Source organism: Acanthochromis polyacanthus, chromosome 8 (assembly GCF_021347895.1).
Source record: "Acanthochromis polyacanthus isolate Apoly-LR-REF ecotype Palm Island chromosome 8, KAUST_Apoly_ChrSc, whole genome shotgun sequence".
NCBI classification, from domain to species: Eukaryota; Metazoa; Chordata; class Actinopteri; family Pomacentridae; genus Acanthochromis; species Acanthochromis polyacanthus.
In genome coordinates, this window is record NC_067120.1 from 9,150,628 (window position 1) to 9,209,215 (window position 58,588).

A 58,588-nucleotide genomic window follows, 5' to 3' on the forward strand; every position below is an offset into this window, starting at 1 on the left:
TGTGTAATTATATATAGGAATAAATCAAAGAATAAATAAAAAATAAGTCTGGTAAAAATAAAGAAATGAATGTTTAAATATAAAGGGGAATAAATAAAAAATAAATAAAAATTAATACATGGAAATATAAAGGATAAATATAAAAAATAAAACAATAATTCTATTAAAAATGAAGAAATAAATGTGCAAATATAAAAATAAAGAAATAAAAAATGGAAATATAAAGGAAAAATCGGTGATAAAATGGAAAATCAAAAGGAAAAAAACATTTATTCCTCTATATATTTACATATTTATTTCCTTATTTTATAGATTTGTCATTTATTATGGTACTCCTGTGAGTCTAAATCCCGACCAGCAGGGGGCAGTAAAGCGTCACTGATTCGTCTCATATCAACGAAGAAAACTTGACCCACACTCTCATCAGTAAGCGACAATGATGGCTTCTTGCGGACTGTTCCGCTCCCTGTCTTCCAACTTTTGCACAGTTTTGCCTTTACTCACTCGCTCAGTACCTCTTTCTCCCCTGCAGCTGGCGTCTAAGCCTTACTTCGGAAGAACAATAGCCTCTTCTAGCCGGTTATCAGCAGGTACTTCACCGTAAATTGTGTCTCAGAGCAGCCTGTTAGCTAACATTTGGTATCATTAGCTAGAGAGAAGGACACGGTAGCTAACGATGCTGTTGCATGTTTGTCTGTCTGTCCGTCCTTCTGGCTGCCATACTCACCAAAAACCGTAAGATATTCTTCGTGCTCTGAGTCTGTTGTGTTATTTTTGCAGCACTTAAATTCACAGACAAGCACGAATGGATTCGAGTAGAGGACGGAGGAATTGGGACTGTCGGTATCAGCAAGTTTGCACAAGTATGTTTCATGGACGAGCACTAAAAAGGCTTCTGTGGTGCAGAAACGTACATGCATTTACACAAACACTCTTTTGAAATACATATTTTTTTCCTGCTTTTATTTGACCTTGTTTTTCCCCGCTTGCAGGAGGCTCTGGGAGATGTAGTTTATTGTGGCCTGCCAGAGGTGGGAACACAGCTGGCTCAGCAAGGTATGAACAGTAGATGCTAACCAAGTTTTATTATAAAGGCATATGAAGAAAATTTCGCTTGTTGTGGATCTGTAGCTGTCGGTACTAATATAGGCATAAGATTTGTGCTTTTTGATTATTGTAGTGTCAAGTTCATGTGCTTTTTTTTAAACTATTTTTTAAAGTGCAGTCAATTGAACTCAGCTAGTTTTGCACTTTCACTATTCATTAGGTGCAGTTGACTCACCTTAATGGCAGCAGGAGAACCTACATTCCTAATTTGAATGAACTTGAAATGAGTTACACTCTGTCAAAAGATTTTCTGTGTTTTATCAGGAATTAAAACAAATCCATAGTGTCCTTGGAAGTTCAGCCAAGTATAATAAAGATGCTCTTTGGAAAGGGACACAAAAATTAAGAAAAGGAAAATGATCCAGTGAACTCATGTGGCAAAAAAAAAAGGTTTTAGTTCAACTCAAGGTCCTCTACAAATGCAGAGCAGGTTTTGGTCATTTGGCTCTAAATTAAATCAATATTTTTATGTTTTGTTTTAAAATTGGTTGTAAAAGTATTTAGTTTTCAACCCCACTGGCATTCCAAAGTGTGGATGTTATAATTTGAAATCTTGTGACTCCTTGTTGTTTGGTTAAAGCCAAATTCAATTGAATTAAACCACATGTAGCTTCAGAAAAGGTCACAATAACTTTGAATTCTTTACTTGTGCAGTGGCTTTTGAGATCACCAAACTTTGATGTAAGTGAATTTTATTTCTAACATTTACTGTCACAGATGAGTTTGGAGCTCTGGAAAGTGTAAAGGCAGCCAGTGAGCTTTATTCCCCTTTGACTGGAGAAGTTGTAGAGGTCAATACACTTCTGGCAGACAACCCCAGTCTGGTCAACAAATCTTGCTACAAAGATGGTGAGTGCACATGTAAAATACATAATCCAGTCCATGTGTCAAAAGATGTCAGTTTGCATATTGACACATTTGGTATGTGGCGAAGGTAAATAGGCTTACGCAAGAGTTTAATAGTAGCAACTTATGGTTAAAGAATTATTCTGAAAGGTCATTTGTACAGTTTGCATATTAACACCACTCTTTATTTTTTGTTTTTTCAAAAATTGTTGCCGGTGTCCTTCGGCTGGTGTGTTCCCGCATAATAAACATGTTTTAGAAGTCCGTGCATAGTTGGGCTTTTTCTGTGAAACAAAGAAAATGTATACTCGTACAAACAAATGTAAAAGCAATATTTGTCCTTGTTCCAAGAATAGCACTATGTCTTAAATTAAAAATTAATACATATTAACAAATAATTTCAATTTTAGCAACCTTAATAATTTACAGTATTGGATTGAGGTTTACTTTTTGAACTGTAGATGGCAGTAATGTAACATAACAGAAGGCTGATACTGCATTATAGACATAAAGCTGAAGCTGTTGTGTAATTACATTGAACTATGTTTCACACCATCATATTTTGTGTGTGAAAATCATAAGGTATAGTTTATATCTTCTAAATGCTGGCAACTTTTACTTCACACCCTATCCTTACTAGAGATTTTGCATATTTTTGCCAATTCTTTGTGCATTTAAAATGAATGGCAAACTGTTGCTTTATTCTTTCTTCATTCTCACATACCCCCTGACAGTAATTATTTCATTTCATTCACAAAAAAAAAATCCACTTTAGGGTCAATGAATATTTTCTGCTTCTCTAACATGGTAGTGCACTGCAAGATTTTAAAGCAAAATGTCATTCAAAGCATTTCCACTAAAAGTTTCAGTCGAGCTCTTTTGTGTTTAGAATGTACCTTTGACAACAACAAAAAAAAAACATGCATGCTGCTTGCTTACTCAAGTACCTTCAATGGCTTTACAAGTTTAGTTTCACTCTGTAATAGATAAATGCAGCTTATTTGTGAAAGAGTACTCTAGAAAATGAAGGCCGTGGCATTAAACACGCAGTACTGTACAAGAGTTTTATGCACTAAAATTGAAATGAGGATGGTTGAAAAAAATATGTGGCTTTTATTCAGTAATTATCATCATACAAAGTGCAGAAAACCTAGGAAAAAAGTATCAAGCTAATTCGTGGTGTGATGGTCTGGCTCTAAAATAGCAACCGACACACCATGCTTCTGTTTCTTTATGTAATGTTTAAATCAGGGCTCTGTGGGCTCATACACCTGTTGCAGGACTCCTTGTTTCTCTTGTAAATAGTTCTTTACAGCTCTGCACGCATGTTTGCCATGTTTTGTATGTTAACAGCTGATGGTATTACTTGATGAATGCGATTATCAACAGTTAAAGTGCCTAAAACCTTTGCACAGTGCAGTGTGTGACATGGAATAAATTGAACAACGTTTGTCCTTGATTCACAGCTAAACCTGATTTTAATATTATAGGTTGGCTGATGAAGATGACCATTGCCAACCCTGCTGAGCTCGACACTCTAATGGATGAAGCTGCGTATGAGCGATACATTCGCTCCATCGAGGACTAACCTAACGCCTCCTAATAAGTGCTGTGCTCCCTCTCCCTTTTCAAACACCACTGGCAGGGAGATGCACTAAATGTGCCTGTCAATACAATGCTTAGCACCCACCAGTGGAGCATTATAGCTCCAGATTGCTGACCTGCCAGTGTTGTAGAGCTGTGAACGTTAGAAATCTTTTATCTACTGTTACAGACTGACTTTCGGGGTCCTGCCAGTCTGCACTGACTAAACAACTGTTGTTGAGTTCTTACAGCCTCAAATCCCCCAAAACAGAAGAAACTGAGACTTGCAGTCAATAGAATAGTTTCCAAACATTTCAGTCAAAACTTGAAATTCTGTTCTAGGACACTGTTAGACTTAAAAAGCACTTTGGTTTGTATGTTATTATTAATTATGTTGGTCTGCATTGCATGTATGACAGCTAAACTGTGGACATGGGACCTGTATTATAGAAAATAAACATTTCCTTACACATTTGGTTTACTTTTTCATTTATTTCAACCCTGCATTTAGACTTTATATTATAAATGTGTCGCGTATTATTAAATATTACATCTTGTACAGCATCATTTCACCCTTAGAAAAACACAAAAAGGCTGCCCAAAAACTCAAGATATTAAAAGTGATGCTTCACAATAAAAAGTACTTGAAACATGAAGTTGCACCAATCTGCACAGGCTAACTTAATCCAGTGTTTTTTCATGAAGGCTGGTATAAAATTACTTATTACCTGAGATTACAAAACATTAGTAACATTTCCAACCCTCCAGTAAATGTCTCTGTTTCATTGACACGAATGTTCCCTCGATACTGTAGATTAGATTTCCCCAGCTCACTTTACACTTTTCCTAATTTGCATTTGACAACAGTTTTTTGACTTTGAATCTGTAACATTTAGCCTTGATCTCTGTGTCACTTAAGTGAAGTAACTGCTCCACCAGGTACTATAGAGAACCTGTCTTTGGCTGTTGGAGTCCGTCTGGCTCTGCCCCGAGGTGAAGGAAGCAGAGGAAGTCCCTCCATTCTGCGATAATCACTCTCCAGCCTCTCTCTTCTCTGAGCTCCCTCATACATCACACTGGCAGTGAAGTCTCTCTCATTAAGGAAGGCGATGGTCTCATCCCTCTTGCGGCTCACGTATCCCTTTAGAACAGCGTTGTAGGGGTTTGATGCAGCATCTGCATCTGGATCTTCCAGCTGGTGTTTGAATTCCATGCGGGTGATGACGGGCAACAGGAACTGCTTCCCCTCCTTCACCACAGCTCCACCCATGTGCGATAAGCCCAGAGCCTCAGACACCAGGCGTGGGGGCAGAGGCACCAAGTCACAGCCCGATCGCTTGTCCACATACTGTTCAAACTCTCTACGCACCAAAGCGACATCTTGCAGAGACTGATTCCTCCGCCCCTCCAGGTCTGTAATGATACGCTCTGGATATGTCTGTCCAAACACCACACCTGACCAGTGAAGAGAAGATTTCTATGTTAAGGCGCACATACATAGCTTGATTCAGAACAGGTGGTTAGTGCTATTATGATTAATGAAAGAACTGGTGAATCTACAGCCTCTTGATGAAGCCCTCACCTGCACGACGCAGCACGGACGCAGGACATTTCCAGGGTTTGTGAATAAGCTCATCAGGCAGATCTGCAAGTTCTGGACACCATTTCCTAACGTAGCTGCCGTAGGGGTCGCAGGTCATTGCTGCATCAATGGGGTGCATGACAAAGTTCCAGTGATCCAGCCCACACATGCCCCCATTCTGCCACATCATAGCATCAATGGCCACATCTGCATCCACCAGCGTGTCCTAAGCAAGCGTAAATTTTGGATACAGTCAGCAAGTAGTACTTTTTATACTGTGTTTTACTATTTATGATGTGTATGTGAGTACAATTGCGCCTGCATGCATACACATCTCACCTGGAACCAGCGGTAGCCCTCTTGCCAAGGCAGATGGAGATACGCTATGAGAAAAGATGCCACCACATGTCTCATGTAGTTGTTCATCCACCCTGTCAACCACAGCTGCCTCATGGCTGCATCGACCAGCGGGTAGCCAGTTTTACCTCGCTGCCATGCCTTGAGGTGGCTACGATCACTGCTCCACCGCAGAGCCTGCAAAAACCAGTGGATGAATAATGCTTTGTTAATGAACGTCATTCTTCATCGTGTGTTATGAGCTTTTAATTACATGTGAATGTGTGGTGGCTAACTGAAAAATCAAAAGTTTAAATTTTATATCGCTAATGTGCAATCAGCAGGTCGTCTGTAGCCGACTTCTACCTTGTATGGAGGTCTGAGGGATTCCCAGGGGAGGTCAGGAAACAAGGTTAGCTGCCAGTAAGCCAAATCTCTCCACGCCAGTTTCCGTTGGAACTTGGGGGGTCGACAACGTGCTCCTTTGGCATCCCATAATAGCCAACGTGGACTGAGCTGACCAAAGTGAAGGTAGGGTGACAGAGAGCTGGTGTTTGGAGCATCTGCCCTGCCGGACTCTTTTTCATATCTATACACACCTAGGAAACATGGAAATCATCATATAGTGTTGTTTAAATGCCGCGTTTCTTAACAGTCCTTCAAATACAGTTTATAAAGTGCATGTAAGATGTCTCACCATCATGAAGAAAAGCATCCAGTCGGGCGTGTGCACCATCTTCACTAAAATCCCAGGACGTTCGTATGTTAGCTGCCCAGTCAATCTGAATACAAAAATGACCACAAGAAAACATTGAGGACCGCAGGATATAATCTTAATTACATTTTAGACTTGTTGCTTTGTGTTAGCGGCCTGTTTTGCGATGCTGACTAACCGTTGTGCCATCCTTCCTTCGGGGCATGCGAGCAAGGCCTAGTGTATCCAAAGGCGCACCCTGTGGCCAGCAGGAAGGTGAGGGGAGAGATACTGGAGGGTCAAGGGGAACCCCTAATGTAGACGATGGGTTCTGTTTGCAGCAACTCATGAAGTGAGACACTGAACCTATTCCTACATTGCAGAAGAACACAAACAGAAGTTCAGCAAATATTTCAACTACAAAACACAAATATTTAAGCAAGCTTAGCACACCGAATCCATTTTGTTGTGACTAACCTCGGAGCCCCACACCCTCTGTACTGACAGAATAAGGGTCTCTGAGACAGTACGAGTGGAACATCCTGCACTCAACACCTTCTTTCTGCAGGGCTGACACCACCGCATCATCCCGCTCCTTCAGCCAGGGCTCATACAAAGCATTAGCCAGCACTGTTCTTGCCCCAGTCTCCTTTACGAGCTCCTTAAGCATCTGCAGAGAAGATCCCACCTCATTCCCCTCTTTATTTGCCTTGAGGAAGACGAGGTGGCTGCCGATTCGTTCCAGAGATGAAGAAAAACAAGACAGAGCCTGATGAAGCCAGTATTTACCTGTTAAAAAAGGCATGACATGGTTAGACGACAGTAGGAAGACTTGCAAATTAAGAATCTTTGTATAGAGGCTCTGAGTCCATTGTGCTTTGGCAAAGATTTGGATTTATCACTGATTCCTTGAGCAACTTACAAGCTCCCCCCATAGCCACTGTAATCCCTGGTCCCTCCTCTTCTTCAGGGCTCCAGATGAAGACTGGGATGACAGGTGCACCCACCTCCAGTGATCCCATGAGAGCAGGGTTGTCACAAAGTCGCAAATCCCTCCTGAACCACAGCAATACCGGCGGTGGTGCTGATGGAGAACCAGGCAGGCCTAAAAGCTGCTGGCCAGCACCTTTTCTCCGCTGCCTCCTGTTCTTAGAGCGCTTTGGTTTCTCTGATTGATTTAAATCTTCCGCCCTAATCATTTCATCATCTGCTCTTACTGTATCTTGCTGGGAAACAGTTTGACCTGTCCCAGGTGTCTGCTTCTTATGTTTGTCGAGCTGTATGCGTTTCAAAAGCTCAGTCTCTTTGGTAGTCTGTGGTGGACTCTCCTTCCTCCAGGGTCCAGTCTGTGCTGAGTCTGTATTTTTTTTCGTGCCTTGTACATCTGCTGGCTGGGTGTCGTTGCTTCCCTGAGATTTGGAGCCTGAGCTCAGTTGAACAGAGCTGCTCTGGTTTTGTCCATCTCCAGGCTGCAGAAGTTGGGACTCTTGACTGGGGGCTGGGGGCTGGTGATCTTTCATTTCCAGTAGAGATAGAGCCAAAACAAGTTCCAGCTCATCATCTTCAGTCTACAAATGAATTAGAGAAAATCATTTTTATTTCAGTTAAAATCATTTTAAGTTGCAGTAGCTCAAAATGTTAGGTAAGTCTTTCACAAACATTGGCAAACATGTTTGTGATTGGTTTACATAATGGACAATTGAGGTTTATAATAGAAGTATTGAGAAGCTAAGTAGTTCTTTGTCAACACTAAGTTTATAAGGCCATACATGTGTTTTGTAAAGGCCTACAGGTGTTTTCAATAACATGAGCTGATTCAATCTCTACTCAGGAATGACAGTGTACAGACAGGGCTTAAGGCATAAGAAAACTGGGCAGGGCTTTGACTTTAACAGCCTCAGTTCTTCATGAAAAGGACTCCACAAGATATTGGAAACATTCCTGACAGAGTCTGCTCCATGCTGACATGATTGCATCACAAATCATCTGCACATTTGCTGTCATGCTTGGAATCTCTCATTCTAGACAGTTCAATGCACTGTTAAGTTTGCAAAACCAATTTTAGATAGCTTAGGTAAAGGCTATCTTATAAAAACCTAAATCCGGCATGATGGTCCATAATATCAGAAGTGCCCATTAGAATATGGGCATATAAAGATGCACATGGTCAGCAACAATACTCATACTAGCTGCATTACTGTGCCTCACTGATTGCTTTTTTTGTTTGCACTATTCTAACTAAACTATACAGATTGTGTTGTCTATTCTCAGATGTAGGCCACTTTGGATAAAAGTGTCTTCTAAATGAAATCGTAGAATTGTAGATTTTTGTAGTCAGAATCCCAGTAGATAATTAGTTTTCTAAATACTGAAACCAGCCCATGTAGCATTAACAATTAGACTGATATCTATCTGTATTTGCATGTTTTTAGGTGTGACACTTGATTGGCTGATTGGATAAGTGCATTAATGGACAGGTGTGCAGTACAGGTGTTCCTAAAGTGTGTCTCTGTGACTCCATTTATTAGTTTTGTTCCACCTGTGAAAGGAGAACGTACACCTAAGCACTTGAACTAAGTAGGCACTACAAATAAAATAGTGTTAAAACATGCCATATCTGTTTAATTCTTAAATATTTACCTAAAGTAATTCTCAGTCGAGCTTTGCCAAACCTGAATAAGTCCAGTGCGCAGGTGCGATTAGCTATTAATTTCTCGTGTGTATGTCTTCGCGATTTTGGCTACTACTGTCAAAGCAAGAGAGTCCTCGGTTAATTTTTGGAACAAACACTATTATTTAAATATTGTTTTTAAAACCGGTGAATTTCCTTCTCACCAGTAGGCATAACAAAAAAGATAAGTATCATGTAGTCAAAATACCAATTAAACGGACCTGTTGCTCAATTTAAGCTAACTGCAGCGTAATAAGCTAGCTAAAGTTAGTTGTTTGATAACACGTTAGCCACAACAACTTCACTCACAAGGTAAATTTAGCCTCTCCTGGTTGTGAATACTCGCTAGCTTTCAGGGGTAGGTAAACTAAAGTAGATTAACTTTATATTAAAAAATACATGGTTGTTGTCTTGCTCTTGTTTGTTTTCATGGGAGTTTTACACAATTCTGCTTGTCAGTGACTGAGAAAGTGTATTGAAATGCATTCTTATCTTATCGGCTGTGAATGTACTGACCTTGGTGAAATATTCCTGGTAGATGGAGATGAGGATGGAGTGCAGGGCTCTGTTGGCTGTGGACAAAGGCTGGATGAGGGACGGGAACAGTGTGCGGGTCTCTCGGTGCCCCAGGATGGACACACACATGGCGAAGAAGCCCTCTGGATCCTCTCGACCCACCAGCACATCCCTTAACATCTTCCTCACTTCGGTTTGGCCGTCAGCCGCTGGAGGAGGCATCTTCCAGTGAAAGGTAACGATGAATTCTAACTGTGAAATGCTGTCGAAGCTTAAAGTTTAAGGCATTCGGGTGAATCTGCCTCACGTCCTCCCCTAGGATCGGTTACTAAACACCAGCTGATTTTCAGTTACACAAGCCATATGTCTGTGTTTTGTAACCTGCAAAACTAACCATGTGTAATAGTCAAAAATCACCAGTAGAGGGTGTACAAATCTAATAAATAGGAGCTGTACAGGGAGGCTGGTGATACCCATTGGTGCTTGGCTGCTTTTCCACAACATGTGATTACCAGATTCGATTCCTCGTTTACATTTCAATAATTTGACATCATCATAGAGAGATATAAACTTAATAAATGATATAAGAAAGTCTATTTTTCATAGATTTGAGTGTCTCTCTGTCTACTGTATAGTTACTTCTCTACCAAATCCCATTTGTCAACTAAAATGTTTCATTGCAAGGGTTCCCAAAAGCTAGAGCCAATCAAATAAGTATCCTTGGTTCAATTAGATGGAATTATTAAATTGGATTAGATGTAAAATAAATAAATAAATAAATAAAAATAGAAAAAAACAAAGGGGGAAGCATCTGCCTCAAGACAATCATTCTATGATTTTTACATAGCCTTCATCTTGACAGGAATGTGTTCCTTTTTAAGTGCACTCTGTGATGTTAGACTGAAAAACAAAGGCAGGAGACAGTGTACCCAGCAGTGAATTTTTAATCATGGTCTGTATTCATGCTGTTGAAGGGTTGCTAAGTAATTGATTTTTTTAATGAGACCATGAATAAGCTTTTGAATGCACACAGCAGGGGACAATGATTTGTGACACTTGTGGACCAAACTATAAAATGCTTTGTATAGTTGATAAGCTCCGCTTGTGGTACTATATTCCAGGAATTACATATTTTGCTTATGCAAAACTCATCTCAAGTAGTCATCCAAAATGTGACTCAAGGTTTCAAATACAAGGCCGTTCATTCTCAGTTATTCAGACTATTATGTGAAAAGTAGTCAGAGTGTATGAGGGGAAGATGTGTTGAGAGCTGTGGTATGTGAAGAGAGCAAGACAGAAAGAGAGGGAGAGAGAGAAAGAGATTGAGAGAGAGAGAGAGAGAATCAATAGTGTTTAGACAGAGAAGTGGAGTCTAAGTGTGTGATCAATAGAGAGCAGAGAGGAGAGATTAGCTGCTTTTCTCTCTCAAACTAACACTGACAAATTGGTGAATTGGTGTATCGGCCCTTGGGCTAAACGGATTGACCTGCTGTTTCCATGTTCTACCGTGTACTGTCAATAAAGATCTGTGTTCATTGTGGCTCTCAATGAAGAGAGTGAATGAAGCACCATAAGAGAGAAAAAGGGAAAGGAAGGAACGAAGGGAACTGAAGAAATAGGGACCTGGTAAAGCAAAGAGTAGTCCAGGTGCCCATGTAGCCTTGATACTCACAAAATGTCCACACCTCAGCCTCATTAACACATTCGTGCACTCACATGTGCATCCTCGTGCACACTGTTATAAAACCATAATAACGTCTCCAGGAAAATTAATGGAAAGACAGATTAAAAACTAAGTGAGGAGAAACGGGCCACTGGTGTAGCTATTTGCAACTCATAAATCATTCTGACACACCCACGCGCATGTAGACACACGCATAGACACACACACATACACACACACACACACATACACACACGTACTGTAATTAACCACAGGCTATTTACTCTCTCCTGCTGTAAATTAGACATGCAGACACAGTTATTACATTAGGGGGATCTGCCATGCAGAATGCTAACAGGAGGAGGAGGGGACACTCGTACACACAACCGGCTCATACAAACATAAACACACACATACATGTACACAAGAAAGAGGGTATGGAAGAATCATAGACTGACGGGAGTGAAAATGAAGCTGCAGCACAGAGAATAGGGGCCCCCAGCTCTTTGTTCCCTGCTGCATTTCATTATCTGAAACGCCAGCCAACACACACGACACACACACACACAAACACAACGCACCTCCCCCTTCCCTAAAGCTGTCTGCCTTCACTCCATGCACACAGCACAAAAAGAGGGGGAAATAGAGATACTGCGTCAGTGCCATTCATTGGCATCTGGACTCGGTCATGACAAGCATGTCTGCACGGTCATCTTTAGCAAATCAGCCAAGCTGCTCTGAGTTGACCACCTCGCTTCAACCTGTGCTCACAGAGAGCCCAAACCCATAAATTCTATTTTAAGCCTAACAATAGGAGATGAGGACTTGATTAAAGCAAGTATTGATACTCCGTCTTTGGTAGCTTATCTCCATTTAGTTCATCTGAAGTTTTTCTTTCTTTCTTTCTGGCAATCCTTCTATTTGTGTGTATGTGTCCTCCGGTTCCCCCCTGCCTCCCTCACCCCTCTCTGTCCCTCTGTTTTCCCACGGTGATCGATAGCTCATTACAATCATTGACTGCGGCTCATCAGCACCTGTTAAGGTCTGGAAAGACAGAAAAGGTGCATGTGCTTCTGAGAGTGCATGTCTTTTGATGCAAGCCTATTGATGAATATAAAGATTGGTTTTGAATGAGTCACAGGTGAAGTTTGACATTTGAATAGTTATTTTTTGATTCGCACCCATTGCTGCGGGTACCTAGTTTGTCGCTGCTTTATGGTCCGTGGTCTTGGGGAACATCTTATTATGCAACTCACGTGGGTACCACGGTTTGTTGCTATGGTGATTGCCAAGGGAGCCAGAGTATTATAGGTGTTTATCCTAGACAGGAGCAAGGCTACTCTCTGTCTATCAGGACATGCTTCAATTTACCACACGGTTTGGACCACACATTAAGATCAGCACAGTTACAGGGGACAAAGGGAAAGCCCAGAATAAAACACAGTCAAGTGTTGATGCGATTTAGAAGAAAGATTATTCAGTATTCATATTCCTGGAAGAAAGACCTTGTTCAAACACTCAGTTGTTGGTTTAATGCGTCACTGCAGGGTTTGTTTTTGGAGAGGACAGGCTGTGAGACGAAAGAAGCAAACAGAAAAAATGAGAAAGACGATGAGAGCCGATGAGACTACAAAACGTGGTTAACACAAGGAAAAATGTGTTTTTATAAAAAAGAGAGTGAGAGAGACAATAGTGAGACCTCAAGAAGTCCCCTTGGATTCATTCACAGGATGTGGTCTAAGTAAAGAGGAAAATTGGTGTAAGAGTGTGAAGTTTTAAGGAAAAGGGGATATAAATAGAGTGAATACAATGGAGGACTGAATAGAGAATAAGTCTCTCAGTCTATGCATAAATTACACACATCATTTACATATTCATTATGTTTTGTGTTCTAATGAGAGTATTTGCTTAATAGCTTCACCACTACTGGCAGCTTTTGTTTGACACAAGAGAATTTAAAGGAAGAGGGGAAAAAGAAAAACAAAGCAGCAAGGGTCATCTCAGTAAAGTGGGTGAGGTCAATGGTACACAATCAATTTTACGATAATCGTATCAATCATATTTCTGTATTGTGCGTGTGTGAACAAGCACAACATGCTCAAGGCTCTTAGAGATATGAAATGAAGCACACATGATGGGGGCTGGTCAAAGTTAATTAAAACAACACAAGCTTTCTCCAAACTCAGGGCTCTCTTCGTCCTTCTCCTCTTGTCCCGATGGAATAAGTAACTGCTGCTGTAATTACCGACATGGCAGTCACTGAGATCATTCCCTCAGGTGCCAAAAAGTCTTCCAAATGACAACAAAGACTGGCGATTTGCAGCGTACCTGTATGAAACGAAAAGTTGCATATGCGTCAGTGAAGTAATGTTGAGTACATAGACACGTGCAGCACTACTTACAAACTGAGGGGGTAAATGATTTAGAAAGTGATTGAAAGAAATAAGGGAAAGAGAGGGATGGAAATATAGAGACAGGGGGAAGGGCAACGGAGGGATGAGCTACAAATGAGAGCGATGGCGGTGGCAGGTTGGCACAGTGCCATCCAGTCAGGACTTGAGCGGGGGCGGGCATGGGCATGGGCGAAGGGGCGAAGAGGATAAGAATGAAAAAGGAAGAGAAACAGACCTCCATACTGCTACCATGGTGCCACCTTGGCACAGGCATAATGGGTCGTAACGAACGTCAGTCTGGGCAGAGGAAAGGAATAGCAAAGCGTAGAAGTAAGGAAGATGCCAGCAGACAGAGGATGACTCAGATGTTGAAGGATGAAGAAGGCATAGAAGGAAATCGAAGAGAAAATGGACGATAATATAAAACTGTAAGATTTAACTCCACGATGAGCATCAGTCATACAAAGAAAAACGGCGTTGGAAAATCCTATATTTTATCCATTTACTGACTTTTCTTTCTCTCTATGCCAGCCGCGGTGTGCCAGCCAGCGGGCAGCATGCCAGTGTACAGTCATGGCATACCCGGCGGGATCAAAGCAGATGGCGAAGAACTGTCATCGTCGTAGACAAGGGGACTCACCTCTGAGGATTTCCTACTAATCACCGTTTGTTTGCTTGGACAAAGCCAAGAAGAGGTGCCCGGGCAACGGTTGCCAGCGATTCTGTGATGGCATCTTTTCGGGGGCGGCAAGGGCACAGGGAGAAAGATGGCATGCTGCCAAGACAACATAATACACACATTTGTAAACAGAAACCTCCATACGGTGAGCAGAACATTTCGGATGCCATGAATGTTTTCGGCGATGGCATCCCCTCAAGGGAGAGACTAGAAACAGAGATGGCACAATGCCAAACGCAAACTGTGAGGCATTCACAGCCGCCATCAAAAGCTGTACAAAAACGACAAAAACACAGACACAAAATAGTAGAAAAATGTAGAAATAGACACAGAAACGCAGCCGTGGCGGGAGTATGGGACAAAAACCATTTCCTCGATGCCAACTCTGCTCAGTGCCAACTGCTGCACTAAAAGGACGCTGCTGCCCATTGCAAAGAACTAAGGCGAGGGATCGTACCATTCCACTATGGAGAGGAAGAGTATGCAAAAGAAGAGGAATAATGAGCAAAATGAATAAAGGATATAGAAGAAGAAAATATGAGGAATTTTGTGCTTAACGAAGAACAGTGGGAGTGGGTGGACAAGGATGATGAAGAGCCTCTTTCCTGCACTTGCACACCTGGGATGTTCTTAAAGGGATATCCCCTCAGACTGCTCTGCGTTAAAGGGAGGGATGTGTTGGCATCATCTCCAGGATGTCAAGCTGTGTTTCTCTATTGCCAGTCAAGGAGGGTGCTGCAGTCGTCAGGGGCGGGCAACTGTCTGGGCATCTCATCTGCAGCTAATTAACAGCCACACACTAATTCTAACAGCCGATCATAATTAGCGATTTAATCGCTCGTCAACGCTTTTCTCCCCCCTAAATTGTGCCTCCTATTTGGACACGTGCGGATAAGCTAAGGAACGCCGGATCCCCCTCCCCTCCTCCTCGTCCTTTTTTCCTTCATCCTTGGCTCCAGACTCCAGTGGGATCTTAATTAAGCCTGGGCTTCATTATGCAAATGGAGTACAATAAACGACAGCAGAGGTGGAGCTGGATACAGACTAAAACGGAACGGTGGGAGGGGAGCACTGGAAGTGGAAAATGAAGAGATGTGGAAGGTTACCAAAATTGTCTATATGATTTTACTGCGTTACAATAATTGCATATTGTTGTAACATGCACGTCTTCAGTTTGCTAGTGCTACTTGTGGTGTGAGAACCAACATTTTGCACTGTAATGCTCCATCTCTGCTGCCACTGGGAAAACTTTTCTGAAATAACACTGGATATGCAGAATGTCATCTCTCACAAAGAAAATTCATAAGGGAATGGTGACAATGAACCCCTTAATATCACCAGTTGGCTGTTGTCGTGGATATGAAGAAAGATAGTAGATATGAGGACAGAGAAAAGAGGCAGACGGAAACACTGACAGTGGCAGCAGCATGGCAGCTAATGTCATCTCAGTTTAATCATCGCATGGGATCATGGGGTTCATGAAAATTCATTTGCATATCATTAAATAGAGAGAGGTTATTTGGTGTGGGCAGCCAAAATGGGATTGGATGAAGGAAAGAAAAAAAAAAGGAAAATGGAGGGGCTCGTTATTAAACAGCAATGTTTTATAGTCCGCCAGCCGATTCATTTAATTTGGGCGTAATTAAAATGTGTCAGACTCAATCAATCATTCCAACGGGGATACTATCAATGTTTCAGTCTGAAAAAAGACTAATCAGTGGATATGCGGTCGGACATTTTCCAATAACAGTCTGAGTGCTTTACTCTCAGCTTGACCAATCGACTCTTATTTCTGATTTATCAGAAGCAGTGCATCAAAGCATGCAGTTTAGCTTCCATGAATTGTGTCAAGACATATCTATCTGACAGGTGGTGATGCCATCCTGTGCTAGTGAATAAGAGGGTAGCTCACACTGTCTTTTTGACCTTAGTAATAAGCTGTCCATGGTGTGTATGTGTGCATGCCCGTGTACATTTCTCATTTGCATAAGTGATGTAATTAGACCACCCTTTCACATGCAGATCAGTTTGACAACATGGCAAACACTCTAACACACATATGGCCATACACACACTTATACACACGACAACACACGCTTGCCGCCGTGACCACCCCCATATCATGGGGAGTCTGTTGTCTGTGAGCAGAGAGTGTAAAGATTAACATAATCCAGCTAATAAGTGTGAGTAATATTCACACAGTGACGCGTGGCAAAGACACTGTCCTGCTGATGCGTATTTGTATCTCATTATAGATGTAAAGTACTGTGGCCGCCAGTAGACAGGGAGGGCGGTGGGGGGGGGGGCATGTGGATGGGGGATGGTGTGGGGTCACAAAGTGAGGGCCTGAATGAACAGACACCCAAGAAAAAATAATAAACAGCAGTATTTTACTAAAGTTACTCTGCCCTGAAGGGGAGGTGTCGATGTAGCATAAAGATAGATTACACAGCATTCCTCATAACCAGGATGCTGGAGATTGGTTAAGGAAGCCCTTCTAATGTCTCCACAAATTCAGAAAGACAATTACACTGATTATTCAGTCTGTTTACAGTACCAAAAAGCCACAGAGAGTCTGTTTTTGCAGAAGAATGTAAGAATTATAAATAGAGTGTATTTGCGCTTGCAGGCTAGCTCTGCCATATGATTGATTAGGATGGTGTGACGACCATTAAAAAGTCATTTAAAAGATGGATAGGGACCACATTTCCAAATAAAAACCACTTTATACCTGATGAAGTGCTGAACAAACTCTCCTTCAAAGACATTTACTGATTACTCTCGGGGTATGACTGAGTGTAATGTGGGAAGTACCCATGAACTGTGTGTACCTCTGCATCAGCCGTAGACGACTCCAAAGCAAATGTCTGCGTACAGTCAGGCAGTGGGTGATGGAGCTTGCATTTTTAAAACTAAAATTTGACCATTTAGATTACAAGAAGCAGAAGTGACATTCATTTGGACAGAGGTGAAGTCTATCTGCGTAGAAGGAGGCGCACACATAAATAAACGACACAAATAGGCCAACACACGCACACACTGATTGAAATGTATCTGATAGCACAGCGTCGCTTCAGCCGAAACCTTATCCTGAGAAGCAGAGGTGTATCTAAATGTGCGAATGTATTTCGGCTCTGTCTCTTTAACTCGGGGCTCCACCACAGCAGCATGCTTTGGGATTCATGCATAAACATGAGCTGGCCTTTCAGCTCTCTCCTCACATAACCAATCTAAATCTAAATGAGCCCCCACTACAGATACACCAGCAGGCAATGACATTACACCCCCTCCCCAGCCCCAGCTCTACCCCCTACTCTACCCTACTACCCCCAGCGACACATATACACCAGCAGGCAATAATTTCACGCCATCCCTCAAAGCCCCCCCTCTACCTACTCTCCACACACACACTCGTACCCCTTTTTGCCGCAACCCCACCAGCTGCACAGTACTCATTTGATTAAGAGGGGGAGGACAGGGAGAAGGAGAAATGGTGGGGGATCACTTTATCAGGATGACTTTCTAAGATGGCTATCATCAGCTACGAAGCTATCTCAAGCCCTCTTGTGTGTATACTTTGCTGTTGTTCTCCCCATGTATCTGTTTGTCTCCTCCCTGCAGCTCCAATCAGAACATAACAGTTTCACGGTTACATTTTCCGTTGTCGCATTTCTGTGTAATGGTGAAATAAATGGCTTGCTGCTAGAGGAAAAAGGGAGCAGATACCAGTTTGTGCTTGACTTGTGTGTGACTCCGAAGGAACGACACATTCCCATGTTCATTTAAGATTTTCCTCTTTGGCAAGTTGTCTCATCAACCACAGGAAAGCTTTACATAAGAAAGAACAAAATAATAAAATCTTCTCTACCAACCTAAGCTGTGGTCTTTGAAATGTTGCATATGAAAATCTGTGTGTCCTAAATGTGCTGTAGTGTGCAATTTTCCACCCCTCTCTCCCAGAGTCGTAAAACACATTATCATCATCAGCAGCAGCAGGAGCAGCAATGTAATTCATCCGAGGTCGTTAATATTCATCATATCATTTAGTCACAAAGGAAACTCATCTGGCTGAATGTCACAGATGTAATTAATGAAGTGACCCCAGAGGTCATGGCTCCATTCACCAAACGCCTTCCACACACCACCATGTTACACACACACGGTTGCACATCAAAAGCCTTCCAGCCAGACACACACCGACACCAAGCATGCAACCTGGAATATGAAACGCATATATAACAGGCAGACACCCTCACATACCACAACATTCACAAAATGGCTTCTCTCGGTAAGACCAAAGGGATGAGACCAGAGCGTGCACCAAAGCAGACTTTATTTAGCTCAGTGGAGTATGGGGAGGGAAAGGAAGAGAAACACACACCAGCAGGGAAGAATTGGGGTAAGGAGAGTATAGAGACACACTAAACCACTGGAGCAGGACATAAGGACAGGTGCACATCACAGGTATCTTTTTGGTCATCACTATGGCAACAACATATCCAGAAAAAAATTAAAAGAATCGTTTTACCTACAGTAAGGATAACAGAGTCTCTTCACCATAGAGGACTCCAATATGTACATCTTACAGTCACTAAGTTCAAGAGAATACGAGAGAAATTATATTTGAAATAATCAGTATACAAAAAAAACTGCCTGTGTGGTATTTGGAATGCACATCTCTGTACAGAAGAAAGCTCATTGGTATTGTCGTAAACATTGGTTAGTTTAAGAACAAAACATGACAGAGTTAGTCAGTCCACATCCTTTGGAAAGTTGGCTGTGATGTCAATCTGAGCTCAGCAAAGCTGTTCCAGCTGGAGAAATTGACAATGCAACACAGAAAGACACCGTACCAGTGGAAGGTTTGGGGCTGAACTCCTTCAAATACCTCATTCAAATAACTATGCAGTATCTCCACAAGGATGGAGAAGTTAATGCACCAAGAGGGTTTCTCTGAAACTGGAAGCTTGAAAAATATTTCTGGTATTACGAAAGCCATTACTGTCTTCTGAGTAAGGGTAATTAATAGGATACTGAAAACAAACTTGATGGAATTGAGCCCCACATATCCATTTGTTTTTGACAGAATAACAGAGGAGCAGTTTATCAACAGCATCACAGGTATCATTACAGTTTGTAGTCATTAAAGCCTAGTGGTAAAGCGATCAGAGCATGCATCTTTCTACAGTATCGTTAGAAACTACAGTACATTAGCAGCAAACTGGACATCCTTAAGGGCTGAATTCAACACTATGGTATAAAAGAAAAATAAACTGCAACATTTCTCAAGAGAAGTAAAACTCTTCAACCGCTATATTACAGACTGCCATGGCTCTAGTTTGGGGTTTTGGTTACAGTCTCCAGTGTGCTTATGAGAGGCAGAAAACAGTAGCTTAGATACAGGGACTCCTTCCTTCTTTAAAAACAGCAATACATCGTCAAGTAAACAGTAGCGCTTATTTTTGTAGGTCATATGGTTAAAGTATTATCACATCTTTGGATTTTGTCTTAAAGCATTAATTATTGTTTAGCTATTATTGTTATATTATCATTATTACAGATAGAATAAGGACTGGTTGCAAATGAACACAGGAAGAAAGGTAGAGAGAAAAAGTGGAAAGTAGGTAGGGAGGGAGAAGGAGGGAAAATAAATTAAGTGTACAAAAATAACATCAATAACATCCGACGTTTTTCTCAACTTTGCGCAGTAGCTCCCTATCTGTAAGTGGAAAAGAGAGCTATGTCTCAAACATCCAATGAAGTCTCGAGTCAACCATACAAAAGCTAAATACTGTACATTTACCCCTCACACTATTAAACACTTTAGTTTCAATAAGGTTTTTTGTAACAATCTATTACTCAGAGGTGAAAAGCTCAGATCTTTGAAATACAGAGATGTTTTCGTAGATATCTTTTAATACTTAGTCCAAGGTTAAACCAAGCCTCTTCTGTTTCAAAAACAGAAAAGTATAGTATTAAGATCACATTTGAAGCGGAGCCATGTTGAGCTGTTGACCTGAGCATAGAAAGCTTTACATTAATCACATAACATTGGTAAGCCATTGGTATATTCAAATAGAACGGAAAGGCAGTAAGTCACCTTACCTGAACATATCAAAGCTGTCATAATCTTTTCATAATCATGACACTATATCGAAGCAAGACAGTTTATCTCAATCCATAAGATTTATATTAAGAAACTATTACTAAACACACACAATGTAAATTTGAGTTTGGTTAAAGTTTTCATATACAGTATAATGGTTGAGTGCTATAAAAAATAGTTTGCCCCATTCAAGACAAACTGGCCTTTACGTTCTGTGCTATTTGGGCTGTTATCCACTAAAGGAACATAGAAGGAGTACATGTACAACAGAAGACTCATCATTGGCTTTTGAAAGGTGAAGCTGCATTCTAGCACCGTATCAGTCTATTGGTACTCTGCTCACCTATGCCAGTTGCAGATCTCACCCCTTCACCGTACAGACGTCAGCTCTGCAGTTTGTTATTGAAAACAAACATGTTCAAACTAAATCCACAGACATGTAAAATTTTGGTTATGAGCTTTGGAATCTGAGTCAGTCTTTACAAAAGCTCTATGCAAATATCCCTGTGTATTTCAAGGATATTATTCTGTTTTTTCTTCTTCTTCTTCTTCTTCCACTGTTAACTGCTTTGTTTTTCTTCAAGTTTATTTTTTGGAGCTCTCTATTTACACTAAAATCTCTTTGACAATTTCTTTTCCAGCCTCATACAGACTGGCACTACATGCTACACAGCTAGTCATCTAGCACTGTCTGGTGGAGGGCCCACTATGAGTCTGTCATGCAGACTGAGAGGTAGACTGCAGGTCTAGCTGGGCAGTGAGGTCACATACTTGGAGAATGCTCTTTGGCCTCTGTGGCATCTGGTTGGGTTTTATCAAGGTGGTGTTTGGTTGTAGTAAGGTGTCTGACAGAATAGGGAGAGGAGCTCTTTTCAACAAGAAAGGACAGACCAGGAAAGAGTTTAAGAACAATATGAAAAGAGGAAAGCTGTGGTAAAGAGGACTTGGTTTGGGCTCTCTCCTACTTTCTGAGGAGAGAGTTTCTCTTTGGGCCACTGCGGCTCTGCATCTTTGGGGTATTCAGGTTACAGGGTTGGCAGCAAGTGGACAGGGTATATAGGTTTAGAGGTCGACAGCAGTTGCAAAGTGGGGTTTTGGTGAGAACATGGTTGAAGGAAGCAGTCTGCCTCTCTAAGCTCTGTCTCTTTCGCCTGCCCCTGCTGACAGCTCAGCCTGCTCCCTCTCTGCAGAGTCAGAGCTCAGGCTCCTGGCCCTCTTCTCCTTCGCTCTGGCATTCTGGAACCACACCTGAAAAATATTTACATAAAAAATGTTACTTATTAGACTTGAAAGACTTGATTGTTCTGGTTTGAATATTTTTAATCTGTAATGAAGAAATTGATATATTTGAAACTGTTACCTGAACCACACGGTGAGGCAGTCCCAACTCCTGGCCTAGTGTCTCACACTCATGTCGGTTGGGTGTGCGGTGGCTCCTGTAGAAATCCTTGAGCTGGAGTACCTGGAAGTGGCTCATCTGTGTCCTTTGGCGCTGCTGCTGATGGTGGTGCTGCTGCAGAGTTTGTGTCTCACCCCAGTCTGAGCTGGTACCCCCATGTCCTTCAGGACTAGGAGAACCTTGGCCAGCCATACCGGAACCCTCTTCACACGCGTACTCCTCGTCATCTTCCTCATAGTCATCATCCTCCTCTGGGCTGTTTAGATTTGTGGTTGAAGACAAAGAAGTCACAGGTGACTTCAAAGTGAACTCTTTGTTGCTGATGACGTAGCCAGGGGTTGGGATAGCGTTGGAAGAGATAGATGGACCTGGTCTGTCCATGACAGATGACATAGCCATCCCAGTCTGCCCATTGGATCCATTGCTTATTGATAAGTTGTAGCCAGCTCTTTCTGCCTCTGCCCAGTGACGTGACCTCATATGGGCATCCAGAGCACTCTTTACCTTGAAGAGAGCCCTGCAGAATGGGCAGCGCAGGTGGTTCAAACCGAGCTGGAAACTGGAACCTGGTCCCATTGACCGAAACTGTCCTTTTCTCTCTCTTGCCCGTGTATTCTGAAACCAAACCTGTGAAAGAAAGATGTCCATTTTAAAATTCAATATAACCAAGAGCATTAAATAGTTTTGTCTTTTTTTCTCATCTATACAGTACCTGAACAACACGTCTTGTGAGGCCCACATCTCGTGCAATGCTCTCGAGGACTCCTCTGGTGGGGTTAGAGTCCAAGCTGTAGCGCTGATACAGCACTTCAAGTTGTTCTGGGGTGATGGTGGTTCTCTGACGTTTATCCCTTCTGTGCTCCTCCTCAACCTCTCTACCGCCCCGTTGGCCCTCAAAACTGGTCTCTGATATATGCTTTGTACTTTGCTTTATGGGTGTCAGGGAATTGGTTAGGGTGCCGCTTGAGTGATCAGAGAGTGTGTTCTTAATTTGTATGCTGTTTAGGTGCGAAATCATGGGATGTGTGGGATTAGGGTGTATCTGGGACATAGCACCTGATAGCATTTGACTGGCCATTAAGGAGTGGTTGGGGTGAAGCATCATGTAAGGCATGGTTCGGTCTGTGAAGCCAGAATGAAGAAGTTGTACCTGGGACTGTGCTGCTAGGAGGTGCCTGGTCTGATGTTCCTGCCACAGCTGGAAAGATGGCAAGGATACTGGGCAGACACTGCACTGGAACTGAGGCTGGGGTTGGAGCTGGGATTGCGGTTGGGTTTCAGTTGACAGGCAAGCTGTTGCATCAGACAGCCGACTGTGGCTTTTCTCAGACTCTGGAGCAGAAGGGAGGCTGGATGAAGTGTCAGCAGCCTTTTCAGGAGTTGGTACAGGAGGAGGACTGCGTGTATGGCCCTCGTCGGAGTGAGACATAGACAAGTTGGTGGGTACTGTTTTTTGTGTAGAGAAGGCAACCAGAGGCTGGGGTTTTTCAGGAGTACTTTCTGACAGCAGCTTGGGCTCAAGTTGTGGATAAGATCCTGTTTTTATGTCCTGAACAATTTCCTTATGTTGGATGTCTGCATCTGAAGTTCCATTTTGAGTATGAACAGGAACTGGGCTTGTGTTAGCCTGAGGAGAAATTATTTTTTCTTCTTGTTTACTTGTAGGTGGTGTTTGTTCACCTTTGGCTGTTAGATAGTCACTGTCTGTGCATGGAGTGGATGAATCAAGGGCAGGTGAGTCAGGATGGGTGTAATACTCATAAGTCAGATCCACAGAGTTTTCATTCTGGGAGTCACCTTGTCCTTCATCCTCACCACTGTTATCCTGGTTATCATCATCATTCTTGTAGTAACCATTTCTCTGTCTGTATATGTTTTCAAGTTGGTTCCTATCCTCTAATCCATCATCTGCCACTCGATCTTGGTTTTTGCGGGCTCTCTGTCTAGCATTTTGGAACCATACAACAATCACTCTGTTCGGGAGGGACAACAAAGCTGACAATCTGTCATATTCTTCCTCTCTGGGGTAGGGAGTGGCTTCAAACACTCCCTGTAAAGTCTCCAGTTGTTGCTCTGTGAAGCGCGTTCGGGACGAGCGTCTACCCCTATGGGGCTCTCCTCTATGCACGTCTGTTGTCTGAGGTTGTGGGGACGTGTTGGCTGGGATGCCTGGGGACAACGAACATGGAGAAACTGTCAGAGCCTGGTTTTGTGCTACTTCCTCTCTGGAGTCCTCCAGCGCTGTGGTTGGGGGGTTATTAAAATTGTAAGGGGAATCCTTGTCTCGCTGGCGCTCTTTAAATAGGGTGTTTCGGAACCAGTGTTTAATGACTTTGTGTGGCAGACCAGACAGTGCAGACATTTTGTTGATCTCTTCATCACTGGGGAGGCTATTGATATCAAAGTGTTTCCTTAGAACAGTTAGTTGCTCTTCAGAGATTCGTGTTCGGGTTCTCTTACCCTGCTGTTGTTCAAGTATTGATGGGCTAACTTGACTTGGCTGTCCTGTTTGGATGGGGCTGGGCTGAGATGGCTGACCCAGCATGGCAGGATTAAGCTGTGGAGGCTGACCTAACAAAGCTGGGCTGAGCTGTGGTTGCTGAGCTAACAATGCTGGACTGAGCTGTGGTTGTTGCCCTAGCAGTGCTGGGTTAAGTTGAGACTGATAGAGTTTTGCTAGCTCAGGGTTCACACTTGTGTCTAACCAAGCCTGGGGCTGAAGAGCCACAGACTGCATCACAACTGGAGGGAGGAGAGGTAGCTCCATGGGAAAAGGAATTGGTGGTAGTGGAAGCTTTGGTAAGGATAGTGGGGGTATAGGAAGCTGGGGTAAGGATAGAGGGAGCATAGGTATTTTAGGCAAAGAAAGAGGAATGGAGGGCGTGGTTTGAGAGGTAACTGTAGAGGATGTGCTTGGGATGGGTGCCTCTTGTTGTGGAAAGTCTTGAGACTGAGAAGGAGAAGGTGGAGAAGAAGGTGCAGGGACAGTTGGTGTTAGATCTGTAGCTGTGACACCTGTTTTGGTTGTGGGATCTGAAACTGGCAAAACAGATGAGGGTTCAAGGGTTTTAACTTGAGGCTTAACTGGTTCCGGTGCCGCTTCTGATTCTGGGCTTGTGGATGGGACTGGAACTGCAGCTTGAATTGAATTCTCCCCCGATTTAAGCTGTGTGAGTGGGTACGTCTGGTCATACTGCAGCCTATATTCTCTGGAAAACTTCTCCAATGCAGCAGTGGGGAACAGCATCCTATGAATGTACTCCTGGTGGCTTTTTAAAATCAAGGCATCTGAAAAAAACTTGCCACAGTCTCTACATTTTTTTCCTTTTTCACAGCATTTTTTCTCTTTGTTTGCCGAACCCTCATCTTTGCTCTGTTTGTCTTCTTGTGGCAAGCCTTCTGTCTCTCCATTGTCTTCTCCTCCTTTGTCATCCTTGTTACATCCTCCCATCTTTCCATTCTGCAGTTTGCTAAGCTCATCTCTGTTCTCCTCTGAGCCCACTTCCATCTTGTTTATATCAGAGCACTCTTGCTTATCTGGTATCATTTGAATTGCTATCTGCTGCTGGTGTCTGTGTCTACTTTGTATATACTGCAGTGCCAACTCATAGCCATAACCCTGCAGCAGGGCTCTAAGAGGCTCCCCATTTGCAGCAGCATATGGCACTCTGGGTGGAGGACATTGCAATCCAAGAAGATTAAATGAAGAAGAAACTCCTTCCTCTGCCTTACTTTCATTTTTAACAGTAGGAACATGCATTTCTTCTTTCTCCTCCTCAAGACCAGATTTGTGTTCTTTTTCCATCTGGTCGATGGAGGGTCCCTTGCAGACTGCATCAACCTTGGCCTCACACTGCAGTTGGTGCTGTGTTTGGTTAATATGGTTAGTTGAATTTGAACATTGTTTCTGGGCTTGTTTGTCATCAGTTTGAGACTCCCTTTTAGCCTCTGTCTTTACCTGTTCTTTAGGGAGGGGACAGGCAGATAATGAATGACTAAACTCTGGGCTCTTAAGAGTTAACTCTGGGTTGACTGACATGTCTCCAGACAGATAAAATGGCAGAAGTAGTTGCTGCTGTAGAGAGAGCAAGTTGTCTGATGCCAGGGAGAAGTGTTGTTTGAGAAGATTCTCCGGTCCTAATGGAAGGTGCTGCATCATTTGGGACTGAAGAAGAGCTGTATGCTGTTGTAATTGAGCCTGGACTTGGGCCTGGGCTATCTGCTGCTGCTGTATTAGCATTAGCTGGTTTCTTGATGCTAGAAGCTCTGCCACTCTCTTTTTAGCCTGCTGGCTATCTGTTGGGTTAGAGAGGGTTGGCTGGGCTTCAGCTACTAAGCCAGAGCCTACTAGTGAAGAGCTTGAAGAGCTTCCTGCATCTGGCCTCTTGGTGAAAGGCAAACTCTTGGGTGTTTCTTCTCTGGTGGAAGAGGCCTGAGCAGCAGTAGTGGAGACTGGAACAGCGACAGTAGATGCTGGGGTCTGTGGAGCTGGGTTTTGGGCAGCGCGAGCTCTAGTCTGATGAAGGACAGAGCGAAGATGTATGTCCAGTGTGGAGCTCTGGCTGTAGCCCACGCCACACAGTCGGCAGCGGTATGGTCTAGGATCTGGACCACGAGGAGCTTCTGGGGCAGCAGCACTTGTGCCAGAGTCCTGCAGGGCTCGTCTGGCCCGGTGGAGATGGGACACAGAGTTATAGTGGACCAAAAGAATTGTTTTCTGAGTAAAAGATTCAGAGCATATTGTACATTTATAGGGCCTAGATGGATCAAGATAACGGTCCATTGTGGGGTTAGAGCTCTTCTTGAGAAGGGAGCTGGAACTAGGTTCAGATATGATCTCTTCTTGTGGCCCTTTCTCTGTCTCAGCAAAATCCTGCTCGCCTCCATCAACTTCAGGGACCATGTCCTTCTCTTTAATGTTAAGCTCTTCTTTTTGTTCCTCCTTTCCCTCTGTGCCAAGAGGTTCTTCATCTATCTCTTCATCCTCGCCCTCTCCAGCTTCTTGACCTACTTGAGGTGACAAACTAAAATCTTGTTGAACTGTATTCTTATTATGCTCCATGTATTGCACAGCATGAGGTGTGAGGAGCGTATTCTGTTCCTGTGTGTTGTCCAGCTGTGAGTGTGTGTTCTGCATGTGTCTCTGCAGGGCCTCCTGACTGCGGCATTGTCTCGAACAGAGGGGGCACTCTGTCGCCGCCCTCATGGCATGGTATTGCCAGTGTAGCTGGAGCTTCTCCGGAGTGGGGAACGCCAAGCTGCACCTGCTGCAACGGAACCGGTAACCATGGCGATCAGAAAGGGGAGGGGGGTCGCTGGGGGGGGAGGTGGGCGGAGATGAAGGGGAGATCTGAGTCGGGGACTGAGGAGCCAGTCTGCCATTGGAAGGGTGAGTAGTGTTGTCTTCTAGGGGTGGGGTGAGAAGAGCTGTGACATCTTTGGGTGCGGCTACATCTCCCTCAGTGTTTTCCACCGAATTGCCTGTAAAATGCCCAAAAATAATGACTGTGAATTTTTAAATGATTTTACAAAAACACATGTCAGGAAAACAATGCTGTCTTTTGACCAAAAGAACATGGTTTGGTGTTACTGCTTCTTCACCCAATGTCTAAATAGTTTTATCATGCACTTTACACCAACCTTTGTTTTCCTGTGAATCAGTTGAGGCGGTGGAATCTGCGGTATGGGAACAGTTTGCATTGTTATTCTTGGTTGTTTTATTTTTCTGAATATCATCCGTGTGTGAGTCTGTCTGTAGTTCTGTCTCCAGCTGAGACTGCGGTTGTTTCATGGGTGGTGTGACCTGGAAGAAAGAAAATGTATGTTCTGTCAGTTTTGGTTGCCGCTCAGTGTTGTTTTACCATTTCAAAAAAAAAGAAATATGGGATATTGCCATGCTGTCTTTAACCAAGATTATGAATAAAACATGTTTAATTGTACAGTATAATAGCAAGCAAATATATCAATATGTATAAACAGAGTGCGTGCTCTCCCCGTACTGACATCATAAAACATTAAAGTGTATCGTTACATCTTGCACCTGCCTGCACAGCAGTATAAGCAGCAAGGCACATCAATTTGTTAATAAGTATACATGGTTGAGATATGTGCGTCTGCCCTTCAGTTCCTGCGACACCCTCCAACATGCCCCAAGGGTTTAATAAAACTTTACTGAGCTGAATAATGAATTTATTTAAAATCATTCTTCATATAGAAATCCTCCAACCCCACAGCTTGAAGCAATGAGAGCAAATACTATATCTATGTGAACAGCTAGCCACCCTAAGGAAAGGACAGACAGCCAAAGATGAGATTTACATGACAAGAGTTTTCTCTGCGTAACAGCTTCATAAGAGCGAAAGAGAAGAACAACCACACACGCGCGCGCACACACACACACACACACACACACACACACACACACTGCAGAGAAAACTGAAGGTCAGGCTTAATCTAGAGAGCGTAATTGGAAAGCAAGGTACATAATGGCCATCATCACCTCAGTCTGAATTAATGAACCTCAATTACTATCAGAGAGAGTGAGGGAGGGGTAGGAGGGGAAGAAGGGAGGATGGGGGCTAAGGGGTGTAGAATATGAAAAAGAGAGAGAGCAGAGAGAGGGAGGGAGGAAGTATGGGGCAATGAACAAAAAAACTGCTTTGGAGAAAGACAGTGAGTAAGGGAGGGGTAACGCATAAGAAATTGAGAGAGAGCTTGGGAGAGACAGAATGGGAGGGGCAGGGACAGAAATTGCAGAATAGGAATGATAGGAGTAGCTTGAGGGGGGGAGGGAGGGACGGCAGAGGGGAGAAAGGGTGAAAAGCAGTCAGTGAAGTGGAGGGAAGAGAGCAAGAGACAAAGGCCACTTAGCATACAGGCCAGGGAGATGGAGGATGGTGATGTGGATAGATGACCGGTCATTGTTAGTTGGAGAGACACAGTAAAAAGCATGGGGGCCCCTTTTTAGCTTGACTGCACTTCTGGTAATAGAGGGCTACTTAAACATGCATTATAGAAAGACTGGCTTTTCCCTCACTCACTCAGTCAACCCCTCTCCCTTCCACTCTAAAAGATGCGCATGCACATGCACACAGAATGCACGGCTGCATCAAAGATGATAGCGGGGAGCTACTTAAACATGCATTAAAAAAAGCGCTGCCTTTCTCTCTGGTGCCTTCTTAATGGAATTGTCTCCCTACATTTCACTCTCCCCCATCCCCCATCGCTTCGCCTTCTCATTTTCTTTTGCTTCCTGACGAACGCAAACACAACAAATACGCAGTTGCAAACACTTACTGTGCTGATGAGCTTGTCTACACAGTCCTGTGCCACACTGTGCACATGAGTGAGATGCTGTCGAAGGTGTACGTATGGGAGTTTAACCTGGCACAGAGGGCACTGGACAGTCTAAAAGAGGGTAGGGAGGACAAGAGAGGGAAATGAGGGAAATTGTTATTAAAGCATTAAATCTGCAGGCAGCGAGGGACCATAGGTGTGCAGGGGTTTGTCAGATTACACAAGGAAATTACACGCCTTCTAATCTAGAAGTGCATTTACTCCTCCGGTACATTTTATATTCAAATGGACATGCTTAAATTATTAAAATGTGTGTCAACTGCTTACCTGCTGGTTCTCATTTTGCTGGTGTTTTCTGGGGCGTTTGGTTGAGATGGAGTTTTCCATTTCCCCGCATCCAGAGGATGGACGTTTAACTTGGGCCACTGAATCCCGTTTTTCTATTTCCTCTTCTCTTGTTTCTTCTTCCAAGCAAAAACATGAGCACATAAATGAATTTATATTTACTATGTAATATATTATGAAATCGTAATTTGAGTGAACTAATAATATATTATAAACATTTTCGTAAGCAGTCGAAGCAGTTGTACCTGTCTCCTCTGAAATCTTCTTTGCCCCCAAGTTACATGTGTCTTTGGTTGTGTCCAAAGGACCAGTGCTGGTCTCACTGGAAGTTTCCATATCCTCACTGAGCTCTCCTGGGAAACGGCAAGACAAGTAATTATGTAAAGCAAACACAGTACTTCATACAATATGTTTTCACAAACTATCCCTCAAAAAGACCAGTGTCTTTGGACCACACTCCATTCTTCTTGCTTGCCTCCACACACTATTGATCAGTATTGATTCCACATTAGATTCCCCTCAGAGGTGGAGTAGAGGTAATATGAACTTACAACACATCAGTTCACCTCAATAAGTCTTAATCTGCACTGAGCCAAATCACAGGATATATTTAATTTAGAAGTGAACTGTTAAACAGTTCATTTTAGATGTTTAACAGGCCACATACTCCACACAATATAAGTTTAGCGCTTTATAATAGCTTGCACAGACTGTAGAATTGTGACAAGCCTCCACCTCCCACAGTTCTTGTACAAGAGATTTGTATTGGTCCATTGATTAGCAGGTGCTAGTTAGCTGCTGTCAGGGGTGATTGGGGATATAACAAGAATGTGTATCGACTAATCGCTTTGCTTGATCAATATCTCAGCAACAGCCATTACTCATTTTCTCCCTCTTTTCATCTTAATTCCCTGTCTGCTCTCTGATGTCAGCAAGCCAGTGCAACATGAAATCAAATACACCCACGCAGTTCATATTCTCACCTGTGACACCATCAGGGCTTTTCCTGATGGTAAAAATGGCTGCCAGCTCCTCTCCATCCATTGGCTGCAGCTGTAGTAGCCCTTCCCTCTGCTGATGGGTTGGCGTTTGACTGTGTTTCAGTACTTGGAGTTTAGAAGAGGAGGAGTGGTTGCATAGAAGACAGTGGAACAGCCACGAACCTCCATCAACCTCACCATCATACTGCTGCAGAAACTAAAAGTAATGACGTAGAAAGAAAATATTATGGTTGGGTAGCAGTTACTAAATATAATCTAATTACAAGGAAACACTAAGTACATTTGGGCTTAATGTGCTTCTTGCAGGTGCTTACTCTGTAAACTCGGACGCTCGCCTCATGGTGTGAACTGAGGGAATGCCCGCGTAGCTTCTCCAAACTGCTGGTCACATAGTCACACAGGTTGCACCTCAGCTGAACCGGGTTCCCCTTAGCAATGAGGGCAGCCCCCTCCTGACCCCTGTCTCCGCCCTCCTGGAGATGAGCAGCAAGCTGGTACCGGGTGCGGTGTCTATCGGTCTGGCAGTGCAAGGAGAAGTTAGCCCTCAGTGGGGTGGTGTAACCACACAGTCTGCAGTGGCAACCACCGGCAACTAAGGAGCACCACTCAGACTGGGGCAAGGAGCGAGGAGCATTCAGGTGCTGCTCCACAGACTCTAAGCTGTCAGATGAAAAGCAGGAGCAGACAAGGCATTGGAATACACCCTGGGAGAGGGGTCCAGTGGGGGACAGAGATGGGGCTGGAGGGGGAGAGGGCGAGGGGGAGGGAGAAGGAGTCAGTGTAGAGCCAAGGGTGACTGGCTGTTCTGTCACCTGCTGACTGGTCAGTCGCATGTTCAAGGAGATCTCGGCGCCTAAAACAGAGAGAAACTGTGAACCAGAATGTATACACTTAAAAGTGTTCGTCTTAAATTGCAGCAAGAGATGTGATACATTACCCACCTGTGTTTTGTAGGTGTTTAAGCTGTGGGGCGAGGCTCCGGCAGTGAGACAGATAGTAACCTCTCTGGAGCCGTAGCATGTTATGTGTGTGTTTTTCGCTGGTGGTGTGTATGCGCAGGTTGCGGGCAATGCTGGTCTCATAGTCGCACACATCGCACCGCCACCGCTTACCATGAGAGTGGGAGTGTGCAGGTGGTGTGAGCTTGGCAGGCTGAGTAGTAGGCGTGGGAACAGAGAGCGGGAGCTTGCTGTATGGCTGCTCATCCACTGTGTGACCATTGGACGAGCTGCTGTTGTTGGTAATGTGAGAGGTGTGTATTTGACCATTCGAGTGTCCCCCGTTTTGAACATTATTAAGGTGTTTATCGGACTGCATGTGTATGCTGAGGTTGCCTTTCGATGAGGTAGCATAATCACAAACCTCACAGCGGTAGGGCTTGTAGCCACAGGCGTAGGTTTCACCTCGGGCTAAGCGAGGATGGGGTTTCCCCGAACTGCAGTACCCACACACTCCTCGTGTTGCACCACCACAAACACACTTTCCCCCAGAGGCGCCACACACACACTGGCCTCCTGTCTCCGGATGTTTCTCCTTCATGTGGACTTGCAGTGTATGCTGAGACTTATAGTGCCAGTTACACTTGGGGCATTTCAGGGTTTTGCAGGAATTGCGTGAGTGCATTATGGTCATGTGACTAGTGAGTGAATTAGGAGAGAGGTCTTGGTTGAGGTTTCTAAGGACGGCTTCTTTCTGTTCTCCATCTTTGTCTCTCTCGTCATCCACTTCTGCGTCTAGCTGGCTGTCATTTGGTTCTGGAGCTTTGGCACCATCTCCATTGGAAATGGAAGAGTGAGGAACCCCTGCCAGCCCATCATCCTCAGCAGGTGTACTGGCAGGCTCGGTACCTGCCAGTGGAAAAGCCAGAGAAGACTGCTGGGATCTAAAGCTCTGAGGAAACCCAGAAATCCAGCCCTGATCTCCCTTAATGTCTTTTACCTCTGTCTCGCTCAGCAGGGCAGATGAGAAGGACGGACAATTGAAGTGCTTTGGAGAGATGGGAAAAAAAGGGGAGGGCTTTGGAGAGGCGGCTGTTTTGCTGTCGAGTGTGCCACTGGCCTTTGCAGTGCTGGAAGAAGAGCTGTGCTGGCTCTGTTGAGGTAATAAAGAACATTTGGATTTGGTTTGGCTTTGGTTTGAGATGGCCTCCTCCTCTTCCTTCTCCTCTCCGCCTCTGCTGCTGAGGGCTGCTGGGAGGCCCCCTGTAACTGTTGCCTCTCCCACACCTACACACGCCTCCCTTTCTGCCTTCCTTTGCCCCGACAAACATCCCTCTCCGAAGTCTTCCTTCATCCCCTGCTTTTGACGTACTCCATTCTCCTGTGAATCTCGCCCTTTTTCTTTCTGCTCACCTCCCTGGGTCTCTTCCCCAGCCTGGAACCCCTCTGCGCCCTCCTCCTGCTGAGGCAGGGTCAGGGGCTCTTTGGCAGGGGCCATGGCTGAGGTATGAGAGGATGACCCCTGCTCAGGAATGACCGCCAGGGTCAGGAGAGGAAGAGATAAAGCCTGGGGACTGAGGTCAGCATCTCTCTCCTCTCCTCCCCCTCCATCCCCTCCTCCTCCCTCACCGCTGTCCATACCAGAGGCTACAGCTGCCACGCATTACGACCCCACCTGTGTGTTTCAGATACAGGGAAAGAGAAGAAGGGAGCAGGACAGACAGAGACAGCAGAAAAGTGAAGTGAAAAAGAGAAGAAAATGAAATACATGAGTCATGTAAATAATATTGCATAACAATGGAGGCATTGATTAAAGTCCCTGGATAGCATCTGTTCAATACAGCCTTCACAGTGTGCAATCCAGAAGCTGGTTACCCAGGGGTTAGCGTTAGCCCTTAATGGGAAAATCAATAGCATGAGCGCTAAACTAGGTAGAGGAATGCGGGTAAAGGCTATGCAGGAGGTCTATAATATTCCTCAGGGGATAGGATTAAATAAAGAACTGAATGCTTGTGAGCTAAAGGGCTTCCACTAAATTGCCACACTTAGATAAAAGCAGATAAAAGAACACTTTTTTTTAAAGCAATTGTATCAGTCTCAACATCTTTTGCTGCACATTAGTGCAGAGATATTATGAGGCACCAGGATCAACGTTTAGCACGAGCAATTTTTACACTTAGTAAACACAATATAGTATAACAAACATTTGTTTTTACCAAACAAAATACTGGTGTAAAGCTTCTGCAAAAATTGTTTAGATTTTAGGGAGGTATTAATTAAAATTGTAGTATGTAGTACGATTTCTGTTTGAGGTTTTGTAGTACAGCACATTATATTTTGACTTCCACATTCTTTGTGCAAAATATTGCATCCACCTTCTGTAAGTTCTGCTACTAAAACACACATCCACATAAAGACAAAAGCAATGTTGTTCATTATAATAATTAATCCTTTCTTGTAATATACTCAAGCTTTATTTGTCCATGATAATGAAATGTTTAAAAAAAACTGTTATTTTAAACAGTTAATTACTGTCTGAAATTATGAATATTTTAAGAATTGGCTTTTGAAATCATTAGTTTTAATTAAACTAACACTGGGAAGTGACATTTTACATACATGAAGTTAATCATTAAAATCTTCCCCCAAAAATAAGCGTTTGGTTCCGACAAAGATTCTGAATCACATCAGCACAACAATGCATCACTACAGGGGCTTCCCAAAAAATAAATCAAGCCTCTCCCTTCTTCGGTTTCTGACGGATGCCATTCCAGACAGATACATCTCTGTTAGTCAGTGTGTGTCCCACAATCTCATTACTGACCTTTTTTTTTAATCAAGTAGAGACCTTAATCTACCCTTTCACCTTCTCCTTCAACCAACCAACCCCCTCGTCCTCCTCCTCAAACACCCCTTCTCTCTCTCTCTCCCTCTCTCTCCTGTAGCCACCCCCTCCCCCCTCTCTGCAGCTTTAAGATATATGGCTCATATCGGCACTCTGATAGTGCTTTAATGTACTGTGTTTATGTCACAGGCCACAGACCCTTGCCCACTGCAGCTGTCCACTGTCCTGCCAGAGAGTGCTGAGGGGCTGAGCGGGCCTGCCAGCAGCTGAGAACAGTCTCTAATCTGATAAAGATTTTCATTTACACTGCAATCAATAACCTGGGTCTATCGGCAATGTAACTATTTATACAAGCATTCCTGGCTCTCTATCGATCACAAGTGCGGGAAACCATCATTTAACAATGTGTGTGTGTACATCTCTGTGTGGCAATGTGTGTGCATCCTGTAGTGCAAGTGATTCTGATGATGTCAATTAGGTACAAACACAGAACACCTGAAATTTAACGTGCACGAGCATGCAACTTTCTATGGGTTAATATTGAGATATGAATGCATATTACATGTTAGTTATTAGCTGGTTATACTGCTGCTCACTGCAACATGAAATTATGTCCAAATAGCAAACAAAAAGTGTATGCTTGATTCCTTGGGATGGTGTGTGTGTGTGTGTGTGTGTGTGTGTGTGTGTGTGTGTGTGTGTGTGTGTGTGTGTGTGTGTGTTAAGAAGAGAGAAAGGAGAGACATGGGTGTGAGGGGGGGAGAGAAACAGACAGAGAGAAGAGTTGTGTGGCTGTACTTTAGGAAAATGCCTTTTGTTTGCCATTATAGGACCTGGACAAAAACAGCTGGATGTGGACAGACACTGTTTTTTGTTTTTCTTTAACGCAGCTGTTTTTGTTTTTTTTGCATGAAGACCTATTGGACCGTATACAATCTCCGCCAGTCTCAAGGTAATAGCACAAAGCTGTATTTTTTTATTTCTTTTTTCTTCTTCTTCTTCATTCTGGCCACCACAGCAACGGGGCAGTTGGAGAATACTGGACGAGCAGAGCCTTGAATAGTTCACTCCCCGTCTCTGTGTTGTCAAGGCACTGGCCAACCATCAGACTACTTCAGCCTTTGTTTACAGTGCTTCCTACGCCAGCTAAACCAAAAGTGATCGCGTTCACTAACCAGTAACAGGTGACTCAATGCACAGGCAGACCGACAAAAAAGCTCGATTTGCGAGAATTACAGGCTTGCACTGACCGAACACCCTCCTCCTCCCCACCGCTGGCTCGCTTCCTACCAAGCTCCCCGTAAAATATCGTAAACAGATGACACACTTACATTTCTGCAGCGACTCTGGTACAAAGCTCCGCACGCTGAATGTGTAGTAGTCCAGAAAACAATCGTATAGAGAGCCCACTCATTCCTTATGAATGATCCTCTGCGTTTTTACGGAGCCAGGAGGGGGAAAATGGGGAGAGGGAGAGAGAGCAGCGGGGTCCAAGTTGTTACCAAACAACTGTGTAATTAAAGCTACATATAGGCTGTAGTAAACAGAAGATGGGGGACGGAGGGGTTTGTGCGAGCTCCAGAGGTAGAATGAGTTCTGATCACTGTGGGAGGAAAAACACTTGGCTCTTTATTCCTGCTAATTAGTTTCCTTCAAAAAATGGCTGAGATTACGCCCAGTGCGCATGTGCGTAATTGCGCAGACACCGCTAATTAGCCCGTTTGGATCAATAGGATTCCGCGAGAGAGAGAAGGGAGAGGGAGGGGGTGACGGACGGAGGGAGGGGGGGGAGAGGCTACGGGGACGCATAGAAAGACGAAGAGAGGAGAAATATTAAAAAGTAGACAAAATTACATCTGAAACGTTAAGTTTTATTCTGCGATATGATATTGTGGCGGAAAATTCCGGTAATCCATTTTAGATGGGAATTTAGAAAAATCTGATTTCATCTCAAATATAGCTTATAGAGGAAACAATATGTAGAAAAATCTCCAGTTAGAGATGTCTTATTATAGTGTAAAGGACAATTCTGTCGATACACAATCGATATTGACCAAAAGCAGACATTTAACACCAAGACTTTTCGGAAGGATGTACGATACAATAAAACCTGCCACAAAATGACACAAAAATGCGACGCTGTCACCGAGATTCAATACTGAGGAGCACAAACACACAAGGCCCTGGAGGATTGTTTTAGTAATATAGTATCGACTTTTTTAAAAGATAAATCACTGGTTAGAAGCTCGTATACAGACACTGTCACACACTGAAATCGCATTATTTTCGAGAAAACTGCGATTTCTTTGTGATGTTCCACCTGCTTTGTAAAAGTTGAAACCAGATTACTGGTTTGCCCATGAATTTTTGAAGACTATGAAGAGGTCTAAAGATTAAAATTAACAGTAAAAAGAACGATTTCCTCTAAATATGCTTGAATATGTGAAATAAAGCATTTCGCCTTTATTTGGGCTGAGCAGGTTAGTAAAGGCTGGAGGTCTGTGTTTGGAACGCTGATTTGCAGGTTAATATTTTTTGTGATTAAAATAAATAATATCTGGAAAAAAATTCAAGCTAAATTGACGTGTCCATTCCTATGTTTCTCATTAAAAAGACCTTTGGTGTTTTTTTTCTGCTCCGGCCGTCCCATCCTCGCTCCTCAACTCTATTGTTATGATAATACTATTGTTGATTTCACGCTGGATGTGCAATCTGTCGATCGTCCATTTTTTAGAAGGAAAACTGCATTCATTTGTAAGATCAAATAGTAGCTTTTCGTCTTCCTTTATTAGGCTTTGATTGCCCAAGCTGACTTCTTCCTAATTTAACAATAATATAAATTGCATTTTAGGAAAGTAAGAAAGGCTACAGTGTTGCTGAAGAATATTCCTGTGCAAAAATGTGGTAATATTTTAGTATTTCCACAGCAGCTTAAAAAAAGGATACAGCTCTCACTGCAGTATGTTACTATCAGCTCACTGTTGCGTGAAACAACCCGCATTACAAGGCCATATCGGAATAGCTTACATGAATATTAATATTTTTCCTTACGTTGGTTTTGAGTGCACTGACATTTTGGATTTGATTTCTCTTGGTTTGGTTGGATTCTTTTCTTGCATTTGTCCAACTCCAAATACGTAAAGAGTCGATTCAGTGACCAATTAATGAAATGCCTAATGATTTGCCCTACGTTTGGAGTACATGCAATAATTTTTTTACGATTCGAATACGTTTAAAGTGATTGTCTGGCACAGGCCACGATCAAAGATTGCATCTTATCAAAAGCATAAATCAGTCACTCCTCTGTTGTTTTTATGCCTACATGGGTTTTCTGCTGTTATGGCTGCAGTTAAGTACGTGACAATTTGTCATTTTATGAACAAAAGACAACGACAGTGAGTGGTGATATAATTTTAACGTTAGTCCAGACATTGTCTGCTGTGTGTCACTTCAGTGTGGGTGTGTGAGTGTCTGTGATTTTCTGTGTGTGATTTTGTGTGGGTGTGTGGGAATGACAAAAACAGGTGCCTCCAAATTGATAGGTTTAAATAAAAAGAAAATTTTTAATGTTAATAGAAGCTAAAGCATTTTGGAGATCTGTTGTTTGAAAATGTTTGTCTTTATATGTGCATATGATGGTGCTGATTTAGAATGCCTAGCGTGTGCATCTTTAATATATGTTGAAGAGTAAGCTGTAAAAAAACATTTTAAAAAAGATTTGGCTGCTTTTGTAGCCTATTTGAACAAAATGCCTTGAAGTTTACACTATGGTGCAGTGACGCCACCGTTAAATGCTTTCAAATCATCTCTCTTGTTATTTGTATTCTTTATTGATGTAAATTTTCATTTGTATTTCAATTTGCTCGTGCATTTTTTTTTAGCTCCATTTGAAACAATGAAAGACAGGTGAACACCTTCGATAGGCCGGTGTGCGGGGAATGTATTATGTATGTTTGTAGGTCAGAGCCAATATACACATAAAGGTACAGTTATTTAAAAAATAATTCACATATAAAGTCCAAGTTTAGCTACTATAAAACAGAAAAGAATAATTGTCCTGATTTATTTAAACGTATGCCTTGAGAACGCTCACCACAGATATGATCAGAGACGCTGCCTGTGCCTGGCACTGTGAGGTAATTTCCATAAAGATAAATATAAAGTTAGAGTATTTTGCCATTATTAAAGCTCGCGTGAATTCACATTTACAATTCAAACACATTCTGTCTCTGGCAAACACAATCAAACATGCACGAGCCGTACTGTAAAACGCACCATGCTTTCCATGCCCTCAGGTGTATGCCAGGGGTTTGTTGTTTTCACTGTAATATATAGTTAGCCCTTCCACCAATTTACCCTGTCAGTGCTAATGGGGCAATTAACCACTGTGATACCCCCCAGGCAGAAGGAGAGCCAAAAGCTCCCCAACTCCAAACTTGTCTTTATGACATTTATATGACAAAATGTGGGGGAAGCTGGGGACCCATCTGACACCTTGGAGGGTCCTTAATGTCACTCCCTCCCTTGCCCCTGCCCCTGTCTGCCCCAGGGTATGGCACTAAGCGTGAAGTGTAATATATCATGTACAGGAGAGGCTCGGGTCATGTTCAGGAGGGAGAAAACTTTGTACTGTGTCCAAAGCTTGAATGGGACAACTCAGATTTACACGCTGTGTCCCGTTCTGCGTGATTATAAATGTAAACCTGCCTCACAGAAACACACTTCCAGTTAACATACTCCAACTTGACCTCTCCCTTCATTTATGCCTTTTTGGTGTCTGTAAGTCCCTTTGTCTGTGCTCACATTCCCCCTGTCCTTCTTACATCCCCAAGGAGGCAATAACCTCCCTAGCAAGAGCTTCCCCTTGAGCCGTTGTCATAGTAACTTGTGGGCTGGTCGACATGACAACCCCACCATGGTCCAGAGATAGATGATAGGCCAGAAATGGGGAGGGAGAAGGCATATGGGGGGATTTGCACCCCCTTTAATTTGGTTTGCCTGATTCTGATTCAAAATGTTTTTTCCCCCTCTCTAAGTGCGAGGTGCAGCCATCATCCACCTACTTTACATTTACGCAGGTATTTACAGACCGCAAACGCCGTCTCAGCAGCTTGACATAGCAGTTACCTGCATATCTTTACAGCATCTGAATTGTAATGACAAAATTAATATTTCTCAAGACTATGTAAGAAATTCTAACAGAAAAAAAATGCAAATCCTAAAATATTTGTTGTCTTTCTTGTACTCCTAAATAGGCCAGAAAAGCTGCAGTCTTTCTCTGCCAGAGCAAGTGACTTTAAATGGTGAATGCAAAAAATAACTGTGTGTTTTCACGCTTTGCCCTTTTTGTGAACTCCGGAGTCTGCTTTCTACTGTTACAACCAAATTCAGTAGGAGGAAAAACTGGTCCCAGGAGCAAAAAGAAAAAAAAAAACACCTTCTTCAGATTCCACAAAAGTAGTACTATGACTGTCCCAGTACCAGCTGATGTAATGACTGTTTCACAAGTTAAAAGGTTAAATATTACTACACTTTACTACATCAATATGCTAAATTTGCTGTCTGTTGAAAAGGATTTATGACTATTTTAAAAATAAATTTGCAAGAATATTTACTGAATATTACAAGTGTGCAAGAAGCAGATAATTGTAGCAGTTTGCTGCCTGAGTACATTCACTCAGAAACATTATAGTTCTCTCTACGATTCTTTGTGTCCACTTTTTTTTAATAATCAGGAGAATGGTCCATTAAATGGAGGACTCTATAAGAGGAAGCATCCTCTTTAGACTTCGTACGGCGAATGATGAATCCCACCAGCTCCAAAGATGCTGCCCCTCAGCTGACCCTGATCTCTGACCCCTGGGCAGAGGGTCGCCAGCAAAAAGAGATATATCCTATAAGAATCAATAAACATCCAGTTAATGAGGACTATTAAAGAATGTAATTTCTCCGATATATCAAGCGTTTTATATTTTGCAAATATGCATAGAATAGTTTTGCAGCCTAACAAAAGACAATATAAATTAAGTCTAGACAAGAACAAAAAATAATAATGATTAAAACAAAATACACATAACTTAAAGACAATAAACATTTCAGAGATTCATGATTCTATTGGTGAATGATTATCTGATTGTAAACCTTGTTCATTAAAAACTGCAAAAGCACAGTGTTTAAGTTAATAAATGTTTGCATATTGTTTGCCAAGATAATATGCATTAGGTGTAACTTTCAAGTATTTACCATTTTATTTGTGATCATAATGTTATAAATCATTTTCTATTCACACACTTTGAAGTAAATGTTTGTCTATGATGAGTTTATATCAGAAATAGGTTTGCTCACACACTGGGCTGACTCTATGCCATGTTGAGAGTTTTCCCTGACAAACACACTGAAAAGCTCATCTTCTACCTCAGGTGTTTCCACATTTGTTCATATCACAAAGCTGCACAGTTTGGCTTTGTTTTTAATATCGTTCCTCTTTACTGTCATTCTCACTCAGTCGTCTTTCTCATCAGGCCTTGTCTTTGTGTGACTGTTTCTGTTTTGTTCTGGATATATTTGACGTCTGAGCGTCCTGTTATTTTTTTGTGGCCTCTGCCTTTGACAGATGAATTTCCCCTTGGGGATCAATAAAGTGTATCGTCTCATTTAATCTCATCTCATCTCATCACCATGGCTTTGGCTTCTTACAGAAGGACATTAATAACATTAATGTTGGATGCAGATGAGTGTGCCTACAGGTAGCCAATATTTAGATTGAATCATACCCGTCCATTCAACCATCAGTAAGAGGGGATAGATAGATAGATAGATAGATAGATAGATAGATAGATAGATAGATAGATAGATAGATAGATAGATAGATAGATGACAGTGTTAAGTGTTGTTTATTCAATTTCCACTTCTCATTAAATTGCTCCGCTCTATAAACATGCCTGCAAACCTGAACAACAGCGCCCCTCAATGGATAGATTTCTAACTGAAGTCAATGGAGCAGTAAATAAACAGTAAATGTCTCTTCTCGGGCACTATACATTCGCGGAAGTTGTCGATATTATTGGGGGGGGAGATTGTAGCGGTGTTGTTGATGTGTGTTTTTTTTTTTTGATAGTTCAGTGTAATTGATAGTCTTCCGTTTCCATTCCAGGAGTATCAACATGGATGATGAATGGGAAGAAGAGGTATGAAATGCTAACATTGCGTTTACCATCTACTGTATAACGATAGCAATAAGAGCCTCATGCGGCTAACACGTTAGCTAACAAGTCAGAAGGGTCCTGGGCGATATATCTGGACCACATGTAGAAACAATTTCAGCTTTATTGTGGTAACTTTAACTGTATAAGTGGGAGTTTCAAGGGCAAACGATTTCATTTTAGCTTGTGTGTATATTAAATTTATCTACTTTAATGCCAAGGCACATATTTTGGACTATAAGATTGTGTAAAATCCTTGGTAGAAGTAGCAGCGTTGTAAAATGTACATATGTTTCTTAATATTTTCACATGCTTGTTTGTCTTCAGAAGAGCCTTTGTGGGCGTTCATTATGAACACCCCTGTTCTTTAAAACATCATTCGTCTTTCTGTGTTCAGGAGCAGCTTGTTGTTGTGGAAGTCTCTGGTATCATCAACAATGACTTTCTTTCCAAGTGTCGAGGCACATGCAAGATACTGGTGAGTTCAAAGAAATTCTGTGTGTTGTGAGATAAGAAAAGAGCCATACTGTTAATATAAACGTCCCTGTAGGTGTCTCAGTGCATACTCACAGATCTAGTTTTTCTCTTGGTGTTCAAGGACATTGACAGTGAGAGGCCCATGATGCAAATTGGACAGTATGTGTTTGCTGGGGAATATGAAGGTAAGATTGAACCATAAAAATATGAAGAAATAGAACTATTTGTGTGTCTTAACCGCCTTGTGCCTGTTTTTAGAAGAAATTTTCCCTCTGATCCTTTTTCTTGTCCCTCCATTGTCAGTGATTGACTGACTGAGAAACATTATTTCCAAATAGATAAGTAATGCTGACTGAAAAAGTCCATATTAATGACTAAAGATGTCATCATCATTTTCTCTTCATAGAGGCTTTAGGAACTTGTGTTCTGTTTGAGGAGGCACCGTCAAAAGGTAGGGCTGTGCTCCAACTTTTGAAATGTTTGTAGGTGTGTGTCAGTTGTACTCGAGTTTTTTTTTTTAATGCTTTCTTTTGGCATATGTCTGCAGGAATAGCCAACAGTGGTCCAAACCTCAAGTACATGGGCCACACTGCGAAGAAACTGACGATGCAACGGATATTTCTCACTGAGAAGAGAGAGGACGAAACGAGCTCAGGTCAGCCATAAGATCCAAAGATTTATCTGTTTTTCTAATACCATAGTGACACGAACTCTTATATTATTACTTTTAAGTAAAAGATATACAGTGCCTTTTATCAGCAACCTGACTAAGGTGCATACTCTTCGTGTAACAGTCTCAGTAACTTCATCATTCCCGTTTTCTCCCGCTAATGACTGGAACTGTGGAACAGTCCCCGAAACTCACGTCATACGTATTGCTTTCGTTGTTTAAAAAATCAGCTAGAGTAACACTTCAGGACCACTGCGCCTGTTTACGTCTTTCTGATTTACAAGTCATTATGCAATTTGTTTTGTAATATTGTGATTTGCTGTACATGTCATCTGTTTTTGCTGTTCATCTTGTTTTGCGTGCCGCCTCTTGGCCAGGTCATTATTGAAAATGACAATCAGTTCTCAACTAACTTACCTGGTTAAATGCAGGTTAAATAAAATAAATATATACATTTAACTTTGCACAACAGTGTCAAACAAGTTTGTTGTCCCAGCAGGAAATTGTGATGGTGGTGGTGAAGAGAGTGAAACTACTTGTCAATCTACTCAAGAAGGAAATGATAACCAGCAAGGAGCAGCAGAAGAACATATGGACGATACAAATTCGAAAGACTTAGCAGAAGGTTGATATATGAAGACATCGCTTTATTCTGATCTCCCTATTTGAAGATGAGACACCTGGATTTGTAGGTCTATGAGGAACTGCATCTTTGAAAGAGGCAATTCACCAGAAGTTGGATTTATTCTAGTCTCACACCACAAGACCATTCAGCAGAACAAAGTGGTCTGGTCGAACCTCATTAATCTGCTATAGGGGAAGAAAACACTTGCTTGTTTGCATGTCCTTAAACCAGTCACAGAGTATGGGGTGGAGATAAGGCTGTGTCCCCTCAAAACAGTCTGGGTTAAGAGTTATGATGGAACATTTGTATGCAGGGAAGCGAGCACTGTCATTAAATGGCAAATTGATGACAACAATTCCTAGGGTTGCTTTACTGGACAATACCATTACTATGAAAAACTTGAAATTTTCAGTGTGGTAGGTCGTGGTGCCTTGCTGGATCAATACAGTGTAATAACAAAAATAAGAAGCAAAGAGAATTTTGGAAGTAGTAACGGGTAGATAGCAAGTGGTGAGGAAAACGCTACGTGAAATGCGTGGCAAATGGCAAGCTCACACCTACCAATAGGTATCAGGTGAGTATGCCCAGGTTTATACAGTTTAGCAGTAAAAATGAGAGTTGTCTGTTACTTTTATTTTATCACAATTTGTCACAACTCCTTCCCGAAACATAATGCCCCTTCATAAATATGGTTAAATTATGCCGAAAGGAAAGCAGGACTTAACAAATCACAATATTAATTCATTTCTTTAAGATTCACATAGGAGGGCAGTGCTTCTTTGGTATCATCCATTTATGTACCCAGTGACCACAATAAATACCTACTAGCAAAGAGAGGGACAGCTTCTTCAGGTGCAAGGTTATGGTATGAATCGCTCATTCTCCACTGATGGATCATCTGCTGAATAACTACTGGATTACTGAGTTGAAGCCAAAAGGCATACAGGCTTTACATTTCTTTATTAAATAAACTGGGCCCACTAGAGGCTATTTTTAAGTGTGGATTTCATTGTGTTTGTTTATTTTTGTTGTTTCTAATTTTTGTTCTAATTTGTTGTGGACATTGCATTGGTTTACAAAACTCTCAATGATGTAAAAAATTATTTTCTTTTTTAAGAAATGCATATTCACTTAAAGAAATAACATTTATCTGTAGTATATTTTGCTGCTCGTAATCTTTCACTGAACTAAAGCTGAAACGCATGACTTTTGAGCTGTTCCTATGCAGCCCAGTAGCTGTCAGATTTTATGAATGAACTGGATTTTGTTGACTTTGAGGACGTGGCGGTTCTCGGCCAATCCAATCAACGGTGCTCCCGTGAAGTGGACCAATCAGCGAGCGACATCACACTGAGCTTCTCGGACTCTGATTGGTCGATTTGCGTTTTAGCACAGGAAGTGCATGGGTGTGTTTCCGAAGGGAGGGCCGAAGGCAGCAACGACGAACTTCCCTGAAGACGCCGGTGAGTTGTCCTCGTAAAATGGAAAAAGTGATTTAAATTGTGTTTTTCCTATCGTATGCTCTTTGAAAGACTTATTCAGGCCGATAATATCGATGCTTATTTGTACGGTTGGACGAGTAAAAATGCTATTCAGAGAGTTAAACTAGCGGTATGCTTGGTTAGCCAGTCTGGTGTTGGTTCTAACGGTGGCTAATTGGAAATAACGGTCACAAACTGTTGCTGTCCGAATACAATACAAAGAACGCAAGATTTAATACGTAGAGACATGCAAAAGTGAGAACACAGACAGTATTTTTTGTCTTACTAAAGCAGTCAAAACAGCGGCGAACGGGTTTCAACAAGAGGAAAGCGAAATAGGCAAAAACAGGATAGGATCTTTTCTCACCAATTAAACAACATGTCATTATTTAAAAGGCAACCAGTAGAGGTTGATGTTAGAGCAGCTTAACCTGTTGCGAGGGTATTTTGAAGTTTTTCCATCGATGTTTCAAGGGAGAATATGTTTTTTCTTATTGCTTCACTTCCAAAAGCTGAGACACCTGACAGCAATTTTCTCTGCCCTATATTTTGAAAGAGAACATACAGTCAGCTGCTAGAATATTAGATTAATCGAGCTTAAATTAGCAGTCCGCTAATTATTTCTACCTGAATGTGAGTCTTAATGCTCAGTTTGAACTATTTGAACTAATGTAACTTAAGAGATGAGTCAACATTTTGGTATGTGGTAATTTTGTACTATAAAATGTGGTGTTTATTAGGTCGTCCTGTGGGTGAATGGGGTGAATCAATTAATCTGAAGGACAAAGCTTAACTATGATGGCACGATTTTGTAGGTTTTTATGTTAAACTTTGAAGGGCGGCAGGTGGGGGGTTGTTTACAATAGAACTTTTGTACAATTAACCTCAAAGTTGTCAGTTTAGGCGTTTCTAAATTGCTAAGCATGTATAATTGTGTCAATAAAGGATGATTATTTTTTTTAAAACTGTTGGCTTTATAATATATGGAATAGCAACTGCTACTAAGAACCAAAAGTACAGCAAATATGGGATTGCATCAGCTGGAAAAGATTAGCCATGGCTTGAAGCATTTGGCTACACTGTGAATCAAAACTCTTTATACTCTAAACTGGCTTGTAACAATCTCAGTACTGACATAATGCCATCATAAAATGTGCAAGATAAATTTAGATAAACATAATTTATAAATAGAGTTTAGGAGAAACCTCTGATTGAGCATTGATCTCTGCTTTTTCTTGACTTTTTTTCTCCTTTCATTCTCTTTCATTCTTACATTCTCTGGTTCAGGCGGTGTTTGTACAGACTCAGGATGGAGCTGCGTCCACTTGTCATGTGCTTTGCTCTCTGTGTGGTTTACGCCACCAGCAAACCCACAGAAAAGAAGGACCGCGTTCACCATGACGAACCTCTCAGCAACCGCGAGCACGATGACACAGAGAACTTTGACTATGACCATGAAGCCTTTCTCGGACAAGAGGAGGCGAAGACCTTCGATCAGCTCACACCAGAGGAAAGCAAAGAGAGGCTCGGGTAATAATAACATGTTTTGTTAAAGCAGACACTAGAGGTCCCTTTTTATGTTTTATGAGGTTTTATCTTTCCATTCATACCTACTCTATATTCTTTGATGTGGTAATGACCTAGTTGCACCTTAGAGAGCAGCAGCGCAGTTCATCTGTGGTCAAAATCCAAGAAGTAAACAATGAAAGTTATCAAAATGTTCATCATTTCTCTGCAGCATGTTGGTTGAACGCATAGATGAGGACAAAGATGGCTTCGTGACTGTTGAGGAAATGAAGAACTGGATCAAGCACGCACAAAAGAGATGGATCTATGACGATGTGGATCGACAGTGGAAGAGTCATGATCTCAATGGGGATGAAGTGGTGTCCTGGGAGGAGTACAAGAACGCCACATATGGATACATTCTCGGTACTGCTGCAGACAGTTTTTGTTTTGTACATTTGATGCGTCCCAGGACGATTACCTTCATGCTGTATGGGTGCATACACAATTTTACTTTGCCGGATTTGTACACATGCTGAAAAAAATTGTGACTTCTGCCCTGCAGATGACCCCGACCCTGATGATGGCTTCAGCTACAGGCAGATGATGTCTCGTGATGAGAGGAGATTCAAAATGGCGGACCGCAACAACGACATGAAGGCCAACAAGGAAGAGTTCACAGCCTTCCTGCACCCTGAGGAATATGACCACATGAAAGACATTGTAGTGCTGGTGGGTAACACTCTTATAAAGGTTTTAAATGATGACACTGATGTTGTATCTTTTCAATTCTTTCTCAATGCACTGTGCTCTTTCTTTCTGTAGGAAACTATGGAAGACATTGACAAGAACGGAGATGGTTTAATCGACCTGGATGAGTACATTGGTGAGTTCTTACAGCCCATTAGTGTACATCAGTTTGTACCACAAGATCAGTGACATACAGATGATGCAATGATGTTTAAGAAACAATTGTGAAATGTGGGATGTTTAGTAATCTGCTATCAGAAATATGTATTTATAGAGCGAAAAGTTGTATCATCATCGGCACTCATTCCCTTGCTCAGCCCCTTCCTGTCTTATTGTGCCCTAGGTGACATGTACAACCAGGAGGGAGACAACACAGAACCTGAGTGGGTGAAGACCGAGAGGGAGCAGTTCACTGAATTCAGAGACAAAAACAAAGACGGGAAGATGGACAAGGAGGAGACCAGAGACTGGATCCTGCCCAGTGACTATGACCATGCTGAGGCCGAGGCCAAGCATCTGGTTTATGAGTCAGATACAGACAAAGTGCGTACTGTAAAAAATTCTAAATTATTTCAGATTTCATCAGAAATGTGTGGACTTCCTGCATCCGTCCCTGAGAATTAGCAGGGAAGTGAAACTACACGTGTGAAAAGACACATAAGTAACATAACATGCATGTGTGTTTGAGTTTTTATACTTCAGGGTTTTTGAAATGCTGACATAATTTGGTTTTACCGCTACGGCAAACCCAAATGACAGCCTGTTGTAGGCTTTTGAAATGTGTTAATTGTCTAATCAACCCTCTGAACCCTAAAAAACTAAAATGGCATGATACCATTAAAAACAAATCCCTAAGATATTACCATTTGACTGAGGGAGAGAGTACAATAAGTGAGAGAAATATAGGCTGAACTGCAGCTGTTCTTACACAAGGCAGATAAGACAAAAGTAAAATGTGGAGACAAAAAAAAACCATATGTTGTAAAATATGTGTAGTATAGTATGTAGAGTCATCCTTTTTTTCTAGTTTTGGTAACATGTCATTTGGAAAAAAAAACTTGTGCACGTTGATTCCAGGTTTTTTCAGTTTTTCAAAACTTAGAAATCAAAGAAATATTTTTTTTTCTGATTTACAGTAATGAATGTGCTATACTGCACAATACACATTTTTGACTTCTCTCTACTACTAGTCATGGTTGTACTGTTTCCGTAGAGAGGCAGGACTTTATATTGCTGTGAAAAATTAACCCACAGTGAGTAAAAATGTGACAGAAAATGCCCAAAAACTACTTGGGGCTCAGAGGATTAAGATGGGGATTGGTATATTATGTTTATTGCAATAATCATAAATGCCGATAATTACGCAAAACAACACAAAGTACCTCCATGTCGCTCATAAATACATATAATCTTTGTATACCAACACCAGTGCTAGGCTGATCTTTTTTTTTTCTCTCTCTGTTAGGATGGCCGTCTGACCAAATCAGAAATCGTAGAGAAGTACGACCTGTTTGTGGGCAGCCAGGCGACCGACTTTGGAGAGGCTCTGACTCGACACGACGAGTTCTAACATCTGCCTGCCTCCAGAGACTTGTGCTCATCTTGTGTACAACACGACTGCTTCGACAGGAGATGGAGTATTTTAAACAAGATGAGCTCGCTCGACCCAGCGCCACGGACAATAATTTATTTGATGTCTTGAATGTGCCCCGTTGTACACACACTAACACTAAGTCATGTGTACATGCTTGACCAGAGTGTCCTCACGTTCCGTTGCACCTCTTGTTGGAATATATCGCCAGCCTTTGCTCTGCTTCCACCCATTACCCTTTCTGGGCCCAGATCAGGCAACGGATAAGCAGTGGTCATCAACACGGTTTTAGTTTGTTTGTTTGTTTTTTTCTTTTAAAGGATGATTTTGTGAAATCGCCATGTTTTGTTACAAAGCCTTTTATAGAACAACAAAGTTGAGGCTTGCAGTCTACATAAAAGTTTGTCACGCCTTTTCATTTTGCGATGCACTGGACTGACTTGCTAGTCACCAGAATCTGTACTACTCTTCTGTGTACTCGGGTCCAGATTGAAAATGTTAGTTGCTGATTCGCTTGTTTGATGTTTTTCATTCGTTGAACATGATGCGGTAATGCTGGATTATAGGATGTTTGGAACAAGGAATAAATGTAAAATCCAGTGACAATGAAGACCATTTGGCCTAGTGCAATACAGTATCATTAGTGGGACCTTGCTGTGTTTGCTATAGTGGTCCCCAAAGCATCCACGGTAACACAAACTGTCCTCCTGTTGTTTTTTGGCGAGGGCAGTTTGTGTTGTGTCTTAGTTGAAGGAATCAAGATGATGTTTGGTCTGATGGATGCTTTGAACTGAAAGCTGCCTCTTTTTGTTTGTTTTTGTTCCTTATCACCTCAGAGAGTGTGAGTGTGTGTGTGTGCATGAGAGCCTGTGTGTACATATATTCTTGACGACTTCCTATTTTTTTGTTTTGTTGGATTTTTTTATGTTATGTTTTGAGTTTTGTTTGATTCTGCTGCAACTTCTAACTCATCTGTGTGCCAAGTAGAAAAAAATCTTTGTCCTATTTTGTAAGCAGTTTGGAGGAAATAAAATTCTCCTCCCTTTGAATATTATCCTTCCCAAAATATGTTTGTTATGCTTGTATTATCACTACCACCATTTATAACCACTGTTAATAATTTTTATTGGCATAGTATAATGTGTATAATGTTTTTTACAGGCTCACTGCAGCAACAAGCCTTTCACTAGTGACTTTACTGTAAATAAGTTGTTGTTCTGCAAGTCGAGCACTCTAACAATCAGGTCCAGTTTTTGTGATTGAGAACAATGTCTCAATAAAAACAAATACAAATGGTAGTTGTTAGTTTGCTGCATTCTTTTGACTTGATGTGGCAGCTGCTATTACATTTGTTCTCTGGGGAAAGCAAAAAAGACCAGTTTCTCTGTAGCTGCCTTCACTTCGAATAAAGGATTTTATAAAACCTTTCATGGAATTGGGTGGCAGTTGAGAAATTTTGATGTTCTGTATTCTTTCTAGCTATCAGCGTTATTTCCACTTTGCGTTCTGTGAATCCTCTGTTTCCTGTTTCCATTCATGCTGTTGACCCACTGACCTCTGGATTGTTGTTTCAGATGCTCCTTTTCTCATCCTTTCTAAATCAGCCACATTTCCCTTAATCCCTCCTCATGATAAAGCAAACATTGGCATATTTAATTTAGACTTTCAGCTGCGATGAATACAGATTTAGTGTTTGTAGTATATTTTTCATATTGTCACCTTAATTTCTATGAAGCAACTGAAGCTTAAAAGGCTAATTTCTTGTTTGACATACTTTATCTCATTTTTTTAAATTAATTCAAATAAGGTTTTATCATGAAAAATTTATTCAGCGGCTTTTCCTTTTTAAAGATGAGCTTAAAGTGAAGTACTTTGAACTAAACTCATTGTTATTCACCACCAAAGCTGATGTGCAAATGGAAACTTTTGATCACCTGAATTCAAGCTTTGTTATCTATACTTCAGCCGTCTAATACCCTTCACGAAGAGCCCTACCCTCAAAGATTTTACTAACAAATTTCTTCAAGTTTCTATCACATGGGTATCTGCACAGGTTTTAGAAGAGCAGCAGGTGAAAAGCTGGTGTTTGATAATCCTACGCAAATAGAATGGAAATGTTTTCAGAATTTCTTTAGCTGAATGTGTTCCTGCTTTTGGCTGCATCCATTCCTCTTTAAGTGCCACCAAGAAGCACCCCCATAGCATGATGTTGCCACCACCATGCTTCACCATAGAGATTTGGTTGTTTTTGTTGTTGTTTTTTCACAGATGCTCTTGTGGTTTTCATGCCAGACTGGCTTCCCTTCACAATTTTCGCAATAATTGAAGCCACTGTACTCCCTGGAACACTCAAAGCTTTAGAAGTAATTATTAGTCTGATCTATGTCACATGGAGATCTAAAAGACTTCCTTGGACTTTCCAGCTTGTTTTTGTTCTGACATGCAGTTCTCATTGTGGAACATTAGGTGATTTCCTACATTATAAATTTTACTACAGCTGGACTCCAATCAAGTTCTACACACATCTCAAGAATTACTAAAGCAGATAAGCTGCACCTGGACACAGTTTAGAGTGTCAAAGCAAAGGACCGCAATACTTCTCTCGTTTTGTCATTGTCGTTTGGCCAAATCAGTTTAACCCAATAAAGTGAAACTATCCTTAATCCTGTTCTCAGCACAGCTAAACTTAGCATTTTATAATAAAACTTGGCCATGCCCAAGCCAACCACAATGCCTCTGTCTCCAACTTCTCCAGTCAAACAGTAACTTTACTCATGTTCACAGAAAAAAATGACATTGATTGTAGAGTATACAAAACAATCGAGAATTTTGAACAACACAATACAGAACTCTGCAGCTTTTTAAAAAGAACCAGACAGATTGTAAAACTGTGTCTGCACTTTACCTTTCTATATTTGAAGTCATAGTTCTGAAGGTGAAATACAACATGGACTTGGGTGTCCTGGTTATGATGGGATTTTTGAAGTATCCCAAAGTATCTCCATCTTATCCCACTTCCAGATACCAGGATTTATCTGGGTTTTGAGAAACCCAATAAGGCACTAGTATCCCAGAACTCTGGGATACTAGTGACATCCCTGATTGGAATTTACTTTTTTTCATAGAAAAGACCACAGCAGCAGCTTTCACAACGTGACTTGTTATAGATTTACCTTTGAAAATATAACATCATTATTCGTAAACAGTCAAAAAAAATACATCTTGGTTCATGACAAGATGGTAAATTTGTGCTATTGTTATTGTGTGAAAATATGCTGTATCCTTATCAAATCTATCAAAGTTTTAACTGGATTTCACGGTCATGGTAACTCAGTTCCTGTTGTTTAGCTATGTGGTACTAATCACACAATACTGTGTTTTTTTGTGTACATACATAAGTGTTTTAACATATACTGTAGATGTCTTTCTTCATATGGCCAATCATGTGTGCATTGTTCTTTCATTCTTTCATGCCTCGGCAGCTCCTACAGCACAGCCAGTCTCAAGTGTTTTCTTCTTGTTTGATGGCTTGTCTGCTGTTATCCATCTTCACTGTAGCTCTTCCATTCTCTGTTGTCTGCCCCATCGTTCTCATTGCCTGCGATATCACTTACTAAAGGTTATAAATACAGGATTGCAACGAGCCATCACTCTCAACAGCTCCTCTTCATCTGGTTCTAACTCATCATCACTGTTCTTGTCTGCATCTTCATCCCCTAGAAAGCCATCGTCGTCCTCTTCACCTGCCCCTTGGCCATCTTGAGTGTTTCCTGTTTGGTCTGTTTGGTCCAGTGATGTAGAAGGTTGGTCCAACTCTGCGCTCAAAGTCATTGGTTTTTCCTCTGGTGTTTCTGGAGGTGTATCAGGTGGAGATGTATCTATATGTACCAGTGTGGCTTTCAAAGGGGCCTGCTCTGGCGTGGTGGGGGGTGTGCTCGTCTGCTTGGGGACCGGTGTGGACAGTAAAGGTGAATATGAGGGTGTCTTCACACGAGGTTTGTGTAAAGGTTTATCAATTTCTGCTGAAGCAATTCGGGATTGACTGCATGGAAGACTGGACTGAGAGGAGGGGCTGGTGACAGGGTCAACAAGGTCATCGTCGGTGGTCATTTGTGAATCCGGACAGGTTAAAGGTGTTGCGGGGCAAGGGCTAGGGGTAGACTGAGTCTCGGTAATGTCCAAAGTTGTATGAGGTGGTGAGTCGGAGTTTTCTTTCAGTGGGGCAGCATCTTGAGTCATTGGTATAGACCTCGTGTCCACTGTGGCTGGGTGAAAGGTGGGTGAACTGGAGGAACTTTTAGTTGGTGTAGATGCATTATTATTAAAGGTCACAGGGCTGCACACAGGTTCAGCTGGCGTGAAGCTGGTGTCAGGTACATCAGTTGTTCTGGGTGGAACGGGTCCTCGGCAGGAGGGGAGATCTTGGTAGGTGTAGACGCCTGGTTGGTCTGGTAAGCTGAAGGAAGGATTGCACGTTCCATATTCTTCATTGCTGTACAATGGTTCCTCCATGTGTGACATAGCAGTTCGATGACTCACCTGAGGGGCAACCATAGTCATCAGGTTAACATCTGGAATAAAGCCACTCCTGTATTACAGAGACAGGGCAAGTAAATGGTCCTCATTCTGTTTGACAACTTAACCTTTAGTGACTGGGACTGATTGAATTAATTACAGTAATTAGAGCTTCAATAGGAAAACACATAACTCACCAGTTGGAACCATCGTAAGCTCTGTGGGAGCATAAACAAAAATATCTTAGAATTTATTGACAAACTGATCAAAAATGAACCTACGATAAGAATTATAGTGAAAAAATTATCTTACCACATTGGGGTGTTTACCCTGGGCCACACAGCCTCTCTGCAGTGGGTCCCTCGTTCCTTTGTGTTTCCTCTTCAGCCACATCACCACAGACAGGAAGCATCCAATGATAGTCATGAACACCATGCACAGAAACAACGCTTTGCCCACAGTGCAGCCTGTCAGACGGTCACGTCCCAGTGGACTGTAAGGGACTGCAATGTACACAGACAGACATACGCAGAGTTTGTTCCAGTCTGCAGGTTCTTCAACATTCAGTAATGTACGAGTGTTCTGGTGTGCAGACTTACTTGATTGTCCTTCAGATAAAACCTCTACCACGACAGTGGCAAAGGTGGCATCACCTGACTCCAGGTCTACAGCTGTTACCTGCAAAGTATTTTCACTTAATATTATATCATTATCACCTTATTACTTGTGTCTATTATGAGATTGAGATGAAAGACAGAGAGGTTGTGCAACACAGTGAATTTGATGTAAATAATCAAGCTGATTGAATACCGACTCAGACTTGTCCTGGGTTAGTTTTGAAGCACAGTCGCTGATTGTAACATTTTAGTCAGTTGACATAAAGGCCCAATGTTGTTCTCCTTTGTCTCCAGAAAGTGTCTTTCAGTTTTCAGCTCAGAATACCACATAGTTGGTTAATTTCACCATGACAGTGTGAGTCTGACATAGCTGTTTCATTGTCCGTAGCATCAAATGCAACTAAGCTGCAGTTGTTCCAGCAAAAATAAAGGAATCCACGGGATCTTCAGTTCCTCAGATGCTGGGAGTGCATGAGGACTCTTGTGTTCACTCCTGCAGCCAACAGCAGAACATTTTACTCGTGGCTGATACATTTTAGAGTTACCAGAAGCAACTCTAGCAAGTTAATAAACCTGGAAGCTGCTCTTTCTGAATGTCTCACTTGAAAGTAGTGTGGGGACGGGATTCTGCAGAGTTTGAGCTGGACAACTATTGGTAGCCTTACATTGTGTGCAAAATTCTTAGTAAAATTCTTGCTGGTTTGTAAGGCTGGAAGGCTTACAAACCTGAGACAGAAACAATATAAGGTTTTCACTGAGGCTCACCTCGAGAACATGCTTCTGTTTTGGTTTGAGTTGACTGGTCCTGGCAATCAGGAGCCCCTCCTTTGTGATTTGATAGATGTCTGTGTGATTGCATGTAGAACTGAGGGTGAAGTCCATCATGGGATTGAAACCCTAACAGATTTGGGGGGAAACGAAGGTGATAGATATTAGAAACAAATTCTGAATTTCACTGAGCATTTTGGCACCATGAGGGTGCTGTATGCATGTGTCACAGTGCATACGTGGATGAAGTCTTGGTCCTGTACACGTAGCATCAGTGCTGTGCCACCATACGTATTAACCAGAGAAGCTGCACTTTTTCCTGCGTACACAAAGCCATGATATTCAGCCATGTCGAACTCTGGATTAAACTGGTTCACTGCCAGAACTCGAACCAACACTGTAGCAACAGAGTATTTCCGGGGATCGTTGTCCTGGTATGCCTGGTGGTGCAAGACACAGAGACACAGAAAGCCTCAGTTGTGAGATTAATTTGGTAGTAAGAAAGTAGAGAGAATAAGCCTGCGACAACGTAAATCATACCATGACCTGAAGATGCAGCTCTGGAGTTGTGAGTCGGTCAGTCACCCCTTGAGTCAGTCTTACTTCCCCCGTCTCTCTGTCCATGCTGAAACGCCCTTCATCATCTCCTACAATGAACAGAAGCACAGTTACAAATGGAAGCACCACACATTTTTAATATTAGCATGTATTGCTGTGTATGTTACCTGAGAGAATGGCGTAGCTGACTGGAGATTTGAGTCCTCTGTCTCCATCCACTGCATGAATGGGACCAGGAGAGAAATCCAACACAATGTCCTGCAGCATGACACACATTTGTTGCTCTACAAGTCAGATGTTCAAGACATTTCAAACAGTGACCCAGTGCCCTGCTCTTAATCTTGCAGCTGGACTGAATCTTGCAGCTGGAGTCTATAGATGATCTCACTGTTTTTCAGAATCTAATGTTTAACATGAAAAGGCTTCTACACATTGCCTACAAGCCTGTTTCAAAATGTCTATGTCAGTAGATATTTCATGGACATCATTAGCAGCCATCTGATATAACACTGATAATATGTGGTTGACATGATAGAAGGAGGGTTTAGCAGCTGACCTTCTCCCCCTCTGTGACGTTCACTGTGTACACGGGACTCGTGCAGATTCGACTGGTCTCATCCTGGAAAAGCAACATGCAGGGCAGGAACTGTGGGTACTGGTCATCTCCATCGAGGACGGTGATGGTGATGTTGGTGCTGATACTGAAATGCTCAGCAGTGTTCATTTCCTGAGATGATGACAAGTCAAAAACACACAATCGGTTAAACATATTTGACGGTGAAATACATGAAGACTTGACCCAAAGTACGTAATGATTTATTTTATAGTAATGATCAGGAACTTCTAGCAATAATAAGCTATGAGAAAACCTATAAAACTATTTAGATGAATGTATGGATGCATTTACTTGCACACTAAGCTGTGAAAGCAATCAAATGTTAAATGTACATACTGTGGCATAGATGGTGACAGTCAGTAGAGTTTTGGTCTCATAGTCCAGAGGCTTGGTTAGAACCACCTCTCCGCTGTTTGGTAGATCAATTCTGAAGTACTGAGCATCAGGCTGCAAAAGACACACAAACATATAAACTATTAAGGAGTGCTTGTTTAGATTGTATTGTATTTATTCTAAATGGGAATAACGTACAGATGCCTGGTCGATTGAGTAAATGATCTTGTCATCGTCTGCATCTGTGGCCTTGATGGTAAACACCACAGTATTCACTGGAGTTAACTGGTAAATACACAGAGAATCTCTTTAGACAGCAGCAGCAGAACTTTATCCTTTAATATTTATGTATGCATGTGCAGATTTGCGTGTTTATGAAAGCATCATACCTCACTGATAATTAGAGAATAGACGGTGTTTTCTGCAAACACAGGTGAATTATCATTCTCATTGACGATCTCCACCATGATCCTGTACACACTCTACAACAACAACAAAACACATAGAGGTTTGCATTTAGTAAGACACACAGAGGAATGATGGGTAAGGTGACATGTGAGGAAGTGTACCTGAAGTATGTCCTCCTCCTTACAAGATAATTCAGCTATTATGACAGGACCAAGGGCCTGAGAGGGAGAGAACACAACAACAGATATGGAGATGATCAATGACAGACTGTGAGGCATTCAATGACATAAGAAAAATTGATTTTAACCTCTCAAAAGAAAAAAATATTTTTTGGAGTAAACTAGACCAGTCTACCTGCCCAACATGTACCAAAGTGCCACAACCTGACATACATACCTGTGCAAAGAATATACTGTGTACATAATTATAATTTAGAATAATCCCAAAGTTGTTATAATGTTCAAATTTCTATTACTGTGTAGCGTCAGAATATTTGGGGAAATTATATTTCGATGCTTTTAGAATATTGTTTCTTAAAACTTTCATGCTAGTAGTTTCCTTTGAATTATGTATGGAAATGGCATGAATGAAATGAAAAAAAATTTAATTGATAATCAGAGGACTTATTTTGTATTGTATGTGCATGCTAACGTTTACTGAAATTTTAGACTTCATTCCGTTTCCACCTTATATTTGCTTGATATAATGTTATATTTTTCCAAATTGTAGAGTAATACAATTTATAAAACAGGAAGTTTATCTCACAAGTATATTTGTGTGGAAGATGGTAATACTTCTAGTGTAGAAACACACTGAACTGTTATTCCAAAACCAAATGTGCTGAATAATTGTACATCTGGTCCTTCTCGGGATGATGGATGATGATGTAAATTTCACATTTGTACTAATTATTTGTAGTTTTCATATAGTTTATTTGAAGGATAGAGTGATAGAAGTAGAGAGACTGAAAGCCAGAGAGACAGAGACATGGCTAATCTCATTGACCCTTGAACAGCTGCCATAATGTTTGAGAGCCGGGAAGCGGATAACGGTAAGAGAGATTGTGTTTGGTCCAAATGAGAGGTTGTCAGGTTCAGCCTCTAAAAGTTTCTTCCTAAAGCCTCCATGCCATGGCACAGCGACTTAATAAAATCTGTGCTTTTCAATGTCCTGATTATAAGACAGCTCAAAAACTCAGCATTCAGGGTTTACGAGGACACATCCGGAGTCATTACCTCTCGGTCAAGGATCTTGTCAGCTGATGTGTTGAGCCGGATGCTTCTGCCATCCAAAAAGAACCAATCAGCATCCTCTCCGCTCAGGCTCCAGCGAACCCCCTCCATGTTGCTGTCGGCCATGAGTTCAGCAACAACTTCCCCTGGAGGGCTGTTTTCTTTGACCGTCGCAAATACATCCTGGCCATCCAAACATCCAGCCCAGCCTGACATCCCTGCGTCAAACACAAACACACAGACGGTTATAGATTATTAAATGTGACCTAGAACCTTTAAAGGAGTGACTGTGAAGTGGCTGTACCTGCGACTGTGTGCAGACATAAGAGGACCAGCAGTGAACAGACTGGAGCCCCAGGATTCAGGTCATTCAGCGCCATCCCTGGGCTCGTTTACGCCTCAGGAACCAGTTCTGTCTGTGTGAACCAAGAGGGAAGAAGAGCAAAGACAATCAACTAAACATGCCTATCCCTTCATCCTTTATAGAATGAAAAAGTGGGCTATCCTGAGCTTAAGCGGTTACATGTTTGCACGTCTTACGAATCATCACCAGTCTGTCCTAATGTCCAGTCGCAAACAAACACACACTCTACTCCTTTAATTCCATCCAATCCCTTTTAAGTGGGTTTCTGTTGAGGGGTTTTCCCCAGTAGGAAAGTAGGAAAGAAAGTAACCCGTTATTCCTTGTTGCTACATGTTTCTCTGGCCTCTTTTCAGGTTTTCCTGTTGATACCAGCAGAAAAGTACTATCTGACTCACCTGTTAATCTGTTAAACTCATGTATCTGCTTTCCATTTTATGATTTCTTTGTATTATTTTCAGCCTTTTTTGTCTTAAAAGTTAAAACAACAAAGTCATAACAGCTAATGAATCGTTTAAACAGATTTACAGAGATATGGTTACAAAGTTCACCCCATTAATCATCAGATCAGTCATCAAACTGTGTGTCTATCATGCTCTTGTGATGGATCAGGATCTTGGATATTATCCTCCTAAAACAACTACTTTCCTGGTATTGTAAGATGAATAAACATGCTTTTTTTTTTGTTAAAGCTGAACTGGCTCTGTGTTATCATGGATGAAAACCAAACTACACTGTTTACTACACTTCAGCCGACTGACCTGTTGTTGTCAAATCCTCTGCAGTTCGTCCGTCAGCCTCCATATCCTGCTGACTTGTGACAGACAGCGCATCTCTGGTGCTCAAAAGCCTGAAAAGCCACCAAACCCCATTCAGA

The 58,588-nt window shown here is 42.0% G+C and overlaps 6 protein-coding genes across 8 annotated transcripts in view; 3 read left to right on the forward strand and 3 right to left on the reverse strand.

Moving 5' to 3' along the window:
- Nucleotides 1–402: 402 nt before the first annotated feature.
- Nucleotides 403–4,009, forward strand: LOC110949748 (glycine cleavage system H protein, mitochondrial-like). The gene is made up of 5 exons (XM_022191956.2): nt 403–590; nt 781–863; nt 993–1,056; nt 1,825–1,956; nt 3,444–4,009. The coding sequence occupies exons 1-5, from the start codon at nt 437–439 to the stop codon at nt 3,539–3,541; spliced, it is 531 nt and encodes a 176-aa protein (XP_022047648.1). The 5' UTR covers nt 403–436; the 3' UTR covers nt 3,542–4,009.
- si:ch1073-390k14.1 (deoxyribodipyrimidine photo-lyase) lies at nt 4,010–9,740 on the reverse strand. Its single transcript, XM_022191948.2, has 9 exons — nt 9,337–9,740; nt 7,072–7,717; nt 6,627–6,938; nt 6,349–6,521; nt 6,153–6,237; nt 5,822–6,054; nt 5,459–5,653; nt 5,120–5,345; nt 4,010–4,992 (listed from the first exon to the last, which is right to left on the reverse strand). The coding sequence occupies exons 1-9, from the start codon at nt 9,556–9,558 to the stop codon at nt 4,448–4,450; spliced, it is 2,637 nt and encodes an 878-aa protein (XP_022047640.2). The 5' UTR covers nt 9,559–9,740; the 3' UTR covers nt 4,010–4,447.
- A 3,832-nt stretch (nt 9,741–13,572) lies between these two features.
- Nucleotides 13,573–43,977, forward strand: gtf3c6 (general transcription factor IIIC, polypeptide 6, alpha). 3 transcript variants are annotated; one of them, XM_022191954.2, is made up of 8 exons: nt 13,573–13,820; nt 13,924–15,172; nt 41,155–41,188; nt 41,601–41,681; nt 41,802–41,865; nt 42,087–42,131; nt 42,228–42,335; nt 42,847–43,977. In XM_022191954.2, the coding sequence occupies exons 2-8, from the start codon at nt 15,156–15,158 to the stop codon at nt 42,978–42,980; spliced, it is 483 nt and encodes a 160-aa protein (XP_022047646.1). In that variant the 5' UTR covers nt 13,573–13,820; nt 13,924–15,155; the 3' UTR covers nt 42,981–43,977. The 3 variants fall into 3 exon arrangements, with proteins under 3 accessions (XP_022047646.1, XP_022047644.1, XP_022047645.1); XM_022191952.2 differs by lacking the exons at nt 13,573–13,820; nt 13,924–15,172 and adding an exon at nt 34,738–34,953; XM_022191953.2 differs by lacking the exons at nt 13,573–13,820; nt 13,924–15,172 and adding an exon at nt 34,744–34,953 and having other exon boundaries at nt 42,850–43,977.
- On the reverse strand, nt 18,388–35,725 carry LOC110949742 (zinc finger homeobox protein 3-like). The gene is made up of 11 exons (XM_022191947.2): nt 35,333–35,725; nt 31,160–32,831; nt 30,533–31,071; nt 30,201–30,414; nt 29,463–29,570; nt 29,200–29,336; nt 28,873–28,983; nt 27,217–27,379; nt 22,289–27,057; nt 21,538–22,203; nt 18,388–21,425 (listed from the first exon to the last, which is right to left on the reverse strand). Exons 2-11 carry the CDS (start codon nt 32,793–32,795, stop codon nt 21,309–21,311), a joined length of 8,460 nt encoding a protein of 2,819 aa, XP_022047639.2. The 5' UTR covers nt 32,796–32,831; nt 35,333–35,725; the 3' UTR covers nt 18,388–21,308.
- A 220-nt stretch (nt 43,978–44,197) lies between the features above and the next one.
- Nucleotides 44,198–49,731, forward strand: calub (calumenin b). Its single transcript, XM_022191950.2, has 7 exons — nt 44,198–44,438; nt 45,744–45,986; nt 46,195–46,388; nt 46,528–46,694; nt 46,788–46,848; nt 47,056–47,255; nt 48,178–49,731. Exons 2-7 carry the CDS (start codon nt 45,766–45,768, stop codon nt 48,280–48,282), a joined length of 948 nt encoding a protein of 315 aa, XP_022047642.1. The 5' UTR covers nt 44,198–44,438; nt 45,744–45,765; the 3' UTR covers nt 48,283–49,731.
- Nucleotides 49,732–51,051: 1,320 nt separating this feature from the next.
- LOC110949745 (cadherin-related family member 5) overlaps nt 51,052–58,588 on the reverse strand; it is an 8,172-nt gene continuing 635 nt past the window's right edge. Inside the window, exons 1-16 of the mRNA XM_051952670.1 lie at nt 58,473–58,588; nt 57,655–57,766; nt 57,354–57,568; nt 56,280–56,336; nt 56,100–56,192; nt 55,909–55,995; nt 55,714–55,824; nt 55,318–55,488; nt 54,929–55,019; nt 54,744–54,850; nt 54,443–54,643; nt 54,201–54,332; nt 53,418–53,496; nt 53,131–53,321; nt 53,016–53,036; nt 51,052–52,842 (exon numbers count right to left, since the gene is read on the reverse strand). The exon at nt 58,473–58,588 is cut by the window's right edge and continues 635 nt beyond it. Of these exons, the coding sequence (XP_051808630.1) occupies nt 51,910–52,842; nt 53,016–53,036; nt 53,131–53,321; nt 53,418–53,496; nt 54,201–54,332; nt 54,443–54,643; nt 54,744–54,850; nt 54,929–55,019; nt 55,318–55,488; nt 55,714–55,824; nt 55,909–55,995; nt 56,100–56,192; nt 56,280–56,336; nt 57,354–57,568; nt 57,655–57,730 (2,565 nt within the window). The 5' untranslated portion in view covers nt 57,731–57,766; nt 58,473–58,588 and the 3' untranslated portion in view covers nt 51,052–51,909. The remainder of the gene's footprint in view (nt 52,843–53,015; nt 53,037–53,130; nt 53,322–53,417; nt 53,497–54,200; nt 54,333–54,442; nt 54,644–54,743; nt 54,851–54,928; nt 55,020–55,317; nt 55,489–55,713; nt 55,825–55,908; nt 55,996–56,099; nt 56,193–56,279; nt 56,337–57,353; nt 57,569–57,654; nt 57,767–58,472) is intronic.

Coding starts and splice junctions, on each gene's coding strand:
- LOC110949748 (XM_022191956.2), top strand. CDS start 437: ATGATGGCTTCTTGCGGACTGTTCCGCTCCCTGTCTTCCAACTTTTGC. Junction 591..780: donor TTCTAGCCGGTTATCAGCAG/GTACTTCACCGT, acceptor TTATTTTTGCAG/CACTTAAATTCACAGACAAG. Junction 1,057..1,824: donor AACACAGCTGGCTCAGCAAG/GTATGAACAGTA, acceptor TTACTGTCACAG/ATGAGTTTGGAGCTCTGGAA.
- si:ch1073-390k14.1 (XM_022191948.2), bottom strand. CDS start 9,558: ATGCCTCCTCCAGCGGCTGACGGCCAAACCGAAGTGAGGAAGATGTTA. Junction 6,939..7,071: donor AGTGGCTATGGGGGGAGCTT/GTAAGTTGCTCA, acceptor CTTTTTTAACAG/GTAAATACTGGCTTCATCAG. Junction 6,522..6,626: donor AGAGGGTGTGGGGCTCCGAG/GTTAGTCACAAC, acceptor TCTGCAATGTAG/GAATAGGTTCAGTGTCTCAC.
- LOC110949742 (XM_022191947.2), bottom strand. CDS start 32,795: ATGGACAGCGGTGAGGGAGGAGGAGGGGATGGAGGGGGAGGAGAGGAG. Junction 30,415..30,532: donor CGAGCGTCCGAGTTTACAGA/GTAAGCACCTGC, acceptor CATTACTTTTAG/TTTCTGCAGCAGTATGATGG. Junction 27,058..27,216: donor TGATTCACAGGAAAACAAAG/GTTGGTGTAAAG, acceptor GGCATTTTACAG/GCAATTCGGTGGAAAACACT.
- gtf3c6 (XM_022191952.2), top strand. CDS start 34,853: ATGTGGACAGACACTGTTTTTTGTTTTTCTTTAACGCAGCTGTTTTTG. Junction 34,954..41,154: donor CAATCTCCGCCAGTCTCAAG/GTAATAGCACAA, acceptor TTTCCATTCCAG/GAGTATCAACATGGATGATG. Junction 41,682..41,801: donor GAGGCACATGCAAGATACTG/GTGAGTTCAAAG, acceptor TTGGTGTTCAAG/GACATTGACAGTGAGAGGCC.
- calub (XM_022191950.2), top strand. CDS start 45,766: ATGGAGCTGCGTCCACTTGTCATGTGCTTTGCTCTCTGTGTGGTTTAC. Junction 46,849..47,055: donor CGACCTGGATGAGTACATTG/GTGAGTTCTTAC, acceptor ATTGTGCCCTAG/GTGACATGTACAACCAGGAG. Junction 47,256..48,177: donor ATGAGTCAGATACAGACAAA/GTGCGTACTGTA, acceptor TCTCTCTGTTAG/GATGGCCGTCTGACCAAATC.